A 72089-nucleotide genomic window follows, 5' to 3' on the forward strand; every position below is an offset into this window, starting at 1 on the left:
TTCTGTTTCTCCATAAAATGTATTGTGCATGCGTTTTAGCGTTTTGGTATGTAAGGAGCTCAAAAACACTTAAAGGCCAGTTCTTGGTAAAATTTGGTTTTATTCCCATGTAATGTGATTGCCCCGGCTTTTAGTGCTTTATTGCGTAACACTCTCAAAAACACTGAAAAGACATGCAAAGCCTCTCATATGAGGAAATTAAAGACGTTACCAGAAATCTGTCTTTTAAGTGTTTTTCAGCATGTTAGGCACCAAAACGATGAATAATAAGGAACTCACTCTATGTGGGAATCCAAAAGAAAATTACTGAAAACGTGTTTTCTCAGTGTTTTACGTAGGAAACATTTCGAGAAAAATGTATAATGAATGTTTTATACTTCAAAAAATTCACAAGGCAAAAAACGCAAAAACTCGTGTAAATGCTGAAACTCTTGAATAACACTCTTAATAGAGAAACAGAGCAACCTTACTAAATGCGTGTCAAAAACACTAAAAGGCAAGTTCTTCGTAAAAGTTGGTTTTATTCCCATGTAATGTGATTGCCCTGCTTTTTAGTGCTTTATTGCCTAACACGCTCAAAAACACTCAAAGACACTTTTCTGGTAATGTCATTTTTTTTCACATAAAGCTAGTTTCGCATGGAATTTGGGGTTTTGGTAACTAAGAATGTAAAAAAAACACTCAAAATACACACATTTAGTAAGGTTGTTCTGTTTCTTGATTAAGAGTGTTATTCATGGGTTTCAGTATTTTGGTATCTTAGAAACTTCTCCATACAGTCGAGTTTGTGCGTTTTTTGCCTTGTGATTCTGGTGAACTATAAAACACTCTAATATTATACACGTTTCTCATTATGTCCTTTTTTTTCTTTATATAGAGTGCTTTGCATCCATTTTCGATTTTCTTTTTATGTAACAAGCTCAAAAACACACAAAATATACTTTTTTGGTAATGCTATTCTATTCCTTCATATTGGTTGGTTTGCCTCCGTTTTAGCGTTTTTCTACGTAAATCTTTTGAAAGACACGTTTCCTGTTATTTTGTTTTGAATTTCCATATAGAGTGACTTTCATATTATTTAGCGTTTTGGTGCCTAACATGCTTTTTGGTGCCTTTTGCTTCCCAATATACAGTGCTTTCCATCCATTTTGCGTTTTTTGTACGTAACAATTTCAAAAACACTCAAAATATACCTTTTCGGTAATGTTATTCAATTTCTTAATTTTGGTTAGTTTGCATCCGTTTTAGCGTTTTGTACGTAAAACACCGAAAAGACATGTTTTCAGTAATTTTGTTTTGGATTCCCATATAGATTGACTTCCTTGGGTTTTATCATGTTGGTTTCGAACATGCTGAAAAACACTCATAAAACAGTTTTCTGGCAAAGACGTTTAATTTTCCCATATAGGTGGCTTTTCATGCACTTTAGGGGTTTGGTACATAAAGGTCCGAAAAAAAAGCTAAATTTAACTTTTTTGATAATTTTCTTATTTCATATAATTTCCTGAACTTTGCACGAATTTTGGCATCTCGTTACCAGTGAAGATGAATAAGAATGATAAAAAAATTCTTATTTTTTTATTTATTTTTCTCTCAATAAAGAGTGTAATTTGTGGCTTTTAGCTTTTTCGTACTTAATAAACTTAAAAACACTCATAATACACGTTTCTCGTAATGTCCTTTCATTTCCCAAAAATACGGTTCTTTGCATGTATTTAAGAGTTTTTATTAGTAACATGATCAAAAACACTCAAAATACATGTTTTTGGTAATATTATTCTGTTTCACCATCAAGTGTATTTTGCATGCATTTTAGTGTTTTGGTATATAAGGAGCTCAAATACACTTAAAGGGAAGTTATTGTTAAAAATTGGTTTTATTCCAATGTAATGTGATTGACCTGCTTTTTACTGCTTTATTGCCTAACACGCTAAAAAACACTCAAAAGACATTTTTCTGGTAATGTCATTTTTTTCCCACAAAAAGCTGGTTTCGCATGCAATTTGGGTTTTGGTAACTAAGGATGTGAAAAGCACTCAAAATACACGCATTTAGTCACATTGTTCTGTTTCTCAATTAAGAGTGTTGTTCCAGAGTTTCCATTTTGGAATGTATGAAACTTCTCTATATACACGAGTTTTTGCGTTTTTTGCCTTGTAGTTCTTGTGAAACTATAAATTACTCATTATACGTGTTTCTTGTAATGTCCTTTTGCTTCCCAATATTGAGTGCTTTCCATCCATTTTTGCGTTTTTTGCAGGTAACAATTTCAAAAACACTTTAAATATACCTTTTTGGTAATGTTATTTTATTTTTTCATATTAGTTGGTTTACATCCGTTTTAGTGTTTTTCTACGTAAAACAACGAAAAGACACGTTTTTAGTAATTTTGTTTTGGATTCCCATATAGATTGACTTGCATTTTATTTATCGTGATGGTTCCTAACATGCTGAAAAACACTTACTCGTATATGACCGTTTTCTGGCAAAGACGTTTAATTTCCCCCTAGAGGTGGCTTTGCATGCACTTTAGGGGTTTGATACATAACAGTTCGAAAAAAAAAGCAAAATTGAACTTTTTTGATAATGTTCTTATTTCACATAATTTCCTGAAATTTGCCCTAATATTGGCATTTCGGTACCTATGAAGATGAATAAGAAAGAAAAAAAAATATTGTATTTTTTTTATTTATTTATTGTTTCTCAATAAAGAGTGTTATATGTGTCTTTTAGCTTTTTGGTAATTATTGAACTTAAAAACACTCATTATACTTGTTCCTCGTAATCTCCTTTCGTTTCCCAAAAATAGTGTTCTTTGCATTTATTTAAGCGTTTTTATTGGTAACATGATCAAAAACACTCAAAATACATGTTTTTGGTAATGTTATTGTGTCTCACCATAAAGAGTGTTTTGCATGCGTTTTAGTGTTTTGGTATATAAGGAGCTCAAAAACACGTAAATGCAAGTTCTTGGTAAAAATTCGTTTTCCTCCAATGTAATGTGATTGCCCTCCTTTTTAGTGCTTTATTTATTTTTTTTTTATCACGCTCAAAAACACCCAAAAGACACTTTTCTGGTAAAGTCTTTTTTTTCCCACAAATCTATTTTTGCATGCAATTTGGGGATTTGCCAACTAAGAATGTGAAAAGCACTCAAAATACACGCATTTATTAAGGCTGATCTGTTTCTCAATTAGGAGTGTTATACATGAGTTTTAGCATTTTTGTATCTAGGAAACCTCTCCATATACACGAGATTTTGCGTTTTTTGCCTTGTGGTTCTTTTGAACTATAAAACACTCATTATACACTTTTCTTGCAATGTCCTTTTGTTTCCCAATATAGAGTGCTTTGCATCAATTTTCGCGTTTTTTGTAGGTAACATGCTCAAAAACACTCAAAATATACGTTTTTAGTAACGTTTTTCTATTTCTTGATATTGGTTGGTTTACATCCGTTTTAGCGTTTTTCTACGTAAAACACTGAGAAGACACGTTTTCAGTAATTTTTTTTGGATTCACATATAAAGTGAGTTCCTTATTATTTATCGTTTTGGTGCCTAACATGCTAAAAAAAAACACTCAAAACACATATTTCTGGTAAGGTCGTTTAATTTCCTTATATAAGAGTCTTTAAATGCACTTTAAGGTTTGGTACATAACAGTACGAAAAAAAAAAACGGAAACTAACTTTTATGATAATATTCTTTTATCATATGATTGCCCTGAATTTTCCCAGAATTCTGGCATCTCGTACCTATGACTATGAATAACAAAAATTTTTATTTTTTATTTTCTAAATAAAGAGTGTTATTTGTGGGTTTTAGCTTTTTGGTACTTAAAAAAAACACTCATAATACACGTTTCTCGTAATGTCCTTTTGTTTCCCAAACATAATGTTCTTTGCATGTAATTAAGCGTTTTTATAGATAACATGATCAAAAACACTCAAAATACATGTTTTTGGTAATTTTATTCTGTTTCTCCATAAAGTTTGTTTTAGCGGTTTGGTATATAAGGACCTCAAAAACACTTAAAGGCAAGTTTTTGGTATAAATTGGTGTTATTCCAATGTAATATGATTGCCTTGCTTTTAGTGCTTTATTGCTTATTACGCTCAAAAACACTTAAAAGACACTTTTCTGGTAATGTCATTTTTTCTCACAAAAGGTTTTGTTAACTAAGAATGTGAAAAGCACTGAAAATACACGCATTTAGTAAGGTTGTTCTGTTTCTCAATTAAGAGTGTTATTCATAAGTTTCAGCATTTTGGTATCTAGGAACCTTCTCCATATACACGAGTTTTTGTGTTTTTTGCATTTGGTTCTTTTGAACTATAAAAAAAACTCATTATACACTTTTCTTGCAAAATCCTTTTGTTTTCTAATATAGAGTGCTTTGCATCAATTTTCGCGTTTTTTGTAGGTAACAAACTCAAACACATTCCAAATATATCTTTTTTGGTAATGATTTTTCTATTTCTTGATATTGGTAGGTTTGTATCCGTTTTAGCGTTTTTCTACGTAAAAGAAAGAAAAAACACGTTTTCAGCAATTTTGTTTTGGATTCTATAGAGTGAGTTCCTTATTATTTCTCGTTTTGGTGCCTAACATGCTGAAAAACACTCAAAAAACAGATTTCTGGTAAGGTCGTTTAATTTCCTCATATAGGAGTCTTTGAATGCCCTTTAGGGTTTGGTACAAAACAGTCCAAAAAAAACAAAAAATTTACTTTTTTGATAATTTTTGTTTTAACATATAATAGACCTGAATTTTCCCAGAATTTTGGGATCTCGGTACCTATGAAGATGAATAACAAAAAAAAAAATCCTATTTTTTTATTTTCTTACTTTTTTTTTCTAAATAAAGAGTGTTATTTGTGGGTTTTAGCTTCTTGGTACTTAAGGAACTTAAAAACACTTATAATACACATTTCTCGTAATGTCCTTTCGTTTTTTAAACATAAGTTTTTTTTGCATGTATTTAAGCGTTTTTATAGATACATGATCAAAAGCACTCAAAATATATGTTTTTGGTAATTTTATTCTCTTTCTCCATAAAAGGTGTTTTGCATGCGTTTTAGCGTTTTGGTATGTAATTACCTCAAAAACACTTAAAGGCAAGTTCTTAGTAAAAGTTTTTTTTATTCCCATGTAATCTGATTCCTCTGCTTTTTAGTGCTTTATTGCCTAACACGCTCAAAAACACTCAAAAGACACTTTTCTGGTAATATCTTTTTTTTTCCCACATGAAGCTAGTTTTGCATGGAATATGGGGTTTTGGTAACTAAGAATGTGAAAAAAACTCAAAACACAGGCATTTAGTAAGGTTGTTCTATATCTTAATTAAAAGTGTTATTCATGAGTTTCAGCATTTTGGTATGTAAGAAACTATTCTAATACACACATTTGGTAAAGTATTTCTGTTTCAAAATTAAAAGTGTTATTAATGAGTTTCAGATTTTTGGTATGTAAGAAACTTCTTTATGTATACGAGTTTTTGAGTATTTTAGCTTGTGGTTCTTGTCAAACTGTAAAACACTCATAGACGTTTCTCGTAATGTCCTCTTCTTTGCCAATATACAGTGCTTTCCATCCATTTTTCCATTTTTTGTAGGTAACAAGCTCAAAAACACATCAAAATATAATTATCTTTTTAGTAATGTTATTCTATTTCTTCATATTGGTTGGTTTGCATCCGTTTTAGCGTTTTTTCTACGAAAATCACTGAAAAGACACGTTTTAAATAATATTCTTGAGATTGCAGAAAAACACTCAAAAAACAGGTTTCTGGTAAAGTCGTGTAATTTCCCCATTGAGGTGGATTTGCATGCACTTCAGAGTTTGTACATAACTCCGGAAAAAAGCTAAAATTATTTTTTTTATAATGATTTTTTTTTTACAATTAATTTTGACAGAATTTTGGCATCTTGGTACCTCTGAAGATGAATAACAATTTTTTTTTCTCTCTATAAAGAGTTATTTGTGGGTTTTAGCTTTTTGGTACTTCAGGAACTTAAAAAACACTCATAATACACGATTTTCGTAATGTCCTTTCATTTTCCAAACATAGGGTTCTTTGCATGTATTTAGGCAGTTTTATAGGTAACACGATCAAAAACACTTAAAATACATGTTTCTGGTAATGTTATTCTGTTTCTCCATAAAGGGTGTTTTGCATGCGTTTTAGCGTTTTGGTATGTAAGAAGCTCAAAAACACGTAAAGGCAGGTTCTTGGTAAAAGCTGGTTTTATTCCCATATAATGTGATTGCCCTCCTTTTTAGTGCTTTAGTGCCTATCAAGCTCAAAAACACTCAAAAGACACTTTTTTGGTAATGTCATTTTTTTCCCACACAAAGCTAGTTTCGCATGCAATTTTTGGTTTTGGTAACTAGGAATGTGAAAAGCACTTAAAATACATGCATTTGGTAAGGTTGTTCTGTATTCTTAATTAAGAGTGTTATTTCTGAGTTTGAGCATTTTGGTATCTAAGAAACTTCTCCATATACACCGAGCTTTGCGATTTTTGCCTTGTGGTTGTTGTGAAACTATAAAACACTCATTATACACGTTTCTCGTAATGTCCTTTTGTATCCCAATATAGAGTGCTTTCCATCCATTTTCGCGTTTTTTGAAGGTAATAAGGTCAAAAACACTCAAAATATACATTTTGGTAATGTTATTCTATTTCTCCATATTCGTTGGTTTGCATCCGATTTAGCGTTTTTCTACATAAAACACTGAAAAGACACTGTTTTCAGTATTTTTGTGATGGATTCCCACATTTAGTGACTTCCATATTATTTATCGTTTTGGTGCCTAACATGCTGAAAAAAACACAAAAGACAGGTTTCTGGTAAGGCCGTTTAATTTCCCCATATAGGTGGCTTTGCATGCACTTTAGGGTTTTGTACATAACAGTCCTAGAAAAAAGCTAAAATTAACTTTTTCGTAATGTTCTTTTTTCACATAATTTTCTTGAATTTTGGCAGAATTTTAGCATCTCGGTACCTATGAAGATAAATAAAAAAAAATCTTATTGTTTTTATTTATTTTTTTCTCTTTAAAGAGTGTTATTTGTGGGTTTTAGCTATTTGGTACTTAAAGAACTTAAAAACACTCATAATACACGTTTCTCGAAATGTCCTTTTGTTTCCCAAAGATAAGATTCCTTGCATGTATTTAAGCGTTTTTATAGGTACCATGATCAAAAACACTCAAAATACATGTTTTTGGTAATGTTATTCTGTTTCTAAATAAAGGGTGTTTTGCATGCGTTTTAGCGTTTTGGTATATAAGGAGCTCAAAACACTTAGAAAAAACACTTGGTAAAAGTTAATTTTATTCCCATGTAATGTGATTGCCCTGCTTTTTAGTGCTTTATTGCCTATCATGCTAAAAAAAAAAAAACACTTAAAAGACACTTTTTTGGCAATGTCATTTTTTTTTCCACGTAAAACTACTTTCACATGCAATTTGGGGTTTTGGTAACTAAGAATGTGAAAAACACTCAAAATACACGCATTTGGTAAGGTTGTTCTGTTTCTCAATTAAGAGTGTTATTCAGGAGTTTCACCATTTTGGTATCTAAGAAACTTCTCGATATATACGAGTTTTTGCGTTTTTTTGCCTTGTGCTTCTTGAGAATCTATAAAACACTCATTATACACGTTTCTCGTAATGTCCTTTTGTTAACCAATATAGAGAGCTTTCCATCCATTTTCGCGTTTTTTTTTTTTTTTTTTTTTTGTAAAAAGCTCAAAAATACTCAAAATATACCTTTTTGGTAATCTTATTCTTTTTTTTTTATGTTGGCTGGTTTGCATCCGTTTTAGCATTTTTCTACTTAAAACACGGAAAAGACACGTTTTCAGTATTTTGTTTTGGATTCCCAAATAGAATGAATTCCATATTGTTAATTATTTTGGTGACTAACATGCTGAAAAACACTGGAAACATAGGTTTCTTGTAAAGTCGTTTAATTTCCCCTTATAGTTGGCTTTGCATGCACTTTAGGATTTTGTGCATAATAGTCCGAAAAAAAGCTAAAATTAACTTTTTTGATAATGTTCTTTTTTCATATAATCCCTGAATTTTGCCAGAATTTTGTGATCTCGGTAGCTATGAAGAAGAATAACAAAAAAAAAAAAAATACTATTTATTTATTTACTTTTTTTTTTCTCTTTAAAGAGGTTTTAGCTTTTTGGTACATATAGAACTTAAAAACACTCATAATACACGTTTCTCCTAATGTCCTTTCGTTTCCCAGACATAGGGTTTTTTGCATGTATTAGAGCGTTATTAGTGGTAACATGATCAAAAACTCTCAAAATACATGTTTTTGGTAATGTTAATCTGTTTCTCCATAAAGGGTGTTTTGCATGCGTTTTAGCGTTTTGGTATATAAGGAGCTCAAAAACACTTAAAGGCAAGTTCTTGGTAAAAGATGGTTTTATTCCCATGTAATGTGATTGCCCTCCTTTTTAGTGCTTTATTGCCTAACACGCTCAAAAACACTCAAAAGACACTTTTCTGGTAATGTCATTTTTTTACCACATAAAGCTAGTTTTGCATGCAATTTAGGGTTTTGGTAACTAAGAATGTGAAAAACAGTCAAAATACACGCATATCGTAAGGTTGTTCTGTATTCTCAATTAAGAGTGTTATTTCTCAGTTTCAGCATTTTGGTATGTAAGAAACTTATCCATATACACGAGTTTTTCCGTTTTTTTCCTTGTGGTTCTTGTGAAACTATAAAACACTCATTTAACAAGTTTCTCATAATGTCCTTTTGTAACTCAATATAGAGTGCTTTCTATCCATTTTCGCGTTTTTTGTAGATAGGAAGCTCAAAAACACTGAAAATATACCTTTTTTGCTAATGTTATTCTATATCTTCATATTCGTTGGTTTGCATCCGTTTTAGCGTTTTTCTACGTAAAACACTGAAAAGACACTTTTTCAGTAATTTTGTGATGGATTCCCATATTGAGTGACTTCCATATTCTATATCGTTTTGGTGCCTAACATGCTGAAAAACACTCAAAAGACAGGTTTCTGGTAAAGTCGTTTAATTTCCTCATATAGGTGGCTTTGCGTGCACTTTAGATTTTGGTACATAACAGTCCGAAAAAAAAAGCTAAAATTAAATTTTTTTCATAATTTTCTTTTTTCACATAATTTTTCTGAATTTTGCCAGAATTTTGGCATCTTGGTACCTATGAAGATGAATAACAAAAAAAAATAAATAAATTCCTATCTTTTTATTCATTTATTTATTTTTTTTTTCTATAACAGTGTTATTTTTGGGTTTTAGCTAAATGATACTTAAAGAACTTAAAAACACTCGTAATGCATGTTTCTGGAAATGCCCTTTAATTTCCCAAACATAAGGTTCTTTGCATGTATTTAAGAGTTTTTATAGGTAACATGATCAAAAACACTCAAAATACATGTTTTTGGAAATGTTATTCTGTTTCTCCATAAAGGGTGTTATGCATTCGTTTTAGCGATTTGGTATGTAAGGAGCTCAAAAACACTTAGAGGCAAGTTGTTAGTAAGTTAGTTTTAATCCCATGTAATGTGATTGCCCTGCTTTTTAGTGCTTTATTGCCTATCATGCTAAAAAAAAAAAAAAAAAAAAAAAACACTTAAAAGACACTTTCCTGGTAATGTCATTTTTTTTCCCACATAAAGCTACTTTCACATAAAATTTGTGGTTTTGGTAACTAAGAATGTGAAAAACACTCAAAATACACGCATTTAGTAATGTTGTTCTGTTTCTCAATTTAGAGTGTTATTCAGGAGTTTCAGCATTTTAGTATCTAAGAAACTTCTCCATATATATGAGTTTTTGCGTTTTTTGCCTTGTGATTCTTGAGAATCTATAAAACACTCATTATACACGTTTCTCGTAATGTCCTTTTGTTAACCAATAGAGAGAGCTTTGCATCTATTTTCGCGTTTTTTGTAAGTAAAAAGCTGAAAAAACACTCAAATTATACCTTTTTGGTAATCTTATTCTATTTCTTCATATTGGTTGGTTTGCATCCGTTTTAGCGTTTTTCTACGTAAAACACGAAAAAGACACGTTTAAAGTAATTTTGTTTTGGATTCCCACATAGAATAACTTCAATATTATTTATTGTTTTGGTGACTAACATGCTCAAAGACACTAGAAACACAGGTTTCTCGTAAAGTCGTTTAATTTCCCCATATAGTTGGCTTTGCATGCACTTCATGGTTTGGTACATAACAGTCCGAAAAAAAAACTAAAATTAGCTTTTTCGATAATATTCTTTTTACACATAATTTCCCTGAATTTTGCCAGAATTTTGGCATCTCAGTACCTATGAAGAAGAATAAAAAAAAAAAAATCCTATTTTTTAATTATTTCTTTATTTTATTTCTCTATAAAAAGGTTTTAGCTGTTTGGTACTTATGGAACTTAAAAACACACATAATACACGGGTTTTAGTTTTCTGGTACTTAAGGAACTTAAAAAAAACACTCATAATACACGTTTCTCGTAATGTCCTTTTGTTTCCCAAACATAGTGTTCTTTGCATGTATTTAAGCGTTTTTATAGATAACATGATAAAAATCACCCAAATTACATGTTTTTGGTAATGTTATTCTGTTTCTCCATAAATTTGTTTTGCATGAGTTTTAGCGGTTTGGTATATAAGGAGCTCAAAAACATTTAAAGGCAAGTTCTTAGTAAAAATTGGTTTTATTCCAATGAAAAGTGATTGCCCTGCTTTTTAGTGCTTTATTGCCTATCACGCTCAAAAACACTCAAAAGACATTTTTCTGGAAATGTCATGTTTTCCCACATAAATCTGGTTTCGCATGAAATTTGGGTTTTTGGTAACTAAGAATATGAAAAACACTCAAAATACACGAATTTGGTAAGGTTGTTCTGCTTCTCAATTAAGAGTGTTATTCATGAGTTTCAGCATTTTGGTATCTAGGAAACTCCTCCATATACACGAGTTTTTGCGTTTTTTGCCTTGCTGTTCTTTTGAACTATAATACACTCATTATACACTTTTCTAGCAATGTCCCTTTGTTTCCCAATATAGAGTGCTTTGTATCAATTTTAGCGTTTTTTTGTATTTAACAAGCTCAAAAACACTCAAAATATACCTTTTTGGTAATGTTTTTTTTTTCTATTTCTTGATATTGGTTGGTTTGCATCCATTTTAGCGTTTTTCTACGTAAAACACTGGGAACACACGTTTTCAGTAATTTTGTTTTGGATTCCCATATAAAGTGAGTTCCTTATTATTTATCATTTCGGTGCTTAACATGCTGAAAAACACTCAAAAGACAGATTTCTGGTAAGGTAGTTTAATTTCCTTATATAGGAGGCTTTGCATGCAGTTTAGGGTTTGGTACATAACAGTCCGAAAAAAACAGCTAAAATCAACTTTTTTGATAATATTCTCTTATCATATAATTGCCTTGAATTTTCCCAGAATTTTGGCATTTCGTACCTATGAAGATGAATAACAAAAAAAAAATCCTATTTTTTATTTTTTTTTTATTTTTTTTTTTTTTCTAAATAAAGAGTGGGTTTTAGGTTTTTGGTACTTAAACTTAAAAACACTCATAATATACGCTTCTCGTAATGTCCTTTTCTTTCCCAAACATAAGGTTCTTTGCATGTATTTAAGCGTTTTTATAGGTAACATGATCAAAAATACTCAAAATACATGTTTTTGGTAGTTTTATTCTGTTTCACCATAAAGTGTAATTTGCATGCGTTTTAGTGTTTTGGTATATAAGGAGCTCAAAAAGACTTAAAGGCAAGTTCTTATTAAAAATTGGTTTTATTCTAATGTAATGCGATTGCCCTGCTTTTTAGTGATTTATTGCCTATCAGGCTCAAAAACACTCAAAAGACTTTTTTCTGGTAATGTCATTTTTTTCTCACATAAAGCTGGTTTCGCATGCAATTTGAGGTTTTGGTAACTATGTGAAAAGCTCTCAAAATACACGCATTTAGTAAGGTTGTTCTGTTTCTCAATTAGGAATATTATTCATGAGTTTCAGCATTTTGGTATCTAGGAAACTTCTCCATATCCTCAAGTTTTTGCGTTTTTTGCCTTTTGGTTCTTTTGAACTATAAAACACTCATTATACACTTTTCTTGCAATGTCCTTTTATTTCCTAATATAGAGTGCTTTGCATCAATTTTCGCGTTTTTTGTAGGTAACAAGCTTAAAAACACTCAAAATATACCTTTTTGGTAATGTTTTTCTTTTTTTTTTTTTTTTTTTAATTGGTTGGTTTGCATCCGTTTATCGTTTTTTCTACGTAAGACACTGAGAAGACACGTTTTCAGTAGTTTTGTTTGGATTCCCATATAGAGTGAGTTCCTTATTTATTTATCGTTTTGGTGCCTAACATTCTGAAAAACACTCAAAAGACAGATTTCTTTTAAGGTCGTTTAATTTCCTCATATAGGAGGCTTTGCATGCACTTTAGGGTTTGGTATATAACAGTCCGAAAAAAAAGCTAAAATTAACTTTTTTGATAATTTTCTTTTATCATATAATAGCCCGGAATTTTCCCAGAATTTTGGCATCTCGGTACCTATGAAGATGAATAACAAAAAAAAAATCCTATTTTTTTATTTTTATTTATTTATTTTTCTAAATAATGAGTGTTATTTGTGGGTTTTAGCTTTTTGGTAGTTAAGGAACTAAAAAAACACTCATAATACATATTTCTCGTAATGTCCTTTCGTTTCCCAAACATAAGGTTCTTTGCATGTATTTAAGCGTTTTTATAGATAACATGATCAAAAACACTCAAAATACATATTTTTGGTAATGTTATTCTGTTTTTCCATAAAAGGTGTTTTGCATGCGTTTTAGCGTTTTGGTATGTAATGAGCTCAAAAACACCTAAAGGCAAGTTCTTGGTAAAAGTTGGTTTTATTCCCATGTAATGTGATTGCCCTGCTTTTTAGTGGTTTATTGCCTAACACGCTCAAAAACACTCGAAAGACATTTTCTGGTAATATTTTTTTCCCACATAAAGCTAGTTTCGCATGAAATTTGGGGTTTTGGTAATTAAGAATGTGAAAAACACTCAAAATACAGGCATTTAGTAAGGTTGTTCTGTTTCTTAATTAAAAGGGTTATTCATGAGATTCAGCATTTTGGTATGTAAGAAACTTCTTTATGTACACGAGTTTTTGAGTTTTTTGCCTTGTGGTTCTTGTGAAACTATAAAACACTCATTATACACGTTTCTCGTAATGTCCTTTTCTTTCCTAATATAGAGTGCGTTTCATCCATTTTCGCATTTTTTTGTAGGTGACAAGCTCAAAAACACATCAAAATATATCTTTTTGGTAATGTTATTCTATTTCTTCATATTGGTTGGTTTGCATCCGTTTTAGCGTTTTTTCTACGTAAATCACTGAAAAGACACGTTTTCAATAATATTGTTGAAATTGCTGAAAAAAACAAACACTCAAAAGACAGGTTTCTGGTAAAGTCGAGTAATTTCTCCATATAGGTGGCTTTGCATGCAGTTCAGGGTTTGGTACATAACTCCGGAAGAAAGCTAAAATTATTTTTTTATAATGAATTTCTTTTACAAAATTTCCCTGAATTTTTCTAGAATTTTGGTAACTATGAAGATGAATAACAATTTTTTTTTTTTCTCTCTATAAAGTGTTATTTGTGTGTTTTAGCTTTTTAGTACTTAAGGAACTTAAAAACACTCATAATACACGACTTTATTAATGTCCTTTTCTTATAGGAACATAGGGTTCTTTACATGTATTTAAGCGTTTTTATAAGTAACATGATCAAAAATACTCAAAATACATATTTTTGGTAGTTATTCTGTTTCTCCATAAAGGGTGTTTTACATGCGTTTTAGCGTTTTGGTATGTAAGGAGTTAAAAAAAACACTTAAAGGCAAGTTCTTCGTAAAAGTTGGTTTTATTCCCAAGTTATGTGATTTTTCTGGTTTTTAGTGCTTTGTTGCATATCACGCTCAAAAACACTTAAAAGACGTTTTTCTGATAATGTCATTTAAGCGTTTTTATTGGTAACATGATCAAAAACACTAAAAACACATGTCTTTGGTAATGTTATTCTGTTTCACCATAAAGTGTATTTTGCATGTGTTTTAGTGTTTTGGTATATAAGGAGCTCAAAAAGACTTAAAGGTAAGTTCTTATTAAAAATTGGTTTTATTCCAATGTAATGTGATTGCCCCCCTTTTTAGTGCTTTATTGCCTAACACGCTCAAAAACACTCAAAAGACATTTTTTTTCTGGTAATGTCATTTTTTTCCCACATTAAGCTGGTTTCGCATGCAATTTGGGGTTTTGGTAACTAAGAATGTGAAAAGCACTCAAAATACACACATTTAGTAAGATTGTTCTGTTTCTCAATTAAGAGTGTTGTTCATGAGTTTCAGCATTTTGGTATCTACGAAACTTCTTCATATACACTAGTTTTTGCATTTTTTGCCTTGTGGTTCTTTTGAACTATAAAACACTCATTATACACTTTTCTTGCAATGTCCTTTTCTTTCCCATTATAGAGTGCTTTGCATCAATTTTCGTGTTTTTTATAGGTAACAAGCTCAAAAACACTCATTGTTATCGGTGGTATAGGAATTTTAGATTTATAAATTTATCAGTTATTGGTTATTGGGCAATAAATTTATTGCCAATTATCAGTCATCACTGATAAGGTTATTGTTACCGATTTATCAGTTATCATGATCAATTTTTTTCGTCATCACAACCAGCTATATATATATATATATATATATATATATATATATATATATATATATATATATATATATATATATATATATATATATATATATATATATATATATATATATATATATATATATATATATATATATATATATATATATATATATATATATATATATATATATATATATATATATATATATATATATATATATACACCACTTTCAAATTTATCAACATTTATTTAGTTCTTGAAGTAATCATATTCATTTCTCTAGTGCTACTTCCAAGTTTCTCTCACTCTATCACTTTATTCTACGACCACCCATCTTTGTTTCTTTATCCTCTTGTCCCATTTCCAACATATGCTATTTCTTAGCTCCATTTATCAATCTTGACTCCGTCATATTCATGTTAATAATCAGATTGGCTCCATTATATTCAGAATTTTCTGATAATTCTCCACTTTTCATTTTGCATGATTATCTTCATGACTGTAGCATCATTTACAGACATATATTTTCTTTGGTCATTTAGCATATAATTTACATAAAATGATATACAAAATTAGAGCTAGTGTGTGTGTGTGTGTGTGTGTGTGTGTGTGTGTGTGTGTGTGTGTGCAGTTGATAAAGACATGCTGTTGCTACAATGAGACAGATCATTTGTTGTGGGGGCTGTTGAACCACACTTAACAAGCTGAGGGAAGTGTAAAATATGTGGTCATTTATATATTTTGGTTGTGTGCAAGTACTGTGAGACAAGTCATAAAGGTTCACATGACTGCTGTACTGACAGGTGTGACCCTTTTATTCAGTGTGGAGCCTGCAGGGGCTGACAGATGATATGGAGTGTTTAAGTCACTATAACAGCAGTTTTGTTTTGTATCTGATGAAATTTTTAAGGATGCTAATGAAGGTCAGTATTGACTTTTTTTTAAGGAGGCAAGATAAAAGATATTTTGTAGCTTTATTCATCCATATACAGTATGTACAGTATTAGTAACAAGGGGAACCCACCAACCTCCTTGTAATCTCCTAAATTTCATTTTCATCTTCCTTTTTCCATTCTCCCTTTATTGCATATTTTCAGAAGTTCTTATATCCTTACCCACTGTCTTTTTTCTCTTCACCTCCCCTTCCCTTCTGTTCCATTCCCTGGTGATGGCACAGAATTATCAACAACAAGCTTTTGACGGCTGAGGATGAAGCCCGAATCAACCAGGTACAGGCCAGGTCATTAGCAGCAGGCATGGCCGCCGTGCCCCGCCAAGCCCGGGTGTTGAACCTGAGACCAAGCCAGGTAGGTGTGTGGCCTGTACACCTAGCCACTTGTACTTCTTGTGCTTCACTTCCTATGCTGTCACATGAAACATATTTATTCCTTGTTTTCACAATGTTTCACTCTTAATTTTTGTACTTGTGTTGTGCTATGTATGTATGGCAGCATGTTCTCAAAACACTAAGCAACATAAGAGGGAAGGAAATGAGGTGGTGATTTATTATTTCTCTTATATGACAATAAAAAAGTTGTCAAAGGCATGTCAAGTTTGTGTGCAGGATTCTGCATTTGAGTGTTGAAGCATGTGTAAATTCACTTGATAAGTATTTAGCTTTTTAAATTGATGTTTGGATGATAATGTGAAGGTTAACATGGCATTGTACTAATCTCCTAAAAAAGGCTGGGAACCATTTGTTCATAATGTGTGTAGGAGCCTCAACGCATCAGGTGTTTAAGCTTTTAGATTACGATTTGATAGGAGGAATTATGTTAAGGTCACATGACCTTGGTTGTCCATGTTGTATAGAATGTTTTCCAATTAAATTTCTTTCAGTCTCCCTATCTTTTTTACAGAGATGTAGTTTAGATATTTGATTCCAAAGTCAGTTAAGTTTTTCTTTTTTCATTCCTGATCAACTCTGTGCTCTTTCATAAGAGGCATTGATCTGTGCCTTTTCATAGAAGCATGGTCCATGACCTAGTGACATGCAAGGTTTATTGAAGGGACCTGAAACTGATTACAGTGATGAAATTATTCCTTTGAAAGTATTGATGGCTGATCTCTTTCTATAGGTGAGGGTTAGTGTTCTCTACTGTACCAAATACTGAACTGTCTTTTGTACTATTTCTCCATCTGTATCCTACCCAGTAATGGTAATAGACTGAGGAACTCCCCACCTTTGTTAATTTTTACTAAGTATTGTCCTAGTGGTAATCAGATGCAGCATTGATTTGCTTAGGAGTTGGGTATCTGAGAATGAATGGTTATTGGCACCAAGTGCAGCTCAGTTGTGGGTAACTCCAGTTGTTGGGAGCATTCCATGGTACACAGATGGTGGGATAGTCTTGCCTTGGACTCTTGCAAATGTGTACTATGTCCCAGTGAGTTTTGTTTTTATTTGACATGAATCCCAAGTTTATTTAGGCATTTCAGGGACTTATTGTGGGTGATGGAGATCTCCACAGCACTCTTCTCTTGGTGGGTGGGTAGCTGTTGAAAAATTCATATGAATAGAGATGTCAGATGTAGGTAAAATAGAGAAATGTTGATTTGATTGTGAACTAAATCCCACAACTTATATTATCTTTGATAAGAAAGGTTTCGTTTAAACCATGAAAATTGGATAAATGAAGCTGAGCATTATTTTACTGCAACAAGAAGGCACACAAAGTGAAGGAGATTGCATACTTGTCTTTAGTTTGTTGTCCCTATGATGGGGAACTTGTATCATTGTTAAAAGCTTAAATCCTGTAAAATAGCATGGATCCATCTGAATCTTTATTCAGTCAAAAGTTTATATGATGTGTAGACTATTCAAGCTTGCCAGCCTGGAGCCTGGAGCCTGCTTGTTGTAGAGTTGTCCTATGTTCTGTAGATTTGCTTGATATTATAAACAATTATGGTAAAATTTTTGTATACAATTTTGTTCTTTATTTCTGTCAGTATCAGATTCAGTATTTTCTCCATCTTATGGCAGCATATATTTTCAACACAGAGTGAGGGCAGTGTCATTCCTCCTGTCCACTACCCCAACTTCTACTCCCAATACTACCACAGCAATGAGCGGTCTGGTGTGGTGGCTGAGGATTCTTTTGAAGAGGACAATGCTTCTGCTTCATCTGAGCAGGTCAGAAGGTGGATACCAGCAGTACTAGTAGCAGACTGGTGTTACCTTGATGCTACTGCTACATTGCATTATTTGCATAGTTTTTTCAGTTGTCATGGACTTTGTGTAATATGTATAAAAGTATATGAAGCTCAAGAAACTTGTTGATAAGGTTTATGTTCAGCATACAAATTGTAGGATGCAAAGACAAGGATTGAAATATCATTGCCACAATTCCTGACAAAGCATTTGGTGCCACAGAATATTCAGCAATGTAATGTTTGTTTGGCAAACAAACCAGTTTCCCTGAATGATAGCTTTATTTCTGCAGGTTAATACAGTCTCTCTATGGGGGAGAGTTTGGAGACAAAGCCAAGCATATATATATATATATATATATATATATATATATATATATATATATATATATATATATATATATATATATATATATATATATATATATATGGTTTGTGAGCCAAGCATACTGATCATTACACTATCATGTGTAGTTTTAATATGTAATTTAGATCAAGGACAGTGCAGTGAGAGAGGAAAAATTATTCACTAGATTTTTTCAGAGAAGTTTTATGACATAAAGGATTAATTGAACGATCAGTATACTCGTATATATTGGCCCACTAGCTGCATCTCTTTAACACAGAAAGCTTTCACTAATTATCTTGGCCCAATTCATTAAGTGCATCGCTGTTGTGGGAGGGAAGATATGCAGTGTTTCCCTGCCATCTGTGGGAGTTACATTCCAGAACCTCCTGCAAATAGTTAAAATCTGTGAATATGGGAAACCATCCTTATAAGGATCAGAACTACCTATATTTATAGTTTAAATCTTAAACTATGCATCTCACATTTACTAAGCAATTCACTTTAAGACAATAAAAAACAGTTATTATATGTATAGTACATGATATTTTAATTAAAAAATACAGTGCACTATAAAATAAAAGGGGAATAAGTTGATATGTACAATAAACCCTTGATATAATGAACTTCTATTTACCAAATTTCAGGTATAACATCCTATTTAAGGCTGCTGTCTGCTGCCTCTCTCTCTCTCTCTCTCTCTCTCTCTCTCTCTCTCTCTCTATACACATATATAGCAAATTTTCATCTCAAGTGACCCACTCTCCCCCCATATGTGTTCGTTATATCTTGGGTTACTGTAATTTATAACTGAAAGAATAATTTGGGCTCTTTGGGCTGAAAGACTGAGCTGGTGGTGACACCTGGCAACTCTAAAAACTCCCCATTAGTTAGGTTAGGTTAGGGAAAACTCTGCAAATATGCAAAACCATGAATATGTGAGGGAACGCTGATATATGCTATCTCTTATTTGTTGTAGATGTATTCCATTCTATTGGCATAGAATGATAGGAAAATGGCATCAAGGAAGTAGGAATGCCACCAAACTAAGGAAATAGAGAAGTCAAAATTTAGTCATTGCTCTGTTTTGTGAATTGGTAGATATTGTGCCTGGTGGCTCCATTTCACCATTCCTCAAATCAGGGCGGTCAAGTTCTCAACTTAAGCCAAAAGTATTCTAAAAACGTAGCTTAAGAAAAATATGTATTTAGTACAGTCCATGTAATGAAAAGGAACTAATCATGATTAAACAAAGAACTCTATGTTCTCCTTTATGAAAGAGTGAGAAATTCATATATTATAAATATGGGAGGTATATATATTACAGTCCCTGTATTGAAGGGGAACTCATCATGATTGAATGGATAACTATGTTCTCTTTTATGAAAGAGTGAGAAATTCATATATTATAAATATGGGAGGTATATATATTACAGTCCCTGTATTGAAGGGGAAATCATCATGATTGAATGGATAACTATGTTCTCTTTTATGAAAGAGTGAGAAATTCATATATTATAAATATGGGAGGTATATATATTACAGTCCCTGTATTGAAGGGAAACTCATCATGATTAAATGGATACCTATGTTCTCTTTTATGAAAGAGTGAGAAATTAATTATGAGCAAAACAAAGTTTACTATGGAGGTTGTTGTTTCGTTTTGAGGGGCCTGGCTCAGTCTGACCATAACCCTATTCAATCGCTAATATCTCCAGAACTATGTGGCTGATCGTAACAAAATTAGCATCATATGATAGCACACCTCTATCAATTTTATATGATATAGCTTTCATCTCTTCTATTGGGTGAAGTTAACTTACTAAAAGTAGAAGGGTGTCAGAAATGGGATTTCTCAAAAACTACTCAACCAGTTTTAATGAAACTTAAGAGGTGTCATGTTATAATTTTAATAAAATTCCTTACGTCAACTTTGAAGTAGCACTGTACATGCACAAAGTCAAAATTACAACTTTTTAAGTAATTAACTGATCAAGCTCAAATTTTTGTTGGTAATAAGAGTAATACAAGTTATAATGAAAAATCATATGAAATTTGCAATACTACTGTGCATATGCAAAATACAATACAAAACTTTTTGTAAAGTGACCATCAGTTTTCTGCAATTTTCACCAATTTTCTTTTGTCTCAATGAGAGCGGATAGATACCACTGAACACAAAATGAAATTTCCTATCAAGTGGTATATAGCACAACCACTGGGCTCTTGCAGAGTTTTGAGCTAGAGTGATTTGAATATTAGGCAAGTGTGGGGTGCCTGAAGTTGCCTCTCTCTCTCTCTCTCTCTCTCTCTCTCTTCTTGAAATACCCCTTCCACTGATGCATTACTGACATCTTTGCTCGTTAATTGCCTTCCAAGGCATTTTACTGGTATATTATAACTTTTCTTCATTAAATTGTGTAACATTTGCTGTCTTAGATATAATTTTCTATCTGTACAACATCACCTCTCCTCTAGTAAACCTCATCTTTATTTATGATATGCATGTACAGTATTATGAATAAAATAATAAAAAATAATTAGGTAAAAACCAACTTAAAATTTACTTGATGGGTCCTGTTGATGATGCTCATCAAGGCTAGTATCTTCTGGTATCAACCCTAAGTCTCTTGAGACCCCCCCCTCAACTTTTTCTTCATTAATTTCTGCAACATTCACAGTCTTAGATCTAGTTTTCAATTTCTAGAACACAATCTCTCCTCTACTAAACCTTATCTTCTTTTCCTCACTGAAACATAGGTGTCTGAGGCAACTTACAATAGCCCCTTTTCTGTTCCCTCCTACTTTCTTTATTCTCATTTTCAATCCAAAGCTGAATGTTGCGTTTATGTGCGCAATGACTTAACCTGCTGTTGTGCCCACACTCTTGAATATTCCGAGTTTTTCACCATCTGGCTACTATTACAGAGTCACTCTCAAACTAAATTTATCTGTGCTGTATACCTCTCACCTAACTCCTCAGACTATAAGAAATTCTTTGACTACTTAACCTCCAAAGTGGAGCACATTCTGACTCACTTCCCTTTTGCAGAGACCTCCATTCTTGGAGACTTCAATGTTCACCACCAGCTTTGGGTTTCCTCTCCCTTCACTGACCATCATGGTGAACTAGCCTTCAACTTTGCTATCCTCCAATTGGTGCAACACCCTGCTCATATCCTTGACCGTTTTAGAGATGCATACTAATCAGTCACTTCCTACACTCATACCTTATATTACTTCCCCCCTGATCTTACAAAACTAACCCTACAAAACTTTATCATCTTTCCTGTACTTTATTTTTAAACACATCTATATGATTTCAGTCTCATATATGTATCAATTTATATCACCTAACCCTATGTGTCATCCCATCCATCTTCATGCTCAACTTTATAACAATATAGATATATATTATTCTGTATAAACCTTATCATATTATGTTTTTATTTATCTTCATGATAGATTTTTTGATTTTAAGTTGTCTATTGTGTTTACTTTAAGTAATGTACTTTTAAATTTTTCATTTGCCTGAAAAGCATCAAGCTTATACATAGGCTGGCCAATAATGTATACCTATCCAATAATGAAATGTATAAACCTAGGCTATAATAAAGTGTTTAAGTGTTTAAGTGTTTAAGTGATACACCCAATATTCTTGACCTTTTCCTAACCTCTAATCCTTCTGCTTATGCTGTTACCCTATCTTCTCCATTGGGCTCCTCCAATCACAATCTCATTTCTGTATCTTGTCCTATTGCTCCAATCCATCCTCAGGATCTCCTAAGGAGAGGTGCCTCTGGTGTTTTGCCTCTGCTAGTTGGGGGGAACTGAGGAGGTATTTTGCTGAATTTCCTTGGAATGACTACTGCTTCTGTGCCAGAGACTGTGTGCCGAGCGCATAACGGAGGTGATAGTGTCTGGCATCGGGCCCTACATTCCTCACTCTTTTTCTCGACCTAAACCTTCCAAACCTTGGTTTAACACAGCCTGTTCTCCTGTTATTCATGATAGAGAGGTAGCTCACAAAAGGTACTTGAGCCTTCCATTACCAGAATCTCTTGCACTTTATATTTCTGCCCATACCTAAACCTTCCAAACCTCGGTTTAACACAGCCTGTTCTCCTGCTATTCATGATAGAGAGGTAGCTCACTAAAGGTACCTGAGCCTTCCATTACTAGAATCTCTTGCACTTTATATTTCTGTCCGGAACCATGCCAAGTCTGTTCTCCAACTAGCCAAAACTCCTTCATTAATAGAGTGTCAAAATCTTTAAAGATCTAACTCCCCTCGTGATCTCTGGCACCTAGCCAAAAACATCTCCAATAACTTTGCTTCTTCTTTCCCTCCTTTATTTCAACCAGATAGTACCACTGTTATCATATCTATCTCTAAAGCTGAACTCTTTGCTCAAACCTTTGCTAAAAACTCTACCTTGGACAATTCAGGGCTTGTTCCTCCCTCTCCTCCATCCTCCATGCTACCTATTAAAATTCTTCACAATGATGTTTTCCATGCCCTTGCTGGCCTAAACCCTCGGAAGGCTTATGGACCTGATGGGGTCCCTCCTATTGTTCTCCAAAACTCCTCCTCTGTGCTTGCACCTTGCCTAGTCAAACTCTTTCATCTTTGTCTATCAACATCTATCTTTTCTTCTTGCTGGAAGCTTGCCTACATTCAGCCTATTCCTAAAAAGCGTGACCGTTCTAATCCATCAAATAACCATCCTGTTGCTGTAATTTCCTGCTTATCTGAAGTTTTTGATGCATCAACAGGAAGATTCTTAAACATCTATCACTTCACAACCTTCTATCTGATCAACAGTATGGGTTCCGTCAATGCCACTCTACTGGTGATCCGGCTTTCCTTACTGAGTCTTGATTATCCTCTTTTAGAGATTTTGGTGAATCTTTTGCTGATGCCTTAGACATATCAAAAGCTTTTGATAGAGTGGCACAAAGCTTTGATTTCCAAATTACCCTCCTACAGCCTCTATCCTTCTCTTGGTAACTTGATCTCGAGTTTCTTTTCTGACCATTCTATTGGTACTGTGGTAGATGGTCACTGTTCTTCTCCTAAATCTATTGACAATGGTGTTCCTCAGGGTTTTGTCCTGTCACCCACTCTCTTCCTATTATTCATCAATGACCTTCTAAACCAAACTTTTGTCCTATCCATTCCTATGCTGATGATACCACCCTGCACTTTTCCGCGTCTTTTTGTAGACGTCCAACCCTTCAGGAAGTAAACAGTTCACACAAGGAAGCCACAGAATTCCTGACTTCTGATCTCTCCAAAATTTCTGACTGGGGGAGAGTGAACTTAGTATTGTTCAGTGTCCCAAGAATTCAATTCCTCCGTCTATCAACTCGACACAACCTTCCAGACAACTATCCCCTCTTCTTCAGTGACACTCAACCGTCCCCTTTCTCTACACTGAACATCCTCAGTCTGTCCTCTGTCCTTTAATCATAATCTAAACTGGAAACTTCACATCTCATCTCTAGCTAAAACAGTTTCTGTGAAGTTAGGAATCAGTCTTCTTCACCAGTTTTTCTCACCCCCACCCCTCCTTATCCGTCCATGTATGTAGTATGCTATCTTTTAGATAGGGTGTAATCAAAAGTTTTCCATCTCATCAACTCCTTTCCTCTAACTGACCGTCTTCAGCCTCATTCTCATTGCTGCAATGTTGCATCTCTTGCTATCTTCTACTGCTATTTTCATGCCAACTGCTCTTCTTATCTTGTGAAGTGCATGCCTCCCCTCCTCCCTTGGTTTTGCTGCATAAGACTTTCTTTTTTCTCTCATCCCTATTCTGTCCACTTCTCTAATGCAAGTTAACCAGTATTCTCAATCATTCATCCCTTTCTCTAGTAAACCTTGGAACTCCCTGCCTGCCTCTGTATTTCCACCTTCCTATGACTTGAACTCTTTCAAGAGTGAGGTTTCAAGACACTTAACTTGTATTTTTGACTAACATTTTTGACTGTTTGGGGACTGGCACCTCAGTGGCTGTTTTTTTTTTTTTTTTTTGCTGGAATTTTTGTTTCCCTTGGCCTGTGCCACTCCTACATGAAGGGGAAAAAAAGAAAAAAAAAGGGAGGTAGATGTGATCAGGGACTGAACCAGGAATGAACATACCAGAATACCAAGCCTTAACTAACTGGACCATGAGGTACCTCACAGCTAATCTAGCTTTGGCTCATATTTGTGTCCTATCACTGCATTACATGGCTCTTCCTTCTAGGTTAATTTCTGATGTTTCATTAATTTAATGTGGTACAATAAGTATCCAAACAATCCAAAGTGTGTGTCTGGGAAGTGTGGTTCTGGTCTTGCAAGGTTTACCAGAGTATTCACTAGGAAGCCCCTGCTCCATTCATGTTTTCTCCCTTTTTTGGGTGGGACACTCATTTCCTGTTTGACGCAACAAAACAATGCCATCATAAGTTCATACTAGGCTTTATTCTTTCCCCTATATGAAATCTTTTAAGACCATCCCACCACCATGTTGCCAATGTCATAGTTAAACAAAGAAATACATTTCCTATTACAAAATTAAAAATTATGAAAAAAAAAATGTATAAACATGGGAAGTGGATGTGACCAGGGATTGAAACCAGATCTGACAAGCTTAAAGGACAAGCCTTTAGCTGACATAATCATAAAGTACATCACATCTAGTTTAGCTTTAGCTCATGTTTTCACATCCTAGCTGAGGTCTAAAAATGTGTACCAAGCATTTATGTTCCTTTTTACATAAGCTACTGTTGTTATTTGTCGACAGTATATAATTTATTTAGAGCTGCCTGTTATTTATTTTTCCAGTTTTTAGAATAACATCTCACAGGTATCAATAATTTTAACCCCCTGAGCAACAAGCAACACAGTGGTGTGCATTTCAGGGCTCTGATGGGTAATGAATGTATGTGCCTCATGATTTTCAATCCTTAAATCAAAATGAAAGTGGGAGAGAGATATTTTGAACATTACTTAGCAACATTTACAAAGCTGCTCCCTACCACTTTTAGTGACTTGCCATCTGGTATTCTATACAAGGCAAGTATCATGGAAGGAGGTGATCTGCCCTCATCCTAATGAATGGCTAAGTGCAAATGCAAGCTAACCTCATCCACTCCCATTAAGTGCTGTTAAACAAGGAGTCACAGTGGAAGAACATTCCTTTTGATATGTGGGGAAAACAGTGAGGGCAGGTGGGGCAAGTGAGCTGTAGCCAGTACTATATCCAGCATAATGAACACACCTTTACTTCCTGTTGAACTAAAATAATGAGTCAGACAAAAGTACCACTAGAATGGAGAAGGATAGGTGCTTCTTATGCTGTAAGTTTCATTATTCTAGAATCTGTACTAAATGAGATATAACTAGGAATAAGAGTTATTTTTTTCTAAAAACTCATTACAAGAAGAGGTTTCTGCACAAAAAACCCGTTGCTTAGGGGCTAGCAGAAGTTTCTGCATACTGGTAGTCTAGCTGAGTAGGTAATGCTTGTTGAAAGGTGATTACAAAATAATTTTATTACTGTAATATTTAGAGGCACTAGATCATTGATTATGGGGTATTATGAGTGAAAGAATTCACTGAAGAGTGTCTCTGGTATAATTGGCACCCAATCACTAATTGCACATTATGAAGGGACACTGTAATGTCAGTGTCATCAAATTCTGTCCCCCTCCCCACACACACACACACACACACACACACATAATGGGTAGCAGAATTCTTATAAAAGAAGGAATAATAACAGACAAACAATATGGCTCCAGGAAAAGAAAATCATGTGTAACAAATCTATTAAGCTTCAGCTCAAGAGTGATGACATCATGTAGGAAAGAGAAGCATTTGTGGACTGTATATAACTAGATCTGATAAAAAGCTTTTGACAAGGTTCCCCCATGAAAGACTTATGTGGAAACTTGAAAATATTAAGAGACTACATGGGACAAGTATAAAGTGGATGGAAAATTACTTAAAATGATGAGAAATGAGAACAGTAGCTAATGATGAAAAGTTGGTTTGGAAAACAGTAAAGAGTGGTGTGCCACAAGGGTCAGTACTATCACCAATATGGTATTGTTCATTGTTTATATAAATGATATTCTTGAAAAAATTGATAGCTACAACAGCCTATTTGCAGATAATGCTAAATTACAGAAAGAAATAAAAAGTTGCAAAGACTGTGAATATCTACAAAATGACCAATAAAATTTGTGAATGGAGCAAAAAATGGGAAGTTAAATTCGATGTAAGCAAATGTCATATGATGGAGATGTGCAGAAGTGAATAGAAGACCACATTGGACATACAAGGTAGAAAACAAATATATTAAAAGGATCCAGGAAGAAAAGGATCTAGGAGTAGTAAAGCCAGATAACTTCCAACCAGAGAAGCATATAGGTAGAATATGAGGAACATTTACAGATTACTATGAAACATAGTACAGCTTCTCACCTCATGAACAAAAGTAAGATGAGAAAAATAATCCCTATGATAATAAGACCTAGATTGGAATATGCAGCAGTTGTGTAGTCTCTATGTAAGAAGCATGTAAACAAGCTAGGAAGAATACAAACAATAGGAACAAAAATGGTGGCAGAATTTGAGGAATTAAGCTATGAAGAAAGATTAGAAAAAATATACTTACCAATACTGGAACAAAGGAGAGAAAGAGATTTGATAACTATCTACAAGTTGGCAAACAAAATGGAAGTTGGTAATGACAAAACCATTACTAAAAGAGACAAGCAGTCATGACAGTAGAATGGGACACTCACATAAGTAGGGAAAAGAAGATGTCTGAACAACACAAAGAATAGTTTTCCACAAAGACACACTGAAGTTTGGAATGGACTAAAAGAAGATATGTATAGTTTTGGCAACAAGTGTACACAAACTAAAGGAAAAATTAGACATGTATAGGTATGGAGATGGGACCACTTGAGTGTAGCTCGGGCCCTGTATATTACACCTAGGTAAATACACAACACAGTGCACACCGTGCATGGCTACATGGACTTGTTTCTGACCATTATAGAGATGTTGTGTGATGTTTCAATAAGTGTGATGCCAAGAATGGAGTATTATCTGAACTAAATGTATACTATCTATGGTAAGAAATAGTGGTACAGATATTATAATAACTTTCTAATTAATTATTGATTTGAAAGGTTGCCTGATGGGATCCCTCCTATTGTTCTCCAAAACTGTGCCTCCGTGCTTGCACCTTGCCTAGTCAAACTCTTTCAACTCTGTCAACATCTACCTTTCCTTCTTGCTGGAAGTTTGCCTACATTCAGCCTGTTCCTAAAAAGGAAGACTGTTCTAATCCCTCAAACTACCATCCTATTGCTTTAATTTCCTGCCTATCTAAAGTTTTTGAATCAATCTTCCTCAAGAGGAAGATTCTTAAACATCTGTCACTTCACAACCTTCTATCTGATCACCGTATGGGTTCTGTCAAGGCCGCTCTACTGGTGATCTTCTGGGTTTCCTTACTGAGTCTCAGTCATCTCTTTTAGAGATTTTGGTGAACCTTTTGCTGTTGCCTTGGATATATCAAAAGCTTTTGATAGAGTGTGGCACAAAGCTTTGATTTCCAAACTACCTTCCTATGGCTTGTGTCCTTCTCTCTGTAACTTCATCTCAAGTTTCCTTTCTGACCATTCTGTTGCTGCTGTGGTAGATGGTCACTGTTTTTTCCTAAATCTATTAACAGTGGTGTTCCTCAGGATTCTGTCCTGGCACCCACTCTCTTCTTATTATTCATCAATGACCTTCTAAACCAAACTTCTTGTCCTATCCACTCCTACACTGATGATACCATCCAGCACTTCTCCACATCTTTTTATAGACATCCAACCCTTCAAGAAGTAAACATTTCACGCAGGGAAGCCACAGAACACCTGAGTTCTGATCTTTCTAAAATTTCTGATTGGGGCAGAGCAAACTTGGTATTGTTTGTTGTCTCAAAACTCAATTCCTCCATCCATCAACTCGACACAACCTTCCAGACAACTATCCCCTCTTCTTCAGTGACACTCAACTGTCCCTCTTCTACACTGAACATCCTCGGTCTGTCCTTTACTTATAATCTGAACTGGAAACTTCACATCTCATCTCTAGCTAAAAACAGCTTCTATGAAGTTAGGTGTTCTGAGACATCTCTGCCAGTTTTTCTCACCCACCCCCACACTGCTAACTCTGTACAAGGGCCTTATCCGTGCATGTATGGAGTATGCTTCACACGTCTGGGAGGTTCTACTATTACTGCTCTTCTAGACAGGGTGGAATCAAAAGCTTTTCGTCTCATCAACTCCTCTCTTCCAGCTGACTGTCTTCAGCCTCTGTTCATCGCTGCAATATTGCATCTCTAGCTATCTTCTACTGCAGTTTTCAAGCTAGCTGCTCTTCTGATCTTGCTAACTGCATGCCTCTCCTCCTCCTGCAGCCTTGCTGCATAAGACTTTCTTCATTCTCTCACCCCTATTCTGTCCACCTCTCTAATGCAAGAGTTAACTGGTATTCTCAATCATTCATCCCTTTCTCTGGTAAATTCTGGAACTTCCTACCTGCTTCTGTATTTCCACCTTCTTATGACTTGAATTCCTTCAAGAGGGAGGAGGTTTCAAGACACTTATCCTTTAATTTTTGACTACCGGTTTGGACCCTTTTCTGGAACTAGCATCACAGTGGGCTTTTTTTTTATTGGATTTTTGTTGCCCATGGCCAGTGTCCCTCCTAGGTAAAAAAAAAAGAAAAAAGAAAAAAGGGGGGAAGGGGGAAAAAAAAATTAATTGCACTATCCTATGATCATATTGCATCAGATATTATATGAGGTTCCCAGAGCCAGAGTGATCTAAGTGCCCTTGTGGTCAAAATTACTATTTTATTGCATTGTCATCCCCAACCTTCCTAACATGACGAGAGAGAGTGCAGACATCAGAATGGACCCCACATTAGGGTCAAAATCCATCCAAGTGAAATTATCCACAGAACCTTTTTGTCACGCTTGAGTGATAGCTATCAGTTGCTGGGGCCAGAGAGAATAACTCCCTCGCCACAGCAGCACGAGAAGAGTCAGCCAATGACAGCTCGTGCAGTGATTCACGTGTCACACTGAGACACTTCCCCACCACGACACCCACACACTTCACACTCTCCCTCCCTCCAGCCTGCTTGCTATCCATAAATAACAGGCTGCTATCTTAATTTTACTTTTACACAACACATAAGCCTTTCATTATTATGACGGACAACAACATACCCCTGAGGAGCCAGAAGCCACATTCCCAGATGTTTCTAAGATTTATCTTAGTGGGCTATGAACATCTTAGTGCTGGTAATTTTTTAAAGCAAAATCATTCGCAACTAAGAACCATGGAACATTCATAGCTATGAATGGGTCAGGGCTTTCATAGCTCACTAAGAACAACAGTTTCTCAACAACAACAACAACAATGTGAACATATCCTTGTCTGAAAATAAAATCAGAAAAAAAACCTGAAAGTAAGCATTAAGATGGGTTTTATTATCAATATCAAGTAGTCTTCAAACACACTGAATAGTCTTTTGCTTTGAATAAATCATGTGTGTTTAACTGACTTGCTAGGAGAGTACTGAAATCACATTTCTGGAAATTACACTCATTAATAATCACAGCAGCAACACACATGATCCAGTGTGTGTAGCCAACACAAACTAAGGCTAATTATAGTTAACCCAAACATGACAATTGCAAATATAACTTTTTTCCTTATGTTCCTTAAAAAGATAAATTAATTCTGTCAGGGCATTTTCTTTCACATTCACAAAAAAAAAAAAAAATGTAAGTACAAAAGATGAGTGTTTCTTTTCTATGATCAATATCCCTGTGATAATAAGACAAGCATAATATCTCAGGTTCAAGATACATACTCATAAGAATATAAGAACATAAAAAATGGAAGCTGCAAGAAACCATCAGGCATACATGTGGCAGTTCCTGTATGAAATATACTTACCTATTTCCACCTATCAATCCCCATCCATAAATCTCTAATTTTCTCTTAAAGCTTCCTAATGACCCAGCACCAACAACCTGATTACTGAGTCCGTTCCATTCATCTACCACTCTATTTGAGAACTGATTCCTTCCTATCTCTTTTTTAAACTAAATTTTTCAAGCTTAAAACTGTTATTTGTTGTTCTATCCTGGTTACTAATCCTAAGAATTTTGCTTACATCCCCTGTGTTGTAACCCTTATAGCATTTAAAGACTTCTATCAGGTCCCCTCTTAACCTACATCTCTCTTAATGTAAATTTAACAGCTTCAATCTCTCTTTGTAAGGAATACTCCTCACTCCTTGTATCCTTTTAGCCATTCTCCTTTGTATTGATTCTAAAAGACCTATATACTTCCTGTAATATGGGGGACCAGAACTGCACAGCATAATATAGATGAGGTCTGACCAGCACCAAATATAACTTTAATATTACTTCGGGACTTCTACTTTTAACATTCTTAAAAATAAATCCTAATATCCTATTTGCCCTGTTTCTGGCCTCTATGCATTGCTTTCTTATATGGAATTTAGAGCTAACTATAAATTCTAAATCTTTTTTGTACCCTAAACCTACCAGAGGTTCATTGTTTATTGTGTACCTTCTGTGTGGATTTCCTCTACTTATGCTAAGTACTTTACATTTTTTTATATTAAACTGCATTTGCCATCTGTCTGTCCATTCGTTCATCCTATCCAAATCTGCCTGCAAGGGAATGGCATCCAATTCTAATCTAATTAATCTACCTATCTTCGTGTCATCCTCAAATTTACTAACGTCACAACTAATTCAACTATCCAAGTCACTGATGTATATTAAAAACATCAATGGCCCTTATACTGATCCCTGTGGCACCCCACTAATTACTTAATCCCACTCCGATTTAGAGCTGTTTATTATGACTCTGTCGCCTGTCACTTAGCCACAACCTTATCCACCGTAACACCTTCCCATCTATTCCGTGTGCCCTAACCTTTCTCAGGAGCCTCTGATGGGGTACCTTGTCAAACACTTCACTGAAGTCCAGATATAGGATGTCATAACTATCAGCATTATCTCCTGCCATGTAAACTTTACAGTAAAATCTTGACAAGTTTGTCAGGTAAGACTTCCCCTTTGTGAAGCTATGCTGTGACCAATTTATCAAGTTATGTTTGTCTAAATGTTCCCTAATGTTCTTTACTATTACAGACTTCATTATTTTATCTACAACAGAAGTTAAGCTTAAATCTCCTTTCTTAAAGCTTAAACTTGCCTCCACATTACCGGTATCTCAAGTGATTTCCTAAAGGCAGAAACTAACGGTTCACTAATAACTTCTTTGCATTCCTTAAGTACTCTGGGATATGAACTGTTCATGTTGACAAGTAGTTGGGTTTAGGAAGGGGGATAAAAACCCAGGGAGGAGTTAGGATTCTTTTAATCTCTAACATTTTGGCTGAATAGCCATCCTCAGAGAGACTGATTTACATGAGTGAAAACACACTATTTATAACAACATACAAAATTTTCTCATTTGACATTCGTACAGAGTATTGCCATCCTGGCGTGTACCTCACCTAATTTTATTTTCCTAGTCAGGTGGCATTATCCGCCTACGTGACGAGCCTTTACTGGGGATTTTCCTTGTACCTGACCTGAGGGCCAATCTGGCGGAATTACCCGCCCACCTGATAAAACCTTCTCTGTGGTTAATGACTCCCCTAGTTGTTATGAGGGCTGCCTCTATAGCTTTTCTTATTCTTTTCTTCAATCCAACTTTAATTTCTTAGCCTCTTCCCATTTTGGTAGGTGTTTACATTTTTCTATGTGCAATACAAGGGAGTTTGATGTGTTGCATTTTAAAACATCTTTCCTATGCTCTGCTATTCTTGTTTTAAGTCCCCTGCCTGTTTCTCCTATGTACTGCTTTGTACAACCTTTGCATGGTATGCTGTACACTACGCTGTTATTATTAACAAGTGAATGAATGTCCAATAAGGACGATTTCATTCACTACCTTTCAGCCCACAGCATGAGAATCAAATCTGATGTGATTATTGGTTTTTACTTAAGAGCGTTCAGAATTTGCAGCAACAACTTCCTAGAGCAAGAAATATGATATATCATATCAACTTTCAAAAAGCTGGGTTATCCTGAAGGGCTCCTTGTTAGGCTTAAGAATAAGGCAAAGAAAATAACAACTGAAAACAAAGAGAATAAAGATCTCTGTACAACCAGCAAAAGAGAGAGTTATACATGTGTACCAAATTCGGACAAGGCTTCCATAATTAATAAATATTTGTCTAGAACAGGATTAAAAATAGCAACATTAGCGGGAGAGAAAATTGGTGAGCTAACGAGGACTAAAGAGACCGGACTTGTTAATAATAACAGCGTAGTGTACAGCATACCATGCAAAGGTTGTACAAAGCAGTACATAGGAGAAACAGGCAGGGGACTTAAAACAAGAATAGCAGAGCATAGGAAAGATGTTTTAAAACACAACACATCAAACTCCCTTGTATTGAACATAGAAAAATGTAATCACCTACCAAAATGGGAAGAGGCTAAAGAAATTTAAGTTGGATTGAAGAAAAGAATGAGAAAAGCTATAGAGGCAGCCCTCAAAACAACTAGGGAAGTCATTAACCACAGAGAAGGTTTTATCAGGTGGGTGGATAATTCCGCCAGATTGGCCCTCAGGTCAGGTACAAGGAAAATCCCCAGTAAAGGCTCGTCACGTAGGCGAATAATGCCACCTGACTAGGAAAATAAAATTAGGTGAGGTACACGCCAGGATGGCAATACTCTGTACGAATGTCATATGAGAAAATTTTGTTTGTTGTTATAAATAATGTGTTTTCACTCATGTAAATCAGTCTCTCTGAGGATGGCTATTCAGCTGAAACGTTAGAGATTAAAAGAATCCTACCTCCTCCCTGGGTTTTATCCCCCTTCCTAAACCCAACTACTCTGGGATATATTTCATCTGGTCTTGGTGTCTTGAACTTTCTTAGCCTATCTATCACCTGTTCCACTATCTCCTTAATTATGGTAATATCTTTCAGCTTCTCATTCTCTTCTGCTCTAAAAATTTCACTATCCAGCATTTCCTGCATGTTTTCCTGGGTGAAGACAGTTAAAAAATACTTCTTCAGAATTTTACTAATCTACTCCCCAGAACTAACCAGCAACCTCAATCCTCACCAAACTTGTAGAACAATCAAGCACTTTCATTCATTGATGATACAAAATTCATTTCTTGGATTGGAATTTAGACTATCAGTTGTCAACTGGTTTTAAAGTGAACCCTAACTTTCATTATGAAATCAGAAGCATCTGAGATCACTGTAGCACAATGGTGATAAGGCAGCATAGTGAAAACTGTGATGACAAAATGATTATGCTTATGAAGTGGTTAGTCTAGAAATAGTTCTGATATAAATTATAAAACTTGTGGCATGCAGTGAAGCAGAATTTATAGAGAAAGGGTGTCAGTTCTTTCCTTCCAAGCACAAAGTTTGTCTCTCATCAGTGGTATTACACATTACCAACAAATAGAAACAAAAGTGTTCAAAATTGTTATTTCTGACTCAAATCACTCCAATATGCCATTCAAAAATGGTGAAAAAAAATTGAAAGAATGTACAGATTTATAAATGCTTCATTCTGTCTCTCAAATCTCTAATATTAGAGTTACTAGTTTTAAAAGATTGGACTCCCAACTTTTTTTTACAAGGCCCATGGATCTCATTTGGAGGAAAGTAGAGACAAGGATTTAATATGGTATACATTCACATTTGGAATCATTCCATCACATCTCAACCTCCAGGCTAGATATACAGAAGATGGTATAACTATTAATCATATGACCTTAATCATGTAAGATTAAAATGGAAATTAAAAAAGCTCTTCCCTGGCAGGCAGTGAGGTTAAAAAAGCTTTTCTCTGGCAGGTGGTGAGCTACAGCTACCTGGCTGCACCTCAAGGCCAAAGCCACTCCAAAGATGTGGTCTATGGGTCTGGTGCAGCAGCCAAGCCTCCTTCCTCTGGCCACAGCTTCTCTGCCAGATCTCCAACTCTTAGCCAGACACTTTGACTGGAAATTCAGAAATCTGGTCATACAGCAGCTCCTGGCCATGCCTCAGACCATACTCACCTCAGCACTACACCACCTGTTATTACTGCCTTTGAGTCCTCAAAATTATCTCATTTCCCCTTCCCCATTAGTCCATTCCTCATCATTCTCTGCACCATCACCTTTTTTCTCCTCATCCTTCTCACCTTCTGCTCACTCATCATCTCCCCCACAACCATCACTCCCTCCTGCCTCTCCATTTACTCATCCTGAAGCCATATTTGCCATGCACCAAACTTCTGCCACAGTTCACCCTGCTGATCCCAGCCAATTTATCATCAAGGACTCCACTTTCCAGGTTAGTAGGTATTTGTGATTTCTCTCTCTCTCTCTCTCTCTCTCTCTCTCTCTCTCTCTCTCTCTCTCTCTCTCTCTCTCTCTCTCTCTCATTAAAAATGGTAATTTAGATTTGGGTCAATCTGTGAAAATACAAATAAGAAACAAATGCAAACACACACAAATGTACAAATTTGATTTTGGCTACCTTCTGTTCATTCATCTCCCTTTCCCCTTGTTTCTCCACCTTTTTTATTTTTTGTTTGTTTGAGAGAGAGAGAGAGAGAGAGAGAGAGAGAGAGAGAGAGAGAGAGAGAGAGAGAGAGAGAGAGAGAGAGAGAGAGAGAGAGAGAGAGAGAGAGAGAGAGAGAGAGAAAAATTGCCTCAGACCAGGGTATTTCCACTTGTATAGTCTTAAAACAGGCCATAGCCATTTTCTTCCATGTCCTGTCCTTTTTCTTATTTGCTTCTACACACCTGCCATTATACCGTTCTTGTTTCCCAATTTTCATTTTATAACCGTACAAACTGTTGCATCCTCTCTCTATACTTGCTCAAAAATATCTCATATTTTTCTTGCACTACTTTACCTTCAAATTGCTCTTTCCATTTAATTTTTCAATAAAACTTACTAAGCTCTGCAAAGTTTAACTTAGCATAGTTCTGTCTCCAATTTCTGTATTGTTCTTTCCTGTGCAACACTGTTTCCTCCTGTAGTACTATCTCTATTGTCACATGATCACTTCTTCCCATTGAACTCAGACAATGTATACTTGGTCTACTTTCTGGGGTTTTCATAAACATTAAATCCAGCTGTGATGGTTCTTCTTCTCTTCTACATCTTATAGGCTCATTCACCCACTGTCTCGTTGTATTCATCATCATGGTTTGCATAAGTTCTTCACTCCATGACCCAACATTTTCTGTTACTTCCATCTCCTCTCAGTTAATTCTTTTAGTGTTGAAGTCACCTACTAAGAGTACTTTGTTACCTTTCCTTATCATTTCCTCCATACTATTTTTTTGTTTCTAGTTGCATACTTTTGAATTTATTAGTCTACCATGCATTAGTTTTTGGTGGTATGTATTTCACAATGATTTTCCTTTTTTCACATCTTTTGATCTTAATCACAACACTCATTGTTTCTACCATTCCATCACCATATTCCACTTCCTCAACAACAATATCCTTTTCTTACCAATATCATCACTTCTCTTCCCTTTCCTTTTCTGTCCCTCTTCCATGTACTGTATCCTTCCTTTGCAAATCCCAACTTTATTTCCTCTTCTAGTTTGGTTCCTGTTAAACATACCACATCTGGTTTATTGTTCTTTAAATAGTCTTCAAGTTCCAGTAGGCTGGACACCAAACCATCTACATTAGTATACATAATCTTTAAACTTCTGTTTGGTGGTCTTGTGTGGCATCTTTGTGCCACCATTTCCTCACTTTCATGTCCACAACTTTCCTGTGTTCTCTATTCATTTTTTGACTTTTAGTTTACTTCTCTATTCTTCGTTCATGTCTCTTTTTATCCATATTTCCTTCAATCCTTTTGCTTTTGCCAATTTTCCTGTTCTTTGCAAGACATGTTCTGCTGCTGTTTGTGACATGATTCTTGTTTTACATTGGCTTTGTTCTATTTTTGTCATACTTTCCGATCCTGTAAACCTCTTCAATTTGTTCGACTCTCCCCTCTCCTTCCTCTGCCACTTCTGCTATAATTTCCTTAGTTCTTTTCACTTCTTTCTCTCTAGCTGTTTTCATGGGTAGGTTCTTTTCCTTGACCCCAAATACCACCATACACATCTTTCTCTGTACTGTGTCTCTCACAAGATTACTTTTTTCCTTTATTATTTTAATCACTTGCTTTTCCATATCCTTGTTGTTTCTGTTGCTGTTGCCTTGTTATGTCCTCCATGTCCACCTTTTGCTGTTCTCTCTCTTTCCAACCTTTGACTTCCTCTGTAACTAACTCTCACTCCTCCAACCCTAACCTCTCTTACAAAGTTTTCTTTAATTCTTCATTCTCTTTCTTGAGTTTCTTAATCTCTTCACAGTATTTCTTATTTAAGTCCACTATTTTTGTCACCTCTTCTCAGTTCTTTGTTTTCTTTTTCCCTTTCCATCTCTATTATATCATTGGATATCTTTTTTACATTGTCGCCATCCACTTCTGTTTCTTCCTTCCATGCCTTTATCATCGCTGTTAAGCTTCTTGTATTTTCACATTTTCTTCTTTAGTTATCCACATTCATGTATTTGTATGAGTTACATTGAGATCCTCTTCCTTGAAGCCCTCAAAAATACCTGTATGTGTGTGTGTGTTAACCTAGTTGATTACACTTATCTAGTTGTGACATACAGAAAAATACTGTTCCATCATTACAGTGCATGTGTCAAGGCTGAAGGAAGGACTTGGATAGTGAATGTGATAGTGTGGGTGATTGGGCCACTCAGGAAAAATTATACGATCAATCATACAAAAGTGTGATGCATGCTTCAAGTGCCAATGAAGAGCATTATGAAGACAAGGATATATATATATATATATATATATATATATATATATATATATATATATATATATATATATATATATATATATACACACACATTGTATAGGTCTTCTTGATAGCTTGTTTTGCAGGGAAACTCCAGTTTCCTTCAACTTTATTCTTTCGTCAGTTGCTGTTTTGCCTATTTCTGCAGGCAGCTTCAAGCTAGAAAAAACAATAAAATACTATGTAAAAGTTGTATAAAATTCACATCATATGACACTACACACAAAAAACAAAACACTACAAGCACCAAGATTATAAACTGGATTGACAGAAAACAATAAGTATCCACACACATCTTGCCTGTATGGCAATGAGAGAGGGACTGAAAAAGTTGGGTTCCTAACACTATGATAATGGTATTGGAACGGGCCTCCGAAACATTATCTTACAATATGTGATTGACTTGATGTTAAGTTATTATTCAGTACTGGATTTATGTGTTTAATATATATTGCCTCTAATAATTTTGTATCCATATTGGACTCTGTCTTGTGTAGTATTCTAAAAAACTTTGTCACAAAAAGGGATGATCATGTTCATGTGAATGGGGACTTATTGCTGAAAATGATGGAACAGCTGGTTGATTATTAGTTCAAGGAGAAATACCTTTATGTTCAGCAATTCTATGTGCAAGGTTATGTCTAGTCTCATAAAGTTTGGTGGCATCCCTACTTCCTTGATGCCATTTTCCTATCGTTCTATGCCAATAGAATGGAATACATCTACAACAAATAAGAGATAGCATATATCAGCGTTCCCTCACATATTCATGGTTTTGCATATTTGCAGAGTTTTCCCTAACCTAACCTAACTAATGGGGAGTTTTCAGAGTTGCCAGGTGTCACCACCAGCTCAGTCTTTCAGTCCAAAGAGCCCAAATTATTCTTTCAGTTATAAATTACAGTAACCCAAGATATAACGAACACATATGGGGGGAGAGTGGGTCACTTGAGATGAAAATTTGCTATATATGTGTATAGAGAGAGAGAGAGAGAGAGAGAGAGAGAGAGAGAGAGAGAGAGAGAGAGAGAGAGAGAGAGAGAGAGAGAGAGAGAGAGAGAGAGAGAGAGAGAGAGAGAGGTAGGAGACAGCAGCCTTAAATAGGTTGTTATACCTGAAATTTGGTAAATAGAAGTTCATTATATCAAGGGTTTATTGTACATATCAACTTATTCCCCTTTTATTATATAGTGCACTGTATTTTAATTAAAATATCATGTACTATACATATAATAACTGTTTTTTATTGTCTTAAAGTGAATTGCTTAGTAAATGTGAGATGCATAGTTTAAGGTTTAAACTATAAATATAGGTAGTTCTGATCCTTATAAGAATGGTTTCCCATATTCACAGATTTTAATTATTTGCAGGAGGCTCTGGAATGTAACTCCCACAGATGGCAAGGAAACACTGCATATCTTCCCTCCCACAACAGCGATGCACTTAATGAATTGGGCCGAGATAATTAGTGAAAGCTTTCTGTGTTAAAGAGATGCAGCTAGTGAGCCAATATATATACTGATCGTTCATTTAATCCTTTATGCCATAAAACTTCTCTGAAAAAATCTAGTGAATAATTTTTCCTCTATCACTGCACTGTCCTTGATCTAAATTACATATTAAAACTACACATGATAGTGTAATGATCAGTATGCTTGGCTCACAAACCACATATATATATATATATATATATATATATATATATATATATATATATATATATATATATATATATATATATATATATATATGCTTGGCTTTGTCTCCAAACTCTCCCCCATAGAGAGACTGTATTAACCTGCAGAAATAAAGCTATCATTCAGGGAAACTGGTTTGTTTGCCAAACAAACATTACATTGCTGAATATTCTGTGGCACCAAATGCTTTGTCAGGAATTGTGGCAATGATATTTCAATCCTTGTCTTTGCATCCTACAATTTGTATGCTGAACATAAACCTTATCAACAAGTTTCTTGAGCTTCATATACTTTTATACATATTACACAAAGTCCATGATAACTGAAAAAAACTATGCAAATAATGCAATGTAGCAGTAGCATCAAGGTAACACCAGTCTGCTACTAGTACTGCTGCTATCCACCTTCTGACCTGCTCAGATGAAGCAGAAGCATTGTCCTCTTCAAAAGAATCCTCAGCCACCACACCAGACCGCTCATTGTTGTGGTAGTGTTGGGAGTAGAAGTTGGGGTAGTGGACAGGAGGAATGACACTGCCCTCACTCTGTGTTGAAAATATATGCTGCCATAAGATGGAGAAAATACTGAATCTGATACTGAAAGAAATAAAGAACAAAATTGTTTACAAAAATTTTATCATAATTGTTTATAATATCAAGCAAATCTACAGAACATAGGACAACTCTACAACAAGCAGGCTCCAGGCTCCAGGCTGGCAAGCTTGAATAGTCTACACATCATATAAACTTTTGACTGAATAAAGATTCAGATGGATCCATGCTATTTTACAGGTTTTAAGCTTTTAACAATGATACAAGTTCCCCATCAAAGGAACAACAAACTAAAGTCAAGTATGCGATCTCCTTCACTTTATGTGCCTTCTTGTTGCAGTAAAATAATGCTCAGCTTCATTTATCCAATTTTCATGGTCTAAACGAAACCTTTCTTATCAAAGATAATATAAGTTGTGGGATTTAGTTCACAATCAAATCAACATTTCTCTATTTTACCTACATCTGACATCTCTATTTATATGAATTTTTCAACAGCTACCCACCAACCAAGAGAAGAGTGCTGTGGAGATCTCCATCACCCACAATAAGTCCCTGAAATGCCTAAATAAACTTGGGATTCATGTCAAAAAAAAACAAAACTCACTGGGACATAGTACACATTTGCAAGAGTCCAAGGCAAGACTATCCCACCATCTGTGTACCATGGAGTGTTCCCAACAACTGGAGTTACCCACAACTGAGCTGCACTTGGTGCCAATAACCACTCATTCTCAGATATCCAACTCCTAAACAAATCAATGCTGCAGCTGATTACCACTAGGACAATACTTAGTAAAAATTAACAAAGGTGGGGAGTTCCTCAGTCTATTACCATTACTGGGTAGGATACAGATGGAGAAATAGTAAAAAAGATAGTTCAGTATTTGGTACAGTAGAGAACACTAACCCTCACCTATAGAAAGAGATCAGCCATCAATACTTTCAAAGGAATAATTTCATCACTTTTACGAAGAACTTGCCTTTAAGTATTTTTTAACCCCTTGTATACCAAACCGCTAAAACGCATGCAAAACAAACTTTATGGAGAAACAGAATAACATTACCAAAAACATGTATTTTGAGTGTTTTTGATCATGTGATCTATAAAAACGCTTAAGTACATGCAAAGAACATTATGTTTGGGAAACAAAAGGACATTACGAGAAACGTGTATTATGAGTGTTTTTATAAGTTCCTTAAGTACCAAAAAGCTAAAACCCACAAATAACACTCTTTATTTAGACAATAAGAAATAAAAAAATAAAATAAATAGGATTTTTTTTTTTTGTTATTCATCTTCATAGGTACCGAGATGCCAAAATTCTGGGAAAATTCAGGGCAATTATGTGATAAGAGAATATGGTAATTGTCTAGAGTCCTTACCGGGCCTTATTACTGGTCTATTCACTTCAATTCTTTTACACATACCTTCACATGCACCTAAAACATCATTTTAAAGTGGGGGACAAATGCCCCCTTCCCTCTAGTCGGTTAGGTTAGGTTAGGTTAGGTTAGGTTAGGTTAGGGTAATTGTCTAGAGTCCTTACCGGGCCTTATTACTGGTCTATTCACTTCAATTCTTTTACACATACCTTCACATGCACCTAAAACCTAACCTAACCTAACCTAACTTAACCTAACCTAACCTAACCAAACCTAACCGACTAGAGGGAAGGGGGCATTTGTCCCCCACTTTAAAATGATGTTTTAGGTGCATGTGAAGGTATGTGTAAAAGAATTGAAGTGAATAGACCAGTAATAAGGCCCGGTAAGGACTCTAGACAATTACCGAGAATATTATCAAAAAAGTTAATTTCAGCTTTTTTTTTTTTTCGGACTGTTAAGTACTAAACGCTAAAGTTGAAACGCCACCCCCCCCTCCTCCGGTTCCCCCCCTCCTCCCTCCTCCTCACCGGTCCGATCAGAGCTCTAATGAGACGAGGCAAAGATCTTCACGGTGAAGAAGAAAAAAAAAAAGAAGAGGAAGAGAGAAGAGGTGAAGCACGCACACACAATAGAAAAAAAGAAAACATTTTTGATTGGTAATGGTTCTCGCCTTCATCGTCATGGCCAGAGGGTAGGGAGAGGTTAATTATCACACAGTACCTACAGTGTGGCTTTATTATGAGGAACGAAAAATATAAAAAAATAGCAAAAATAATTAAATGAATAATACTGACGGGATTCTTTGGGTTGACTGACCCACTATGACACTTTATCGAGTGGTTAATCTAGAAAAAAAAAAGGCACTTGAAATCCTGGTATGGCATATACACTTATACTCCGTTACTTAACACTACGAATACACAAGAAAATAATTATTTTTATAACTCCTCAAGAGTACCATTGATTCTGGGCACCGTTATATCCCTAAATAGCGTCACAGCCTTCATCCATCACTTCTCCACGGCAATAATATTGCTCACAAGACATTCAAAGTAGACTATATTTGACTAAAGAAACATTACATGGCTAACACTTTCCCAAGACTCTGTGGCCTGTCTCCACGTGGGACCAACACCGGCTATTTTATCTGTTGCCAGAGGGAAGGGAGACGCCATTCTGTCAACACATACAGTCACTATATCTTCACTAGAGACATGAATAATAAACATGAACACAGTAATATTCACTTCTAAATAAAAGAAAAATCAAATATTTCAGAGCTACGAGACCCACCTGTTGCCAGAGGGAAGGGAGACGCCATTCTGTGCTCTCTCCCTCAACACCCACAGGCCTCTGAAGTTATTGGAACCTTAGCTAGTTCTCTCTCTCTCTTCTTTCACAAATAATTTTACTGAACCGTGAGTTTAAATAAAAATGCAGGAATAATTGGCTAGCAAGGTGAGCATATAGGATGGACATTAGTTGAAGTTAATAATTGAATTTTAAATTACTAACATATTTTATAAGCTAGGGAATGACACCTTATGAGTTACTGGTAGGTTGACGCAACATGATGTAATCCTATTATTCGTATTACCATTGATTAGAGAAAACCACAGTTGAAATAAGTAAGCCTATTTATAATAAATGTTTCAAGACTTTTAAATCACTCCCACGAATACACGCCTTATAAATATACTTTTTTCATATAATCACTAAACCTTTAATTACCGCTATTATCCTCCTCTTCACCGCAAGCTACAAAAGAAAACAATTATTGGGGAGACTCAAAGAAACACAGAAATAATAAAAAGGAGCGTTACAAAGTGCATGCAAAGCCTCCAATATGAGGAAATTAAACGACCTTACCAGAAATCTGTGTTTTGTGTGTTTTTAAGCATGTTAGGCACCAAAACGATATATAATAAGGAACTCACTCTATATGGGAATCCAAAATAAAGTTACTGAAAACGTGTCTTCTCAGTGTTTTACGTAGAAAAACGTTAAAACGGATGCAAACCAACCAATATTAAGAAATAGAAAAACGTTACCAAAAAGGTATATTTTGAGTGTTTTTGGGCTTTTTACCTACAAAAACGCGAAAATTGATGCAAAGCACTCTATATTGGGAAACAAAAGGACATTGCAAGAAAAGTGTATAATGAGTGTTTTATAGTTCAAAAGAACCACAAAGCAAACAACGCAAAAACTCGTCTATATGGAAAGTTAATTTAAGCTTTTTTTTTTCGGACTGTTATGTACCAAACCCTAAAGTGCATGCAAAGCCTCCAATATGAGGAAATTAAACGACCTTACCAGAAACCTGTGTTTTGTGTGTTTTTTAGCATGTTAGGCACCAAAACGATAAATAATAAGGAACTCACTCTATATGGGAATCCAAAACAAAGTTACTGAAAACGTGTCTTCTCAGTGTTTTACGTAGAAAAACGTTAAAACGGATGCAAACCAACCAATATCAAGAAATAGAAAAACGTTACCAAAAAGGTATATTTTGAGTGTTTTTGAGCTTTTTACCTACAAAAACGCGAAATCTTGATGCAAAGCACTCTATATTGGGAAACAAAAGGACATTGCAAGAAAAGTGTATAATGAGTGTTTTATAGTTCAAAAGAACCACAAAGCAAACAACACAAAAACTCGTGTATATGGAGAGATTTCTTAGATACCAAAATGCTGAAACTCATGAATAACACTCTTAATTGAAAAACAGAACAACCTTACTAAATGTGTGTATTTTGAGTGCTTTTCACATTCTTAGTTACCAAAAACCCCAAATTACATTCGAAAATAGCTTTGTGGGGGAAAAAAAATGACTTTACCATAAAAGTGTCTTTTGAGTGTTTTTCAACGTGATAGGTAATAAAGCACTCAAAAGCAGGACAATCACATTACATTGGAATAAAACCATTTTTTACCAAGAACTTGCCTTTAAGTGTTTTTGAGCTCCTTATATACAAAACTGCTAAAACGCATGCAAAACACACTTTATGGAGAAACAGAATAACATTACCAAAACCTTGTATTTTGAGTGTTTTTGATCATGTTATCTATAAAAAGGCTTAAATACATGCAAAGAACCTTATGTTTGGGAAACGAAAGGACATTACGAGAAACGTGTATTATGAGTGTTTTTAAGTTCCTTAAGTACCAAAAAGGTAAATCCCACAAATAACACTCTTTATTGAGAAAAAAAAAAAAAAAATAGGTTTTTTTATTTTTCTTTATTTATCTTCATAGGTACCAAGATGCCTAAAAGTGCATGCAAAGCCACCTATATCGGGAAATTAAACGTCTTTGCCAGAAAACTGTCTTATGAGTGTTTTCAGCTTGTTAGGCACCCTAACGGTAAATAACATGCAAGTCACTCTATATGGGAATCTAAAACAAAATTACTGAAAAAGTGTCTTTTCGGTGTTTTACGTAGAAAAATGCTAAAACGGATGCAAACCAACCAATAAGAAGAAATAAAATAACATTACCAAAAGGTATATTTTGAGTGTTTTTGAGCTTGTTACCTACAAAAAAACGCGAAAATAGATGCAAAGCACTCCCTATTGGGAAACAAAAGACATTACGAGAAAGGTGTATAATGAGTGTCATTATTTTTGAGGAAAAGAACTTGTGGTTCACAAGAACCATGAGGCAAAAAACGCAAAAACTCGTGTATATAAACAAGTTTCTGAGATACCAAAATGCTGAAACTCATGAATAACAATATTAATTGAGAAACAGAACAACCTTACCAAATGCGTATATTTTGAGTGTTTTTCACATTCTTAGCAAAACCCCAAATAGCACGCGAAACTATGTTGGAAAAAAAATGACATTACTAGAAGTGTCTTTTGAGTGTTTTTGAGCGTGTTAGGCAATAAATCAGAAAAAAAACAGGGCAATCACATTACATGGGAATAAAATCAACTTTTACCAAGAACTTGCCTTGAAGTGTTTTTGACCTCCTTACAAACCAAAACGCTAAAACGCATGAAAAAAACTCCTTTATGGAGAAGCATCCTAGTACCTATGAAGATAAAAAAAAAAAAAAAAAAAAAAAAAAATTATATATTTTTTTTTTTTTTTATTCTCTATAAAGAGTGTTATTTGTGGGTTTTAGCTTTTTTGGTACTTAATGAACTTAAAAACACTCATAATACACGTTTCTCATAATGTCCTTTCGTTTCCCAAAAAATAGTGTTCTTTGCATGTATTTAAGCGTTTTCATTAGTAACATGATCAAAAACACTCAAAATACTTGTTTTTGGTAATGTTCTTCTGTTTCACCATGAAGTGTATTTTGCATGCGTTTTAGTGTTTTGGTATATAAGGAACTCAAAAACACTTAAAGGCAAGTTCTTGTTAAAAATTGGTTTTATTCCAGTGTAATGTGTTTGCCCTGGTTTTTAGTGCTTTATTGCCTAACACGCTCAAAAACACTCAAAAGACACTTTTCTGGTAAATCATTTTTTTTTCCCTCAAATCTATTTTCGCATGCAATTTGGGGTTTTGGTAACTAAGAATGTTAAAAGCACTCAAAATACACGCATTTAGTAAGGTTTTTCTGTTTCTCAATTAAGAGTGTTATACATGAGTTTTAGCATTTTGGTATCTAGGAAACCTCTCCATATACACGAGATTTTGCGTTTTTTGCTTTGTGGTTCTTTTGAACTATAAAACACTCATTATACACTTTTCTTGCAATGTCCTTTTGTTTTAAAATATAGAGTGCTTTGTATCAATTTTTGCGTTTTTTTGTAGGTAACAAGCTCAAAAACACTCAAAATATACCTTTTTAGTAACGTTTTTCTATTTCTTGATATTGGTTGCTTTGCATCCGTTTTAGCGTTTTTTCTATGTAAAACACTGAGAAGACACGTTTTCAGTAAATTTGTTTTAGATTCCCATATAGAGTGAGTTCCTTATTATTTATCGTTTTGGTGCCTAACACGCTAAAAAACACTCAAAACAAATTTCTGGTAAGGTCGTTTAATTTTCTCATATAGGAGGCTTTGCATGCACTTTAGGGTTTGGTACATAACAGTCCGAAAAAAAGCTGAAATTAACTTTTTTGATAATATTGTTTTATCATATGATTGCCCTGAATTTCCCCAGAATTTTGGCATGTCGGTACCTATGAAGATGAATAACAAAAAAAAAAAAAAAAGAAAATTCCTATTTTTTAATTTTTTAATTTTTTTTTTTATATTTTCTAAATAAAGAGTGTTATTTGTGGGTTTTAGCTTTTTGGTACTTAAGGAACTTAAAAAACACTCATAATACACGTTTCTCGTTATGTCTTTTTGTTTCCCAAACATAATGTTCTTTGCATGTATTTAAGCGTTTTTATAGATAACATGATGAAAAACACTGAAAATACATGTTTTTGGTAATGTTATTCTTTTTCTCCATAAAGTGTGTTTTCCATGCGTTTTAGCAGTTTTGTATATAAGGAGCTCAAAAACACTTAAAGGCAAGTTTTTGGTATAAATTGGTGTTATTCCAATGTAGTATGATTCCCTGCTTTTTAGTGCTTTATTGCTTATCATGCTTAAAAACACTTAAAAGACACTTTTCTGGTAATGTCATTTTTTTCTCACATAAAGGTGGTTTCGCATGCAATTTGGGGTTTTGGTAACTAAGAATGTGAAAAGCACTCAAAATACACGCATTTAGTAAGGTTGTTCTGTTTCTCAATTAAGAGTGTTATTCATGAGTTTCAGCATTTTGGTATCTAGGAAATTTCTCCATATACACGAGTTTTTTGCGTTTTTTGCTTTGTGGTTCTTTTGAACTATAAAACACTCATTATACACTTTTCTTGCAATGTCCTTTTGTTTCCCAATATAGAGTGCTTTGCATCAATTTTCAAGTTTTTTGTAGGTAAAAAGCTCAAAAACACTCAAAATATACCTTTTTGGTAACGTTTTTATATTTCTTGATATTGGTTGGTTTCCATCTGTTTAAACGTTTTTCTACGTAAAACACTGAGAAGACACGTTTTCAGTAACTTTGTTTTGGATTCCCATATAGAGTGAATTCCTTATTATTTATCGTTTTGGTGCCTAACATGCTAAAAACACTCAAAACACAGATTTCTGGTAAGGTCGTTTAATTTCCTCATATTGGAGGCTTTCCATGCTCTTTAGGGTTTGGTACATAACAGTCCGAAAAAAAAAGAGCTGAAATTAACTTTTTTGATAATATTCTTTTATCACATAATTGTCCTGAATTTTCCCAGAATTTTAGCATCTCGGTACCTATGAAGATGAATAACAAAAAAAAAAAAAATCATATTTTTTATTTATTTTTTATTTTTTATTTTCTAAATCAAGAGTGTTATTTGTGGGTTTCAGCTTTTTGGTACTTAAGGAACTTAAAAAAAAAAAAAACACTCATAATACACGTTTCTCGTAATGTCCTTATCTTTCCCAAACATAATGTTCTTTGCATGTACTTAAGCGTTTTTATAGATAACATGATCAAAAACACTCAAAATACATGTTTTTGGTAATGTTATTCTGTTTCTCCATAAAGTTTGTTTTGCATGCGTTTTAGCGGTTGGGTATATAAGGGGTTAAAAAATACTTAAAGGCAAATTCTTCGTAAAAGTTGGTTTTATTTCCATGTAATGTGATCGTTCTGCTTTTTAGTGTTTTGTTGCATATCACGCTGAAAAACAATCAAAAGACATTTTTCTAATGTCATTTTTTTTTCCCGCATGAAGATAGTTTCGCATGTAATTTGGCATTTTCGTAACTAAGAATGTGAAAAACACTCAAAATACACAATTTGGTAAGGTAGTTCTGTTTATCTATTAAAAGTGTTATTCATGCATTTATTCATTTTGGTATGTAAGAAATTTCTCTATATACACGAGTTTTTGCGTTTATTGCCTTGTGGTTCTTTTAAAACTATAAAACACTCATTATACACGTTTCTCGTAATGTCCTTTACATCCATTTTTGTTTTACATCCATTTTTGCATTTTTTGTAGGTAACAAGCTCAAAAACACTCAAAATATTTCTTTTTGGTAATGTTATTCTATTTCTTCATATAGGATGGTTTGTATCCGCTTTAGCGTTTTTCTACGTAAAACACTGAAAAGACACGTTTTCAGTAATTTTCTTTTGGATTCACATATTGACTGACTTCCATATCATTTATCGTTTTGGTGCCTAACATGCTGAAAAACACTGAAAAGACAGGTTTCTGGTAAAGTCGTTTAACTTCCCTATATAGGTGGCTTTGCATGCACTTTAGGGTTTGGTACATAACAATCCGAAATAAAAAGGTATAATTAACTTTTATGATAATGTTCTTTTTTCCACATAAATTCCCTGAATTTTGGCAGAATTTTGGCATCTTGGTACCTATGAAGATGAATAACAAAAAAAAAAAAAAAAAAAAAATCCCATTTTTAAATTTTTTTATTTATCATTTTTTTCTCTAAAGAGTGTTATTTGTGGGTTTTAGCTTTTTTGGTACTGAAGGAACTTAAAAATCACTCATAATACACGTTTCTCGTAACGTTCTTTCGTTTCCCAAATATAAGGCTCTTGGCATGTATTTAAGCGTTTTTTTTAGATAACATGATCAAAAACACTTAAAATACATGTATTTGGTAATGTTATTATGTTTCTCTATAAAATGTATTTTGAATGTGTTTTAGCGTTTTGATATGTAAGGAGGTCAAAAACACTTAACGGCAAATTCTTGGTAAAATTTGGTTTTATTCCCATGTAATGTGATTGCCCTGGCATTTAGTGCTTTATTGTGTAACACGCTCAAAAACACTGAAAAGACATGAAAAGCCTCCCATATGAGGAAATTAAAGACCTTACCAGAAATCTGTCTTTTAAGTGTTTTTGAGCATGTTAGGCACCAAAACGATGAATAATAAGGAACTCACTCTATGTGGGAATCCAAAAGAAAATTACTGAAAACGTGTCTTCTCAGTGTTTTACGTAGAAAAAAACGCTAAAACTGATACAAACCAACCAATATCTAGAAGCAGAAAAACATTACCAAAAATGTATATTTTGAGTGTTTTTGAGCTTGTTACCAAAAAACTCGAAAATGGATACAAAGCACTCTATATTGGGAAAGAAAGGGACATTGCGAGAAAAATGTATAATGAATGTTTTATAGTTAAAAAAAAAAAAAAAACACAAGGCAAAAAACGCAAAAACTCGTGTATATGCTGAAACTCATGAATAAAACTCTTAATTGAGAAACAGAGGAACCTTACTAAATGCGTGTCAAAAAACCGTAAAAGGCAAGTTCTTCGTAAAAATTGGTTTTATTCCCATGTAATGTGATTGCCCTGCTTTTTAGTGCTTTATTGCCTAACACGCTCAAAAACACTCAAAGACACTTTTCTGGTAATGTCATTTTTTTTTCTCACATAAAGCTAGTTTCGCATGGAATTTGGGGTTTTGGTAACTAAGAATGTAAAGAACACTCAAAATACACGCATTTAGTAAGGTTGTTATGTTTCTTCATTAAGAGTGTTATTCATGAGTTTCAGTATTTTGGTATCTTAGAAACTTCTGCATACAGTCGAGTTTTTGTGTTTTTTGCCTTGTGATTCTGGTGAAACTATAAAACACTCATTATACACGTTTTTTATGTCCTTTTTTTTCCTTATATAGAGTGCTTTGCATCCATTTTCGTGTTTCTTTTTATGTAACAAGCTCAAAATCACACAAAATATACTTTTTTGGTAATGTTATTCTATTTCTTCATATTGGTTGGTTTGCATCCGTTTTAGCGTTTTTCTACGTAAATCTTTTAAAACACACGTTTCCAGTAATTTTGTTTTAATTTTATTTTAATTTTATAGAGTGACTTTCATATTATATATCGTTTTGGTGCCTAACATGCTTTTTGGTGCCTTTTGCTTCCCAATATAGAGTGCTTTCCATCCATTTTCGCGTTTTTTGTAGGTAACAATTTCAAAAACACTCAAAATATACCTTTTTGGTAATGTTATTCTATTTCTTCATTTTGGTTGGTTTGCATCCGTTTTAGCGTTTTCTACGTAAAACATAGAAAAGACACCTTTTCAGTAATTTTGTTTTTGGATTCCCATATAGATTGACTTCCTTGGGTTTTATCGTGTTGGTTCCTAACATGCTGAAAAACACTCATAAGACAGTTTTCTGGCAAAGACGTTTAATTTCCCCATATAGGTGGCTTTGCATGCACTTTAGGGGTTTGATACATAACAGTCCGAAAAAAAAGCTAAACTTAACTTTTTTGATAATGTTCTTATTTCATATAATTTCCTGAACTTTGCCCGAATTTTGGCACATCGTTACCTGTGAAGATGAATAAGAATGAAAAAAAAATCGTATTTTTTTATTTATTTATTTATTTTTTTCCCAATAAAGAATGTAATTTGAGGCTTTTAGCTTTTCGTACTTAATGAACTTAAAAACACTCATAATACACGTTTCTCGTAATGTCCTTTCATTTCCCAAAAATACGGTTCTTTGCATGTATTTAAGCGTTTTTATTGTTAACATAATCAAAAACACTCAAAATACATGTTTTTGGTACTGTTATTCTGTTTCACCATAAAGTGTATTTTGCATGCATTTTAGAGTTTTGGTATATAAGGAGCTCAAATACACTTAAAGGCAAGTTCTTGTTAAAAATTTGTTTTATTCCAATGTAATGTGATTGCCTTGCTTTTTAGTGCTTTATTGCCTAACACGCTCAAAAACACTCAAAAGACATTTTTCTGGTAATGTCATTTTTTTCCCACATAAAGCTGGTTTCGCATGCAATTTGGGGTTTTGGTAACTAAGGATGTGAAAAGCACTCAAAATACACGCATTTAGTAAGATTGTTCTGTTTCTATATGAAGAGTGTTGTTCCAGAGTTTCAGCATTTTGGAATGTAAGAAACTTCTCTATATACACGAGTTTTTGCGTTTTTTGGCTTGTAGAATTTTGGCATTTCGGTTCCTGTGAAGATGAATAAGAAAGAAAAAAATATTTTATTTTTTTTATTTATTTATAGTTTCTTAATAAAGAGTGTTATTTGTGGCTTTTAGCTTTTTGGTAATTAATGAACTTAAAAACCACTCATAATACACGTTTCTCGTAATCTCTTTTCGTTTCTCAAAAAGAGTGTTCTTTGCATTTATTTAAGCTTTTTTATTGGTAACATGATCAAAAACACTTAAAATACCTGTTTTTGGTAATGTTATTCTGTTTCACCATAAAGTGTTTTGCATGCGTTTTAGTGTTTTGGTATATAAGCAGCTCAAAAACACTTAAAATCAAGTTCTTGGCAAAAATTCGTTTTCCTCCAATGTAATGTGATTGCCCTCCTTTTTAGTGCTTTATTTTCTATCACGCTCAAAAAAACTCCAAAGACACTTTTCTGGTAGTCTTTTTTTTCCCACAAATCTATTTTCGCATGCAATTTGGGGTTTTGTTAACTAAGAATGTGAAAAGCACTCAAAATACACGCATTTATTAAGGTTGTTCTGTTTCTCAATTAGGAGTGTTATACATGAGTTTTAGCATTTTTGTAACTAGGAAACCTCTCCATATAGACGAGATTTTTCGTTTTTTGCCTTGTGGTTGTTTTGAACTAGAAAACACTCATTATACACTTTTCTTGCAATGTCCTTTTGTTTATATAGAGTGCTTTGCATAAATTTTCGCGTTTTTTGTAGGTAACAAGCTGAAAAACACTCAAAATATACCTTTTTAGTAACGTTTTTCTATTTCTTGATATTGGTTGCTTTGCAACTTTTTTTTGGATTTCCATATAGAATGAGTTCCTTATTATTTATCGTTTTTGTGCCTAACATGCTAAAAAAAAACACTCAATACACATATTTCTGGTAAGGTCGTTTAATTTTGTCTTTGCATGCAATTTAGGGTTTGGTACATAACAGTCCGAAAAAAAAGCTGAAATTAACTTTTTTGATAATATTCTTTTATCATATGATTGCCCTGAATTTTCACAGAATTTTGGCATCTCGGTACCTATGAATATGAATAATAAAAAAAAAATAAATAAATAAATAAATATAATTCCTATTTTTTAAATTTTTAAATTTTTTATTTTCTAAATAGTGTTATTTGTGGGTTTTAGCTTTTGGTACTTAAGGAACTTAAAAAAACACTCATAATACACGTTTCTCGTATTGTCCTTTTGTTTCCCAAACATAATGTTCTATGCATGTATTTAAGCGTTTTTATAGATAAAATGATCAAAAACACTCAAAATACATGTTTTTGGTAATGTTATTTTGTTTCTCCATAAAGTTTGTTTTGCATGCGTTTTAGCTGTTTGGTATATAAAGAGCTCAAAAACACTTAAAGGCAAGTTTTTGGTATAAACTGGTGTTATTCCAATATAATATGATTACCCTGCTTTTTAGTGCTTTATTGCCTGTCACGCTCAAAAACACTTAAAAGACACTTTTCTGGTAATGTAATTTTTTTTCTCACATAAAGGTGGTTTCGAATGCAATTTGGGATTTTGGTAATTAAGAATGTGAAAAGCACTTAAAATACACGCATTTAGTAAGGTTGTTCTGTTTCTCAATTAAGAGTGTTATTCATGAGTTTGAGCATTTTGGTATCTTGGAACCTTCTCCATATACACGAGTTTTTGTGTTTTTTCCCTTTTGGTTCTTTTGAACTATAAAAAAGAACTCATTAAACACTTTTCTTGCAAAGTCCTTTTGTTTTCTAATATAGATTGCTTTGCATCAATTTTCGCGTTTTTTTATAGGTAACAAGCTGAAAAACTCTCAAAATATACCTTTTTGGTAATGTTTTCCTATTTCTTGATATTGGTAGGTTTGTATCCGTTTTAGCGTTTTTCTACGTAAAACAAAGAAAAAAACACGTTTTCAGCAATTTTGTTTTGGATTCTCATATACTCGTAGAGTGAGTTCCTTATTATTTATCGTTTTGGTGCCTAACATGCTGAAAAAAACTCAAAAAACAGATTTCTGGTAAGGTCGTTTAATTTCCTCATATAGGATGGATGCACTTTAGGGTTTGGTACATAACAGTCCGAAAAAAAAACTAAAATTAACTTTTTTGGTAATTTTTGTTTTATCATATAATAGCCCTGAATTTTCCCAGAATTTTGGCATCTCGGTACCTATGAAGATGAATAACAAAGAAAATTTTTTTTTTCTCTCTTTAAAGAGTTATTTGTGGGTTTTAGCTTTTTGGTACTTAAGGAACTTAAAAACACTAATAATACACGATTTTCGTAATGCCCTTTTATTTTCCAAACATAGGGTTCTTTGCATGTATTTAGGCGTTTTTATAGGTAACATGATAAAAAATATTCAAAATACATGTTTCTGGTAATGTTATTCTGTTTCTCCATAAAGGGTGTTTTGCATGCGTTTTAGCGTTTTGGTATGTAAGAAGCTCAAAAACACGTAAAGGCATGTTCTTGGTAAAAGTTGGTTTAATCCCATATAATGTGATTGCCTTCCTTTTTAGTGCTTTAGTGCCTATCACGCTCAAAAACACTCAAAAGACACTTTTCTTGTATTGTAATTTTTTTCCCACATAAAGCTAGTTTCGGATGCAATTTTTGGTTTTGGTAACGAAGAATGTGAAAAGCACTCAAAATACATGCATTTGGTAAGGTTGTTCTGTATTCTTAATTAAGAGTGTTATTTCTGAGTTTGAGCATTTTGGTATCTAAGAAACTTCTCCATATACACCGAGTTTTTGCTATTTCTGCCTTGTGGTTGTTGTGAAACTATAAAACATTCATGATACACGTTTCGCGTAATGTCCTTTTGTATTCCAATATAGAGTGCTTTCCATCCATTTTCGCGTTTTTTGAAGGTAAGAAGCTCAAAAACACTTAAAATATACCTTTTTGGTAATATTCTATTTCTCCATATTCGTTTGTTTGCATCCGTTTTAGCGTTTTTCTAAGTAAAACACTGAAAAGACACTTTTTCAGTAATTTTGTGATGGATTCTCACATTGAGTGACTTCCATATTATTTATGGTTTTGGTGCCTTTAGGGTTTGGTACATAACAGTCCGAAAAAAAAGCTAAAAACTTTTTTCATAATGTTCTTTTTTCACATAATTTTCCTGAATTTTGGCAGAATTTTGGCATCTCGGTGCCTATGAAGATGAATAAAAAAAAATCCTATTTTTTCTTTAATTTTTTTTCTTTATAAAGAGTGTTATTTGTGGGTTTTAGCTTTTTGGTACTTAAAGAACTTAAAAACACTCATAATACACGTTTCTCGAAATGTCCTTTCGTTTCCCAAACATAAGATTCTTTGCATGTATTTAAGCGTTTTTAGAGGTAACATGATCAAAAACACTCAAAATACATGTTTTTGGTAATGTTAATCTGTTTCTCCATAAAGGGTGTTTTGCATGTCTTTTAGCGTTTTGGTATATAAGGAGTTAAAAAACACTTAAAGGCAAGTTGTGGATAAAAGTTGGTTTTATTCCCATGTAATGTGATTGCTCTCCTTTTTAGTGCTTTATTGCCTAACTCTCTCAAAAACCCTCAAAAGACACTTTTCTGGTAATATTTTTTTTTCCCACATAAAGTTAGTTTTGCATGCAATTTAGGGTTCTAGTAATTAAGAATGTGAAAAAACACTCAAAATACACGCATTTAGTAATGTTATTCTGTTTCTTAATTAAGAGTGTTATTCAGGAGTTTCAGCATTTTGGTATCTATGAACCTTCTCCATATACACTAGTTTTTTTGCGTTTTTTGCATCGTGGTTCTTGTGAAACTATAAAATACTGATTATACACGTTTCTCGTAATGTCTTTTTATTTCCCAATATAGAGTGCTTTGCATCCATTTTCGCGTTTTTTTTTTTTTTTGTTGGTTACAAGCTCAAAAATACTTAAAATATACCTTTTTGGTAATATTCTATTTCTTCATATCGGTCTGTTTGCATCCATCCGTTTTAGCGTTTTTTTACGTAAAACACTGAGAAGACACGTTTTCAATAATTTTGTTTTGGATTCCCATATTGAGTGACTTCCATATTATTTATCGGTTTGGTGCCTAACATGCTGAAAAACACTCAAAAGACAGTTTTCTTGTAAAGTCGTTTAATTTCCTCATATAAAGAATGTTATTTGTGGGTGTTAGCTTTTTGGTACTTAAAGAACTTAAAAACACTCATAATACACGTTTCTCGAAATGTCCTTTCGTTTCCCAAACATAAGATTCTTTGCATGTATTTAAGCGTTTTTAGAGGTAACATGATCAAAAACACTCAAAATACATGTTTTTGGTAATGTTAATCTGTTTCTCCATAAAGGGTGTTTTGCATGTCTTTTAGCGTTTTGGTATATAAGGAGTTAAAAAACACTTAAAGGCAAGTTGTGGATAAAAGTTGGTTTTATTCCCATGTAATGTGATTGCTCTCCTTTTTAGTGCTTTATTGCCTAACTCTCTCAAAAACCCTCAAAAGACACTTTTCCGGTAATATTTTTTTTTCCCACATAAAGTTAGTTTTGCATGCACTTTAGGGTTTGGTACATAAGAGTCCGAAAAAAAAAAAACTAAAATTAACTTTTACGATAATGTTCTTTTATCCACATAATTTCCCTGAATTTTAACAGAATTTTGGCATCTCGGTACCTATGAAGATGAATAACAAAAAAAAAAAAAAAATAAAATTATTTTCTTTTATTTCATTTATTTATTTTTATTTTTATTTTTATTTTTTTGTTTCTTCATAAAGAGTGTTATTTGTGGGTTTTAGCTTTTTGGTACTTAAGTAACTAAAAAAACACTTATAATACACGTTTTTCGTAATGTCCTTTCGTTTCCCAAACATAGGATTCTTTGCATGTATTTAAGCGTTTTTATAGGTAACATGATCAAAAACACTCAAAATACATGTTTTTTTTTTAATGTAATTGTGTTTCTCCATAAAGGATTTTTTGCATTCGTTTTAGCGTTTTGGTATGTAAGGAGCTCAAAAATATTTAACGGCAAGTTCTTGGTAAAAGTTTGTTTTATTCACATGTAATGTGATTGCCCTTCTTTTAAGTACTTTATTGCCTAACACGCTCATAAACACTCAAAAGACATTTTCTGGCAATATAATTTTTTCCTCACATAAACCTAGTTTCGCATGCAATTTCGTGTTTTGGTGACTAAGAATGTGAAAAACACTCAAAATACACGCATTTGGTAAGGTTGTTGTATCTCAATCAAAAGTGTTATTCATGAGTTTCAGCATTTTGGTATCTAAGAAACTTTTGCCTTGTGGTTGTTGTAAAACTATAAAACACTCATTATATAGGTTTCTCGTAATGTCCTTTTGTTTCCCAATATAGAATGCTTTGCATCCATTTTCGCGTTTTTTTGTAGGTAACCGGCTCAAAAACACTTAAAATATACCTTTTTGGCAATTTCTTCATATTGGTTTGTTTGCATCCGTTTTAGCGTGTTTCTACGTAAAACACTGAAATATCAAGTGTTAAGTGATTTTGTTTTGGATTCCCATATAGAGTGACTTCCATATTATTTACTGTTTTGGTGCCTAACATGCTCAAAAACACTCAAAAGACACTTTTCGGGGAAATGTCTTTTTTTTTTCTCTCCACATAAAGCTAGTTTCGTATGCAATTTGGGGTTTTGGTAACCAAGAATGTGAAAAAACACTCAAAATACACGCATTTGGTAAGGTTGTTCTGTTTCTCAATTAAGAGTGTTATTCATGAGTTTCAAGGTTTTGGAATCTAAGAATCTCTTAAACACTTATAATGCACGTTTCTCGTAATGTCCCTTTTTTTCGTCATTTAGGGTGCTTTGCATGCATTTTGGCATTTTATTTTTCACGGAATAGCTGAAAAACACTGAAAATACACGCTTTTGGTAATAAGAACATAAGAACATAAGAAATAAGTAAATATGCAAGAAGGCATCAGGCCTACACGTGGCAGTACTTGTATGAAGTATGCCTACGTATTTCCACTATCATCCCCATCTATAAATGTGTAATTTTCTCTTACAGTTGCCAAGTGCCTCAGCACTAACAGCTTGATTACTAAGTCCGTTCCAATCATCTACTACTGTATTTGAAAACCAATTCCTTCCTGTTTCCTTTTTGAACATCAATTTTCAGGCTCAAGCCTGAAAACTTGATGTTCTATTTTTCTTGTTCTATCATGGTTACAGATTCTAAGAATTCTCCTTATGTTCCCCTACCCATATACCACTTAAAGACTTCTATCAGATCCACTCTTAACCTACGTCTCTCTAAAAGAATGTAAATTTAACAGCTTGAATCTCGCTTCGTAAGGAATACTCCTCATCCCCTGTATCCTTTTAGTCATTCTCCTTTGAAGTGATTCTAAAAGACCTTTATCCTTCCTGTGATGTGGTGACCAGAATAGGACTGCGTAGTCTAGATGAAGTCTGACCAGCGTTAAATGTAACTTTAATATTACTTCGGGAATTTTACTTTTAGATCCTGAAAATGAATCATAATACACTATTTTCTTTGTTTCTGGCCTCTTTGCATTGCTTTCTTAGACGGAGTTCAGAGCTAACTTTAAATCTCAAATCTTTTTCTAACCCTGAACCTGCCAGAACTTAGTTGTTCATTGTGTAACTACTGTGTGGGTTTCTTCTACTTACGCTAAGTGCTTTGCATTTGTTGATATTAAACTGCATTTGCCATCTGTCTGTCCATTCGTTCATCCTATCCAAATCTGCCTGCAATGCGATGGTATGCGATTCTGACCTAATTAATCTACATACTTTCGTGTCATCCGCAAATTTACTAACAACACTACTAATTCCACTATCCAAGTCATTGACATATATTACAAACAACATCGGCCCAAATACTAATAATCCCTTTGTCACCCCACTAATTACTTGACCCCACTCGGATTTAGAGCCGTTTATTACAACACTCTGTCGCCTGCCGCTTGGCCATGACATTATCCAGATTACTTATAACCTTTTTCCAATTCTTAAATACTGTGGAATATATTTCATCTGGTCCTGGTGACTTGAACTTTTCAGCTTATCTATCTCCTGTTCCACTATCTCTTTAGTTATGGTAATATCTGTCAGCTTCTCATTTTCTTCTACTCTAAATATCTTGTCACTATTCGGCAAATCCTGCAAGTTTTCCTGGGCAAAGACATTTAAAAAATACTCGTTCACAATTTTACTAATCTCCTCCCAACAACTAAGCAGGTCCCATTCTGCTGTCTTTAAGGAACTATTGTTTCTCTATTCTTCGTCTTATATGCATGATAAAATCCCTTGGGGTCCATCTTCGCTTGGCTGGCTACCTTTAATTCATAACTATTTTTAGCTTTCCTTGTTAAACTCCTGACTTTTCTAATTCATTATATTATGGCACTTCCCCTGTCTTTAATCTCATATATACTTCTCTTTCGCCCTATGTAATGTTTTAACCTCAGTCATCCATTTAGGATCATTCTTCTGCGATCTTACTCTTCTGCAAGGGATATTCCCTAACTGTCCTGAATGTAATTTAACAACGAAATATTTATTTCGCTTCTCTATAAAGGGTGTTTTGCTTGAGTTTTAGCGTTTCTGTACATAAGAACCTTTAAAACCGGTTTTTAGTAATATTATTTTGTATTCCTTTATGGAGCGCTTTCCATGCTTTTCAGTGTTTTGGTGTTTAACACGTTGAAAAACACTCAAAAGACACGTTGATGATAATGTCGTTTCGTTTCCCGATAAAGGGGGCTTCCAATGCATTTTGTCTTTTGGTACTTAACAATATAAAAAAAAAGTTTAATTAAAAGTTTTCGGTAGAGTTATTTTTCCATATAAAGTTCTAATCATGTGTTTTTGAGTCTGGGTACCTAAAAAGCTCAAAATCTCTCATAATACACTTTTCTCGTAATGTCCTTTCTTTTTTCCATGTAGGATGCTTTGCGTGTAATTTGGCACTTTTATACTTAACAAGCACAAAAAACAATCAAAATACAAGTTTTTGGTAATGTTAATTTGTTTCTCCGTAAAGGTTGTTTTGCATGCTTTTCAGCGATTTCGGATGTAAGAAGGTGAAAAACACTCTAAAGACACTTTCTTGGTAATGTTATTTTATATTGCCAAATAGGGTTCTTTCAATGCTTTTTAGGATTTTGATTCCTAACACTCAAGTAAACACTCAAAAGACACGTTTCCTGTAATATCGTTTTACTTCTTCATATAGGGATCTGCCCGCATTAAGATGTTTTGCTACATAATGTGAAAAACGCTCAAAATAAAGATTTTAGATAATGTTGTTCTTTTTCTCTATATAGGGTGCTATTCATCCTTTTTAGCGTTTTGGTACTTAGGAAGCTTACTTAGGAAGCTCAAAAACACAAATAAAACTTGTTTCTCCAAACGTCTTTCCATTTCCCCATATAGGATGCTTCGTATGTATTTTGACGTTTTGGTACATAAAAAGAAAAAAAAAAACACTCAAAAACATGTTTTTGGTGATGTTCTGTTTCTCTATTAAGAGATATAGAATATATTTAATTTTCATTCAGGCGGTTTAGTGTTTGGTACCTAAGAGACTCAAAACTCTGATAATGCACGTTTCTCGTAATGTTCTTTCGTTTCCTCATACAGGGTGTTTTACATGCATCTTTAAGATGATGTACGTAACAGACTCAAAAAGACTCAAAATACACGTTTTTGGTAAGTTTTTTTTTTTTCTGTTTGGTAAGATTATTCGTGTTTGTTGCACGTGTTTTAGCGTTTTGGAACGTAAAAAGACTTAAAAAGACTTAAAAGACATGCTTATTATTTTGCATTTCTATATAAGGTGCTTTCCATGCTATTTAGCGTTTTCGTGCCTAACACGCTGAAAAACACATAAAAACACATTTCTTATATTGTTGTTTAATTTTCTCGTATAGCGATCAAGCATTATGGTGTTTTGCTACCTGACAATGTGAAAAACATTCAAATTACACGATTTTGGTAATGTTTTTTCTTTCTCCATTTTTGCGTTTCGGTACCTAAGCTAAAAAAAAAAAAAAAACTCATAATACACATTTTTTGTCATGTCCTTTCGTTTCCTCATATAGGCTGTTTTTGGTGCTTTCTTACCTAACAGGGCGTTTGCATGTATTTTGACATTTTAGTTCGTAAGAACCTAAAAAAAACACTCTAAAGACACGTTTTAGTAAAGTTGTTTTGTATTCCCCTATGGGGTGATTTCGTTACTTACTGATTTGGTGCCTAACACGCCCAAAAAATAACAAAAGACAAGTTTCTAGTGATTTCGTTTCGTTTCTTCATATAGGTTGCTTTACATGCATGTTGGCGTTTTGGTAATTATCAATGTAAAAAAAATACCTGTTTTTGGTAAGTTTGTTCTTTTTCTTCAGAGGACTATTGAAGTACTGATTTGGTACATAAGAAAGTAATAAAAAAAAAAAACACACACACAACAAACGTTTCTCGTAATGTCGTTTTTATTTCCATATGCAAGGTGATTTGTTTGATGACAGGCGATTTTGTACATAATAAACTCAAAAAAAAAAAAAAAAAAACACACAAAATACACGTTTTTGGTTAGTGTATTCTGTTTCTCTATATATGGTATTTTCATACGTTTTTAAAGTCGTTTCATATATCTAGATATGGGTCTTTGCATGAATTTTGGCTTTTTGGTAACTAACAATGTGATAACACTCAAAATGCACGTTTTTTTTTTGGCAGTATTGTTCTGTTTCTCCATATAGAGTGTTTTTCATGCGTTTTACCCTTTTGATACTAAGAAAATAAAAAAAACACTCATAATACACGTTTCTCGTAATGTCTTTTAATTTTTCCCATATTTCCGATTCATTTAGGCGTTTTTTTACGTAACAATCTTACAAAAGACTCAAAATACTTGTTTTGTATGCGTTTTAGTGTTTTCGTATGTAAGGAGCTTAAAAACACTTAAAGGCAAGTTATTGGTAAAAGTTGGTTTTATTCCCATGTAATGTGATTGCCCTGCTTTTTAGTGCTTTATTGCCTAACACGCTCAAAAAAATTCAAGACACTTTTCTGGTAATATTTTTTTTCACACATAAAGCTAGTTTCGCATGCAATTTGGGGTTTTGGAAAGTAAGAATGTTAAAAAGATTCAAAATACACCCATTTGGTAAGGTTGTTCTCTTTCTCAATTAAGAGTGTTATTCATGAATTTCAGCATTTTGGTATCTAAGAAACATTTCCATATACACGAGTTTTTGCGTGTTTTGTCTTGTGGTTCTTGTGAAACTATAAAACACTCATTATACACGTTTCTCGTAATGTCCTTTTCTTTCCCAAGAGTGCTTTGCAACTATTTTCGCATTTTCTGTAGGTAACAAGCTCAAAAACACTCAAAATATAACTTTTTAGTAATATTATTCTATTTCTTCATATTGGTTGGTTTGCATCCGTTCTAATGTTTTTCTAAGTAAAACACTAAAAAGACACATTTTCAGTAATTTTGTTTTGGATTCCCATAAAGAGTGACTTCCATATTATTTATCGTTTTGGTGCCTAACTTGCTGAAAAACACTCAAAAGACAGGTATCTGGTAAAGTCGTTTAATTTCCTCATGTAGGTGGCTTTGCATACACTTTAGGGTTTGGTACATAACAGTCTGAAAAAAAAAGGTAAAATTAACTTTTTTTCATAATATTATTTTTTCACATAATTTCCCTGAATTTTGCCAGAATTTTGCCATCTCGGTACCTATGAAGATAAATAACAAAAAAAAAAAAAAATCCTAGGTTTTTATTTATTTATTTATTTTCTCTATAAAGAGTGTTATTTGTGGGTTTTAACTCTTTTCGTAGTCATGGAACTTAAAAACACTCATAATACACGTTTCTCGTAATGTCCTTTCGTTTCCCAAATATAGTGTTCTTTGGATGTATTTAAGTGTTTTTATACGTAAGAGATGAAAAACACTGAAAATTCATGTTTTTCGTAATGTTATTTTGTTTCTCAATAAAGGGTGTTTTGCATGCATTTTAGCGTTTTGGTATGTAAGGAGCCGAAAAACACTTAAAGACAAGTTCTTGGTAAATGTTTGTTTTATTCCCATGTAATGTCATTGCCCTGCTTTTTTGTGCTTTATTGCCTAACACGCTCCAAAACACTCAAAAGACACTTTTTTTCTGGTAATGTTATTTATTTCCAACATAAAGCTAGTTTCGCATGTAATTTCGGGTTTTGGTAACTAAGAATATGAAAAACAATCAAAATACACGTATTTGGTAAGGTTGTTCTGTTTCTTAATTAAGAGTGTTATTCATGAATTTCAGCATTTTGGTATCTAAGAAAAATCTCCATATACATGAGTTTTTGCTTGTTTTGCCTTGTGGTTCTTGTGAAACTATAAAACACTCATTATAAACGTTTCTCGTAATGTCCTTTTGTTACCCAATATAGAAAGATTTGCATCCATTTTCGCTCAAAAACACAAAAAATACCTTTTAGGAAATATTATTCTATTTCATGATATTGGTTGATTTGTATTCGTTTTAGCGTTTTTTTACGTAAAATACTGAAAAGACATGTTTTCAGTAATTTTGTTTTGGATTCCCATACAGAGTGACTTCCATATTATTTATTGTTTTGGTGCCTAACATACTGAAAACAGGCAAAAGACAGGTTTCAGGTAAAGTCGTTTAATTTCCCCATATAGGTGGCTCTACATGCACTTTAGGGTTTGGTACATAACGGTCTGGAAAAAAAAGCTAAAATTAACTTTTTTGATATTTTTTTTTCATATAATTTCTCTGAATTTTATGAAGATCAATAACAAAAAAAAAAAAGCTATTTTTTAATTAATTTTTTTTTTCTCTATAAAGAGTGTTATATGTGAATTTAAGCTTTTTTTAGTACTTAAGGAACGTAAAAACACTCATAATAGTCGTTTCTCGTAATGTCCTTTTGTTTCCTAAAGATAAGGTTCTTTGCATATATTTAAGCGTTTTTATAGGTAACATGATCAAAAACACTCAAAATATACCTTTTTGGTAATGTTATTCTATTTCTTCATATTGGTTGGTTTCCATCCGTTTTAGCGTTTTTCTACGAAAAACACAGAAAAGACACGTTTTCAGTAATTTTGTTTTGGATTCCCATATAGAGTGACTTCCATATTATTTATCGTTTTTGATGCCTAACTTGCTGAAAAACAGTCAAAAGACAGGTTTCTTGTAAAGTAGTTTAATTTCCCCATATAGGTGGCTTTGTATACACTTTAGGGTTTGGTACATAAGTCTGAAAAAAAAGCTAAAATTAACCTTTTTCATAATATTTTTTTTTCACGTAATTTTCCTTAATTTTGCCAGAATTTTGGCATCTCGGTACCTATGAAGATCAATAAAAAAATGCTATTTTTTACTTGTTTTTTTTTCTCTATAAACAGTGTTAATTGTGGGTTTTAGCTTTTTGGTACTAAAGGAACTTATAAACACTCATAATACACATTCCTCGTAATGTCCTTTCATTCCCAAACATAGGGTTCTTTGCATGTATTAAAGCGTTTTTATTGGTAACAAGCTCAAAAACACTCAAAATACATGTTTTTCATAATGTTATTCTGTTTATCCATCAAGGGTGTTTTGCATGGGTTTTAGCGTTTTGGTATGTAAGGAGCTGAAAAAAAACTGAAAGGCAAGTTCTTGGTAAAAATTGGTTATATTCCCATGTAATGTGATTGCCCTGCTTTTTAGTGCTTTATTGCCTAACACGCTGAAAAACACTAAAAAGACACTTTTCTAGTAATTTCATTTTTTTCCACATTCTCGCATGTAATTTGGGGTTGGACCACTAAGAATGTGAAAAACACTCAAAATACACTCATTTCCTAAGATTGTTCTGTTTCTGAATTAAGAGTGTTATTCATGAGTTTCAGCATTTTGGTATCTAAGAAACTTCTCCATATATACGAGTTTTTGCGTTTTTTTGCCTTATGGTTCTTGAAAACTATAAAAACATTCATTATACAATTTTCTTGTAATATTTTTTTGTTTCCCAATATAGACTGCTTTGCATTCATTTTTGCGTTTTTTGTAGGTAACAAGCTCAAAAACACTCAACTTTTTTGTAATGTTATTCTATTTCTTCTTATTGGTTGGTTTGCATCCGTTTTAGCGTTTTACGCTAAAACTGAAAAGACACGTTTTCAGTAATATTGTTGAAATTGCTGAAAACGCCCAAAGACACGTTTCTTGTAAAGTGTAATTTCCCCATATAGGTGGCTTTGCATGCACTTCCGGGTTTCGTACAAAACTCTGGAAATAGCTAAAATGATTTTTTTTTTTCACATAATTTCCCTGAATTTTCTCAGAATTTTGGCATCTCTGTACCTATGAAGATGAATAACAAAAAAAAAAAAAAAAAAAAAAAATATTATTTTTTTTCTCTATAAAGAGTGTTATTTGTGGGTTTTAGATTTTTGGTACTTAAGGAACTTAAAAATACTCATAATACACAATTTTCGTAATGTCCTTTCGTTTCACAAACATAGGGTTCTTTGTATGTATTTAAGTGATTTTATAGGTAACATGATCAAAAAACACTCAAAATACATGTTTTTGGTAATGTTATTCTGCTTCTCCATAAAGGTTGTTTTGCATGCGTTTTGGTATGTAAGGAGTTAAAAAACACTTAAAGGCAAGTTCTTCGTAAAATTTGGTTTTATTCCAGTGTAATGTGATTGTTCTGCTTTTTAGTGTTTTATTGCATATAACGCTTAACAACACTCAAAAGACACTTTTCTGGTAATGTCATTTTTTTCCCACATAAAGCTAGTTTCGCATGTAATTTGGGATTTTCGTAACTAAGAATGTGAAAAACACTCAAAATACACACATTTGGTAAGGTAGTTCTGTTTTTTCAATTAAAAGTGTTATTCATGAGATTTAGCGTTTTGGTATGTAAGAAACTTCTCTATATATACGAGTTTTTGCGTTTTTTGTCTTGTGGTTCTTGTGAAACTATAAAACACTCATTATACACGTTTCTCGTAATGTCCTTTTGCTTCCTATTATAGAGTGCTTTCCATCCATTTGCGCGTTTTTTGTAGTTGAAAAGCTCAAAAACACTTTTTTGATAATGTTATTCTATTTCTTCATATTTTTTGGTTTGCATCCGTTTTAGCGTTTTTCTACGTAAAACACTGAAAAGACATGTTTTCAGTAATTTTGTTTTGGATTCACATATTGACTGACTTCCATATTATTTATCGTTTTGGTGCCTAACATTCTGAAAAACACTGAAAAGACAGATTTCTGGTAAATTCGTTTAACTTCCTTAAATAGGTGGCATGCACTTTATAGTTTGGTACATAAAAATCCGAAAAAAAAGAGCTATAATTAACTTTTTTGATAATGTTCTTTTTTCCACATAAATTTCCTGAATTTAGGCAGAAATTTGGCATCTTGGTACCTATGAAAATCAATTACTACTTACGGAACAGTTAAAAACACTTAAAGGTATTTAAGGAACACTTAAAAACACTTAAAAACACTTAAAACACATGTTTTTAGAAATGTTATTCTGCTTCTCAATAAAGGAGTTTTTTGCATGCGTTTTAGCGTTTTGGTTTGTAAGGAGGTCAAAAACACTTCAAGGCAAGTTCTTGGTAAAAGTTGATTTTATTCCCATGTAATGTGATTGCCCTGTTTTTTGTGTGATTTATTGCCTAACACGCTGAAAAACACTCAAAAGACACTTCTAGTAATGTCATTTTTTTTCCAATATAGTTTCGCGTGCTATTTGGGGTTTGCCTAAGAATGTGAAAAACACTCAAAATACACGCATTTGGTAAGGTTGTTCTGTTTCTCAATTAATATTGTTATTCATGAGTTTCAGCATTTTGGTATCTAAGAAACTTCTTTATATACACGAGTTTTTGCGTTTTTTGCCTTGTGGTTCTTGTGAACCACAAGTTCTTTTGCTCAAAAATAATAAGACACTCATTATACACGTTTCTCGTAATGTCTTTTTGTTTCCCAATAGGGAGTGCTTTGCATCCATTTTCGCGTTTTTTGTAGGTAGCAAGCTGAAAAACACTCAAAATGTACCTTTTTGGTAATGTTATTTTTTTTTGTTATTGGTTGGTTTGCATCCGTTTTAGCGTTTTTCTACGTAAAACACCGAAAAGACATTTTTTCAGTCATTTTGTTTTAGATTCCCATATAGAGTGATTTGCATGTTATTTACCGTTAGGGTGCCTAACAAGCTGAAAAACACTCAAAAGACAGTTTTCTGGCAAAGACGTTTAATTTCCCCATATAGGTGGCTTTGTATGCACTTTAGGGTTTGGTACATGACAGTACGAATAAAAAAAAGCTAAAATTAAATTTTTTGATAATCGACTGATAATTTCCTAAATTTTGCCCAAATTTTGGCATCTCGGTACCTGTGAAGATGAAAAAGAAAGAAAAAAATATCGTATTTTTTTATTTATTTATTTATTTTCTCAATAAAGAGTGTTATTTGTGGGTTTTAGCTTTTTGGTAAATAATGATCTTAAAAACACTGATAATACACGTTTCTCGTAATGTCCTTTCGTTTACGAAAAATAGGGTTCTTTGCATGTATTTAAGCGTTTTTATTGGTAACATGATAAAAGACACTCAAAATATATATTTTTGGTAATGTTATTCTCTTTCTCCATGAAGTGTGTTTTGCATGCGTTTTAGCGTTTTGGTATATAAGGAGCTCAAAACACTTAAAGGCAAGTTTTTGGTAAAAATTGATTTTATTTCCATGTAAAGTGATTCCCCTGCTTTTTAGTGCTTTATTACCTATCATGCTCAAAAACACTTAAAAGACACTTTTCTGGTAATGTCATTTTTTTTTTCCCACATAAAGCTGGTTTCGCATGCAATTTGGGATTTTTGGAACTAAGAATGTGAAAAGCACTCAAAATACACGCATTAGTAAAGTTTTTCTGTTTCTCAATTAAAAGTGTTATTCATGAGTTTCAGCATTTTGGTATCTAGGAAACTTCTCCATATACACGAGTTTTTGCGTTTTTTGGCTTGTGGTTGTTTTAAACTATAATACATTCATTATACACTTTTCTCGCAATGTCCCTTTGTTTCCCAATATAGAGTGCTTTGTGTCAATTTTCGCGTTTTTTTTGTAGGTAACAAGCTCAAAAACACTCAAAATATACCTTTTTGGTAATGTTTTTCTGCTTCTTGATATTAGTTGGTTTGCATCCTTTTCAGCGTTTTTTACGTAAAACACTGAGAAGACACGTTTTCAGTACTTTTGTTTTGCTTTGCCATATAGAGTGAGTTCCTTATTATTTATCGTTTTGGTGCCTAACATGCTGAAAAACACTCAAAACACAGATTTCTGGTAAGGTCGTTTAATTTCCTGATATTGGAGGCTTTGCATGCACTTTAGTGTTTGGTACATAACAGTCCGAAAAAAAAGCTAATATCAACTTTCTTGATATAATTCTCTTATCATATAATTGCCCTAATTTTTCTCAGAATTTTGGCATCTCGGTACCTATGAAGGTGAATAACAAAAAAAAAAAAAAAAAAAAAATCCTTTTATTTATTTATTTATTTATTTTTCTAAATAACGAGTGTTATTTGTTGTTTTTAGCTTTTTGGTAGTTAAGGAACTTAAAAACACTCATAATACACGTTTCTCGTAATGTCCTTACGTTTACCAAACATAAGGTTCTTTGCATGCATTTAAGCGTTTTTATAGATAACATTATCAAAACAACTCAAAATACATGTTTTTGGTAATGTTATTCTGTTTCTCCATAAAGTTTGTTTTCCATGCGTTTTAGCTGTTTGGTATGTACGGAGCTCAAAAACACATATTGGCAAGTTCTTGGTAAAAGTTTGTTTTATTCCCATGTAATGTGATTCCCCTGCTTTTTAGTACTTCATTGCCTATCACGCTCAAAAACAATTAAAAGACACTTTTGGTAATGTCATTTTTTTCCCTCATAAAGCTAGTTTCTTATGCTATTTTGGGTATTGCTACCTAGGAATATGAAAAAACACTCAAAATACAGGTATTTGCTAAGGTTGTTCTGTTTCTCAATTAAGATTGTTATTCATGAGTTTCAGCATTTTGGTATTTAAGAAACTTCTTTATATACACGAGTTTTTGCCTTTTTCTACGTAAAACACTGAGAAGATACATTTTCAGGAATTTTTTTTTGGATTCCCATATAGAGTGAATTCCTTATTATTTATCGTTTTGGTGCCTAACATGCTGAAAAACACTCAAAAGACAGATTTCTGGTAAGATCGTTTAATTTCCTCATATAGGAGGCTTTGCATGCACTTTAGGGTTTGGTACATAACAGTCCGAAAAAAAAGCTGAAATTAACTTTTTTTATAATATTCTTTTGTTCATATAATTTTCCTGAATTTTCCCAGAATTTTGGCATCTCGGTACCTATGAAGATGAAAAAAAAAATTCCTATTTTTTTTTTTTCTAAAAAAAGTGTTATATGTGGGTTTTAGCTTTTTGGTACTTAGGGAACTTAAAAAAAAAACACTCATAATACACGTTTCTCGTAATGTCCTTTTGTTTCCCAAACATAATGTTCTTTGCATGTATTTAGGGGTTTTTATAGATAACATGATAAAAAAACACCCAAATTACATGTTTTTGGTAATGTTATTCTGTTTCTCCTAAAGTTTGTTTTGCATACGTTTTACTGGTTTGGTATATAAGGAGCTCAAAAACATTTAAAGGCAAGTTCTTGGTAAAAATTGTTTTTATTGCAATGAAAAGTGATTGCCCTGCTTTTTAGTGCTTTATTGCCTATTACGCACAAAAATACTCAAAAGACTTATTTCTGGAAATGTCATATTTTTCAACATAAATCTGGTTTTGCATGAAATTTGGGTTTTTGGTAACTAAGAATATGAAAAACACTCAAAATACACGAATTGGGTAAGGTTGTTCTGTTTCTCAATTAAGAGTGTTATTCATGAGTTTCAGCATTTTGTGATCTAGGAAACTTCTCCATATACACGAGTTTTTGCATTTTTTTGCCTTGTTGTTCTTTTGAACTATGATACACTCATTATACACTTTTCTAGCAATGTCCCTTTGTTTTTCAATATAGAGTGCTTTGTATTAATTTTAAATATAAATACCTTTTTGGTAATTGGTGGGTTTGCATCCATTTTAGTGTTTTTCTACGTAAAACACTGGGAAGACACGTTTTCTGTAATTTTGTTTTGGATTCCTATATAAAGTGAATTTCTTATTATTTATCATTTTGGTGCTGAACATGCTGAAAAACACTCAAAAGACAGATTTCTGGTAAGGTCATTTAATTTCCTTATATAGGAGGCTTTGCATGCAGTTTAGGGTTTGGTACAGAACAGTCCGAAAAGAAAGCTAAAATCAACTTTTTTGATAATATTCTTTTATCATATAATTGTTTTGAATTTTCGCAGAATTTTGGCATTTCGATACCTATGAAGATGAATAGCAAAAAAAAATCCTATTTTTTTATTTTTTTATTTATTTATTTTTTCTAAATAAAGAGTGGGTTTTATGTTTTTGGTACTTAAACTTAAAAACACTCTTAATATACGTTTCTCGTAATGTCCTTTAGTTTCCCAAACATAAGGTTCTTTCCATGTATTTAAGCGTTTTTATAGATAACATGATCAAAAATACTCAAAATACATGTTTTTGGTAATTTTATTCTGTTTCTCCATAAAGTTTGTTTTGCATGCGTTTTAGCGGTTTAGTATATAAGGAGCTCAAAAACACTTAAATGCAAGTTCTTGATAAAAATTGGTTTTATTCAAATGTAATGTCATTGCCCTGCTTTTGAGTGCTTTATTGCCTATCAGGTTCAAAAACACTCAAAAGACTTTTTTCTGGTCATGTCATTTTTTTCTCACATAAAGCTGGTTTCGCATGCAATTTGGGGTTTTGGTAACTAAGAATGTGAAAAGCTCTCAAAATTCACGCATTTAGTAAGGTTGTTCTGTTTCTCAATTAGGAATGTTATTCATGAGTTTCAGCATTTTGATATCTAGGAAACTTCTCCATATCCACAAGTTTTTGCGTTTTTTGCCTTTTGGTTCTTTTGAACTATAAAACACTCATTATACACTTTTCTTGCAGTGTCCTTTTATTTCCTAATGTAGAGTGCTTTGCATCAATTTTCGCGTTTTTTTTGTAGGTAACAAGCTCAAAAACACCCAAAATATACCTTTTTGGTAATATTTTTCTAATTTTTTTTATATTGGTTAGTTTGCATCCGTTTTAGCGTTTTTCTACGTAAAACACTGAGAAGACACGTTTTCAGTAGTTTAGTTTGGATTCCCGTATAGAGTGAGTTCCTTATTTATTTATCGCTTTGGTGCTTAACATTCTGAAAAACACTCAAAAGACAGATTTCTTTAAAGGTCGTTTAATTTCCTCATATAGGAGGAGGCTTTGTATGCACTTTAGGGTTTGGTATATAAATGTACGAAAAAAAAGCTAAAATTTTTTGATAATTTTCTTTTATCATATAATAGCCCGGAATTTTCCCATAATTTTTGCATCTCGGTACCTATGAAGATGAATAAAAAAAAAAAAAAAAATCCTATTTTTTTATATTTTTTATTTATTTATTTTTCTAAATAATGAGTGTTATTTGTGGGTTTTAGCTTTTTTGTACTTAAGGAACTAAAAAACAATCATAATACATATTTCTCGTAATGTCCTTTCGTTTCCCAAACATAAGGTTCTTTGCATGTATTTAATCGTTTTTATAGATAACATGATCAAAAACACTCAAAATACATATTTTTGGTAATGTTATTCTGTCTCTCCATTAAAGGTGTTTTGCATGGGTTTTAGCGTTTTGGTGAAAATGTGAAAAACACTCAAAATATAGGCATTTAGTAAGGTTGTTCTGTTTCTTTATGAAAAGTGTTTTTCATGGGATTCAGCATTTTGGTATGTAAGAAACTTCTTTATGTACACGAGTTTTTGAGTTTTTTGCCTTGTGGTTCTTGTGAAACTATAAAACACTCATTATACACGTTTCTCGTAATGTCCTTTTCTTTCCTAATATAGAGTGCGTTTCATCCATTTTCGCATTTTATTTGTAGGTGTTAAGCTCAAAAAACACATCAAAATATATTTTTTTGGTAATGTTATTCTATTTCTTCATATTGGTTGGTTTTTATCCGTTTTAGCGTTTTTCTACGTAAATCACTGAAAAGACACGTTTTCAGTAATATTGTTGAAATTGCTGAAAAAACACTCAAAAGACAGATTTCTGGTAGAATTGAGTAATTTCTCAATATAGGTGGCTAGGCATGCACTTCAGGGTTTGGTACATAACGCCAGAAAAAAGCTAAAATTATTTTTTTTATAATGATTTTTTTTTTTACAAAATTTCCCTGAATTTTTCCAGAATTTTGGTATCACTGTTCCATTTTTTCTCTCTCTCTATAAAGTGTTATTTGTGTGTTTTAGCTTTTTGGTACTTAAGGAACTTAAAAACACTCATAATACACGATTTTCTTAATGTCCTTTTCTTATACAAACATAGGGTTCTTTACATTTAAGCGTTTTTATAAGTAACATGATCAAAAACACTCAAAAAACATATTTTAGGTAATGTTATTCTGTTTGTCCATAAAGGGTGTTTTACATGCGTTTTAGCGTTTTGGTATGTAAGGAGTTAAAAAACACTTAAAGGGAAGTTCTTCGTAAAAGTAGGTTTTATTCCCAAGTTATGTGATTTTTCTGCTTTTTAATGCTTTGTTGCATATCACGCTCAAAAACACTTAAAAGACTTTTTTCTGGTAATGTCAAAATACATGGTAATGTTATTCTGTTTCACCATAAAGTGTATTTTGCATGCGTTTTAGTGTTTTGGTATATAAGGAGCTCAAAAACTCTTAGAGGCAAGTTCTTATTAAAAATTGGTTTAATTCCAATGTAATGTGATTGCCCTGCTTTTTAGTGTTTTATTGCCTAACAATCTCAAAAACACTCAAAAGACATTTTTCTGGTAATGTCATTTTTTTTTCCACATGAAGCAGGTTTCGCATGCAATTTAATAAGATTGTTCTGTTTCTCAATTATGAGTGTTGTTCATGAGTTTCAGCATTTTGGTATCTACGAAACTTATTCATATACACTAGTTTTTGCATTTTT

General features: G+C 33.3%; 2 protein-coding genes and 1 long non-coding RNA gene across 6 annotated transcripts; 2 read left to right on the plus strand and 1 right to left on the minus strand.

Moving 5' to 3' along the window:
* The first annotated feature begins 14974 nt into the window (after positions 1-14974).
* LOC135110146 (uncharacterized) lies at positions 14975-18034 on the plus strand. The gene is made up of 2 exons (XM_064022103.1): positions 14975-16061; positions 17756-18034. Exons 1-2 carry the CDS (start codon positions 16011-16013, stop codon positions 18032-18034), a joined length of 330 nt encoding a protein of 109 aa, XP_063878173.1. The 5' UTR covers positions 14975-16010.
* LOC135110147 (uncharacterized) lies at positions 18027-42375 on the minus strand. Of its 4 annotated transcripts, none has more exons than XR_010273086.1 (4): positions 42207-42375; positions 39386-39517; positions 37323-37435; positions 18027-18639 (listed from the first exon to the last, which is right to left on the minus strand). It is a non-coding gene; the product is annotated as an uncharacterized LOC135110147 (long non-coding RNA). The 4 variants fall into 4 exon arrangements; XR_010273084.1 differs by having other exon boundaries at positions 37329-37435; positions 42207-42371; XR_010273087.1 differs by lacking the exon at positions 18027-18639 and adding an exon at positions 31720-34396 and having other exon boundaries at positions 42207-42374.
* LOC135110144 (uncharacterized) lies at positions 34305-38965 on the plus strand. Its single transcript, XM_064022100.1, has 2 exons — positions 34305-34733; positions 38647-38965. The coding sequence occupies exons 1-2, from the start codon at positions 34305-34307 to the stop codon at positions 38743-38745; spliced, it is 528 nt and encodes a 175-aa protein (XP_063878170.1). The 3' UTR covers positions 38746-38965.
* Positions 42376-72089: the final 29714 nt, after the last annotated feature.

Source organism: Scylla paramamosain, chromosome 20 (genome assembly GCF_035594125.1).
Source record: "Scylla paramamosain isolate STU-SP2022 chromosome 20, ASM3559412v1, whole genome shotgun sequence".
NCBI lineage: Eukaryota > Metazoa > Arthropoda > Malacostraca > Decapoda > Portunidae > Scylla > Scylla paramamosain.

What these genes read in the sequence shown, in the direction of transcription:
- LOC135110144 (XM_064022100.1), top strand. Translation starts at nt 34,305, where the DNA reads ATGTGGTCTATGGGTCTGGTGCAGCAGCCAAGCCTCCTTCCTCTGGCC. An exon ending in TCAAGGACTCCACTTTCCAG is followed by an intron (nt 34,734 to 38,646) that starts GTTAGTAGGTAT and finishes AATTATTTGCAG; the next exon opens with GAGGCTCTGGAATGTAACTC.
- LOC135110146 (XM_064022103.1), top strand. Translation starts at nt 16,011, where the DNA reads ATGGCCGCCGTGCCCCGCCAAGCCCGGGTGTTGAACCTGAGACCAAGC. An exon ending in TGAACCTGAGACCAAGCCAG is followed by an intron (nt 16,062 to 17,755) that starts GTAGGTGTGTGG and finishes TTTTCAACACAG; the next exon opens with AGTGAGGGCAGTGTCATTCC.